General features: G+C 42.3%; 1 protein-coding gene across 1 annotated transcript; it reads right to left on the reverse strand.

Annotated features, from left to right (window-relative positions):
* Nucleotides 1-10,353: 10,353 nt before the first annotated feature.
* Nucleotides 10,354-54,287, reverse strand: BCAM (basal cell adhesion molecule (Lutheran blood group)). The gene is made up of 16 exons (XM_075191191.1): nucleotides 54,020-54,287; nucleotides 35,602-35,726; nucleotides 34,889-35,105; nucleotides 33,993-34,063; nucleotides 33,301-33,397; nucleotides 32,526-32,708; nucleotides 31,762-31,886; nucleotides 31,191-31,347; nucleotides 30,934-31,049; nucleotides 30,666-30,807; nucleotides 29,409-29,536; nucleotides 28,829-28,964; nucleotides 27,549-27,584; nucleotides 26,809-26,944; nucleotides 11,103-11,211; nucleotides 10,354-10,999 (listed from the first exon to the last, which is right to left on the reverse strand). The coding sequence occupies exons 1-16, from the start codon at nucleotides 54,051-54,053 to the stop codon at nucleotides 10,994-10,996; spliced, it is 1,818 nt and encodes a 605-aa protein (XP_075047292.1). The 5' UTR covers nucleotides 54,054-54,287; the 3' UTR covers nucleotides 10,354-10,993.
* Between the last annotated feature and the right edge of the window lie 17,802 nt (nucleotides 54,288-72,089).

The raw sequence follows: 72,089 nt of genomic DNA on the forward strand, positions 1-72,089 counted from the left end.
GCTGGGGCTGGGAGGGAGGGTGTTCAGCCACTTGTGCCAGGATAGAGCGTGCATACAAAGACCGCCAGTTTTACACGGATGTATGAAAATCAATGGGGGAAACACAAGGCTTAGTACAAACATTTTCTTAGCGCAAAATTACAAAGTAAAACATCATACACGCTCATCTTCCAAAAACTTTTTACGGACAAGAATAAAATAATAATTTAATATTATATAGCACAAAAAAATCTTAATATATTATTATTACGCTAAAAATGCTTTTTTTATGTACATAGTTACATGGATATATGTGCAATTTGTCATGATTTGTGTAATATATTTATTTTTTAGATACTGTTTTCAGACTTTGGGGGTAGTTTGCTAAAGTGCAAGCATGCACCCCATAATGCATTTCTTAGCATATTTGTCCACCTGGCCCTTATATAAGGACAATCCCGTGTTCTGATAACTAAAATAATTTTTGCAGCATTCACGTTATTGAATTTTCAATGATGCTCCTATAATACTGCTTGTCCCAGCCCAATTCATGTCTTAAATTAGTCAAGATCTTTTGGGGATTTTAAGGGGTAGATCTGTCAAATCTTCACCAAACAAAAAGTGGAGGTGTTGCCCATAGCAACCAATCAGATTCTAGTTATCATTTTCTAGAATGTACTAAATGATAGCTAGAGTCTGATTGGTTGGGCAACACCTCCACTTTTCCGTTTTAAGTTTGATAATTCTACTCCTAGGACTGTCTCTTGTACATGTATCACTTTTATGCATAGTTGCCTACTTCTCCCGGAGATTGCCAAATTTCTGGGAGTCCTCCCAGACTCCCGGGAAAAGCAAAGCAACCTCCTGGTTCCCAGGGAAGGGCTGGCAAATTTTAGCCCGGGGGGCAAGACTTGTCTTTGAAAGGAAATAAGTTAAGCGGCGATGGCGAGGCTTATGACGCGATTCGCACGTCAAAGTGGTCCCGCCTCCTGCTATAATAGGCCAGAACATGGTATGTCAACTTAAGGGCAGGGCCAAATGATGCGGTTCAACGAACCCCGCTCCCCACTCCTGATCTCCCGAAGGCAATCTTGCTAAAGGTGGCAAGTATATTTTTATGTGTCTTTAATTTTGTGTTTGAATTAACTGAGTATGTTTATAAATGTGCTTTCCCCTATGTAATTCGGATCTGGTTGGTAAAAAAAGAGGTGTCCCATTTAAAATATCCCAGCATTTACTGAGCACTCATAAAACCAAGCTCTGTAATAGGGTATAGGATGCTCTGCGGTCACTATAAGCCAGGAGCTCACCTATTAAAGCCCACTCTGAACACCTTCAATCTCACTTAAATATCTCTTCCTGCAAAACAAAATATAATATTTCCCTTGGGCACAATGCACGGTGCATTCATGGCGAACAGCCGACATTTAGGAGCCCACCGGCGTTGCCATCTTGATACGCAGATCCGTTCACTTTCCATAAAAGCGGGTGCATTTGTGCACAGATAGGGACATGATTTCACAGAATGAGACGTGCACTGCAGTGATGCATTTGTTCACGTTTGTAAATCACCCTTTATTTGCCAATAAAAGGCGGTGGGAGTTGGAATGTTAAAAAAGGGCCCATTTCTGTGTTTATAGGGCATTAAAAGTCCTCCCAGGTGTTCCCACAGTGAGCTGCCTTTTCCTCTCAGCGTTAGAGATATCAGTTACAGCTTCACAGCTGCCAACTGTGAGTCTTCCAGGAAGCCCTATTTCCATAACCATTGTAGAAACCTCATCTGTCCTTTAACCATGTGTTTAGCTAGACAGTTATTGTGAATTCCTGTGAGCCCCAATTGCCGTTAAGTTACTCTAGTATAGGCGTCCCTGTTAGCGGAGGTTGCAGTCAATTAACTTGTGGATCCCTTTGTTTTCTAGAAAGGTGCAGAGTCAAATACAGAAGGGGCCCTGAGAATAGAGAGATTTGCAGAGTTTAGGGCCAAAATTCACCCACTTCTGTAAGGCAGTTGTGCTTAGTTGTACAATGTCCGGTTGACCATCTTTTCAGAAGGACCACATCAGAAACAAGGATCTGAAGTACGGACTATATACAACACACGACAATGTCACCGAACAGCAACCACGTAACAAAAGTTCTGTAGGGGGCAAACAAATATACCAGAGAAGCCTTATAAACATTGCAGTATGACTTACTTGGTTTCATTTTGCTTTGGCTTCATATTTGTCCTAGGAGGTTCCAGCTTATCTCACTTATAGAGCCTGTATTTAGTATTTATCATCATCACCATTTATTTATATAGCGCCACTGATTCCGCAGCGCTGTACAGAGAACTCATTCACAACAGTCCCTGCTCCATTGGAGCTTACAGTCTAAATTCCCTAACACACACACTGAGAGAGACTAGGGTCAATTTTGTTAGCAGCCAATTTACCTACTAGTATGTTTTTGGAGTGTGGAAGGAAACCGGAGCACCCGGAGGAAACCCACGCAAACACGGGGAGAACATACAAACTCCACACAGATAAGGCCATGGTCGGGAATTGAACTCATGACACCAGTGCTGTGAGGCAGAAGTGCTAACCACTGAGCCACCGTGCTGACTCTTCACTTTTCTTCACTGTAACCACAATTCATATATTAGATCCTCAAGTTACCAATTGTCATCAAGCTCTATTTGTAAAGCTTGAAGCTCCCCATATCATTCACAATCTGCCAGTGTCTCTCTTGTTTTCCTGTTAACTTGGTTGTGACTTTACTTTGCATACGTGAAATTGACTTTGTCTTCTGTTTACCTTGTCATTGACATATCCAAAGTGCCATTTTGTCAGAGTCCACGCAACGTGCTCTGGGATCTACTCTACAATCTGCGGACCTGGGCCATGGATAGTGACCCCGGAACTAGAGGATATTCCAGGCCCAGGCCCCATATTCATCTGTCACTTCTATAATACAGGGAACTTATACACCACAGGGTACAGGGCTGTAGATTATTTTTGACTGCAATGGGGGCCCCCACAATCACGTGATTTCAGATTGCGGCTGAGCGTATTAGCTTATTCCTGTGCTTTTGTTTTCCTAATTTAATTGGAAATGAGTTTATTACTTTCCCATACCCATAATTAAAACAATTCTTAACATGTATTTCAAAAATTCAAATATATGAATAATAAATAAATAACATTTTTTATTATATAACTATCTTGAGCCCTCCCTGACCCCCAGGCCAGAGTCTTCAGCCCCCCCATTTCGTAGGACCTGTTACAGACATCTCAGATCTGTTACAGCCTGATGAGTACAATAGCATTAACCTTGATATTTTCATCACATAGAACTCTATTAGCTGAGATACACAACATAAATCGTCCAGACGGAACTGATATGTATGTACATTATATCATTACAACGTGCCAAGTAATACGCAGGTTGCTGTACATTAATACACATATAAGGATGGATGAGCGAGGTTAGGCAGATGTGTGCGTTAGTTTGGCATGGTCAGTCATGTCATACCTTACTGTTGTTTGGCTCTACCGCCCTCCCTCCTTCTATATTCTATCCCTCATTCTCCTTTCTCCTTCGGAATTCCAGGAATGTGATAAGGGATGCAAAAATCTGAAGCAACCTAATCCTCCAGACCAGGAGGGGGGGGGAGGAGTTTGAGATTAAATGAACTATCAACAAGGACTCTGCACCTGACCTGATGTTCTTTAATGGTACTGGGGGAGGAATTCATAACCTGCATTCAGTACAGTCACTGCCTACGCTGGAATTCTTTGTTTAAGTGATTTTTATCATATCCTGACATCTTATAAACACACAGGTTTCTTTTCCCATGGCTGCTACTTCAGGACAGTTTTCAGCCTGTAGGGATTAGATCTACTTAACATTTCTTTGTTTCAAGTCCTGTTTTCAAACAACATTATACTTATTTAAAACACAAATTAGGCAATTGGTGCTTGGTACTCATCCTTATCAACAGACTAAAGAACCTTTAGATATTTCAGACTCTTAAATGCCTATAGGTAGTGTAGCTGCAAAGAAATCATAATGGGTAGCTTAAGCTGGGTACACACTACACAGTTTTCATCCAATAGTCGGCTAAATCAGCCGACATACGACCGCTCGTTTAAAAAGTCGGGTCAGTGTGTGCAGTGACACGATGGTGGAAAGTCTGCCCAAATGGACGATTGTCGCCTCATTTGGTTGGTCGTACAGTTTAATATTTTCATTCCAATCTCGTTTCCGCTGTGTAGTGTGTATAAACTTCCCACCGATCCACGACAGTGAGTACGAAATTACAGTCATTGTTCACGACAACATGGATGTAAAAAGTCGCTAAAGGGACGTCCGCTCTTCCCTTTATCGTCCTAAACAAGGCTAGTGTGTATGCAGTCCATGGACCGAGCGATCAGACCCTCGATCGCATGTAAAATCGCTCGGCATAAAAAGTTGGTTGAAATTTCGGTAGTGTGTACCCAGCTTTACAAGTGATATGCATACTTGCCAACTCTCCCTGAATGTCCAGGAGACTCCCGCATTTCGCGCGAGTCTCACAGACTCCCGGGAGAGTGTGGCAATCTCCCGGATCTGCCTACTTCATAGTAAATGCAGCGATTCACCGGAATCACAACATTTGGCCCCGCCCCCGTTGTAAAATGACGCGTCGTTTGCGTCATTACGTCATGGGAGCGGTTTCAAAATTATGCAAATTTTGGAGCCCCGCCTCCCATCACACCACCTCCACCGGCAGGCTCCCGGAAGCCAACTGAAGAAAGTTGGTAAGTATGGTGTAGCTGCAAAGAAGTCATAATGGCTAGCTGAGTGGTATGGTGTCCAATCACATGGTCACATGTTATGAAATGCCCAATAGCAGACCTGGCCAGCCTGCGGCTCTCTAGGTGTTGTGAAACTACAAGCCCCAGCATGCTTTGCCAGTAGAGAGCCAGCCGATAACTGTCAGGGTATAGCTGGGACTTGTAGTTTCATAACACCTGGAGAGCCAAAAGGGTGGCCAGTGCTGGCTAGAGCAGTGTTGGCCTACCTGTGACACTCCAGGTGTTGTGAAACTACAAGTCCCAGCATGCTTTGCCAATGTATAGCAGCTTATTGCTGAAAGGGTATGCTGGGACTTGTAGTTTCACAAACACCTGGAGTGTCACAGGTTAGCCAACACTGTGCTAGGGTGTCCTAAGACTGCCCCATACATCCTCTGCCAGAACAAATCACACTGCTGCAATTAGTGCTTTGCATGTAGGTAGCTGATTAATGAACAGGAATAGGATCCAGCATATTCATGGTTGGAGATAAGGGCCGTGACCAGCAGTTGGTTGAAGGACAGCTGCCTCAGGCACGACAAGGCTTGGAGACACAAGTTCAGCACTGACTACAATCAGTTTTCTTACAGCTTTGAAGAAACAACAACAGACCTTTGTCTTCATATGCAGCCTGCATCTGACCATCCTCAGTTAGGACGATCTGCTTTTACACTTATTTACGGCCATAAGAAAGATCAATAGAATCAAATGTAAGAACTATGTCATTGCTGTATGTGGGGGACTTGTGGGATGGGCACAGTTTAGTGTATTTTGCCCCCTGGATACTAAAACATCTTGTCCAAAGGCCAAGAGCCCATGAAAAGCCGAGTGGCTTGCAATATTTTTTCTCTAAGGTTGGGTACACACTACAGGTCAATCACACGATAAACTACCGTTCGGCCCCATATTGCATTGGTGTGTACGCTCCAATGATGACCGATCATCGCTCCAAAGTGCATTGTATCGTTTCATTTGATTTCTAAAATTAATCAAAAATCTCGAACAAAGATGGAACAACGTTGTTCCGATCCTGCAGTGTGTACGCACTCAGGACCGGCAGTGTCCATAGATCTCTGTGGAGTGTGCAGAGTCACCATCTTTTCAGCCGCTGGTTATGAAAGATGAAGAGCACAGACCTGAAGGTAAATCTTGTAAAATTGCTAACTATATGGCATCGGGAGAAATTTTCTGTAGTGTGTACCCAGCCTAAATCCTAAAATCCAGCACAGCTACTTCCCATAGGTTTGTGGGAATCGGAAAACTGCAGCTTCTTGAAGATATAACAGGTAGCAGTTTCCCTGTCATAAGGGAGTTTTGCAGATCTGCAAACCCTGCGTGCAGCCTTTAATAATAATGATAATAATTAGCACATTTTTACTAATAAGACTTCAAAGCACTTTACATTGTTGCAGAGGGTGAGGTGACCATCTTGAGTGTACTCAGCTGCTATTCTATGGAATCATTAACACCAGTCCCATAGGCAAATGAAGGGGGGTTTCCTAGTGCCTGGAATCCCCCCTCCAAGCCTGGGTCACTATATAATTGAGGGGGCTGGACCCTGTCCCCGCTTCACACGGCTCTGCTCAAAAAGGGAGAGCTGCATGCACCTAACAGTAGTGCACACAGCATTGCCCATGTACATTATGGGGATAGAAAGAGCTGGAGAGCAGCCAAGCACTGTCTACAATTATAGCCACACCCCCATGCATGCTGGTCACGCCCACTGGCGGCGTGGTGTGGAAACCCCCCTCTACAAATCCTGCGTTTGCCCCTGGGCGGATTTGGGAGCAGATGCGTTTTGCTCATCGCTGTGGTATAACTGGATCTGTGAGCAATTTAGCCACATCAAGGTTATAGGGGTCAAAGGGCAACTTGATTTCTCCCATGAAACCTGACTGGAGTTTGTTCATGGTCTGTACAATTTCCTGCTTATTCTCTTATATATGTTGGCATATTTTAAAATTAATTATTTGCTACTTTCAATCGTAAATAACAAGGAAGATATCTTTGCTGTACGATAGAGCATGTTATTTAATTTAGCACAAACCTAATCCTTGTTCGCTATCAGATCAAATATTACAATAAAACTTTTCTTGTGCTAATGACCTGGTAGGGTGTAATTGTATCTGATGTACTACTAGACATATATATGGCGTATATACTACAGGTGCATAGCTGGATTCATCAGACGCAGCCTCTGGGCGCCACTTTTAAGTCTGTTTGATTTGAGAATTTTTTAAAACGCATCTGCTCCCAAATCCGCCCAGGGGCAAACGCAGGATTTGTAGAGGGGGGTTTCCACACCACGCCGCCAGTGGGCGTGACCAGCATGCATGGGAGCATGGCTATAATTTTAGACAGTGCTTGGCTGCTCTCCAACTCTCTCTATCCCCATAATATACATGGGCAATGCTGCGTGCACTACTGTTAGGTGCATGCAGATCTCCCTTTTCAAGCAGAGCCGTGTGAAGCAGGGGCAGGATCCAGCCACCTCAATTATACAGTGCCCCAGGCTTGGAGGGGAGTTTCCAGGCACTAGGAAACCCCCACTCGGTTTGCCTACGCAACCCCATAGTGTTACTGAGATATTATGGAATGAACTATAGATAATGAAAATCAGGAGCAGTTAAAATAGGTTCTTGATTTAATAAACTTAGTCAGAATATCTGTTAAAGGTGCTACCAGTATGTATAGAACATATTTTGATTTGGGGTTTTCTGAGGTCTCCTTTTGATTCCTGTAAGAGGTGCAAAGACATACTTCCTAACAGGGGTATATGTTTGTGTCTGCAGCTCCGCTTACATTTGCACGCCCTTTCCCTCCCCCATCCAACCTCTCTAGTTGCAAGGAGGTCCCAGATGTATAGTTTTCATTGACACCATTTTTCTTTGTGGGCATGCACAGTGCCAGGGCCTGATAAAGGGTTCAGGCCGCCCTAGGGTCATTTGCTTGTAGCACCCTTTCTCTCACCTGCCATGCCAGGCTAAGGCTAGGTACACACTGGCCCGATGATTGCACTGGAAACCTCCAATCAGCCGACATCCGACCATTTGGTCAGATATCGTCTGAGTGTGTATAGTGACACGATGATCTAAAGTCGTCCCAAAGTGCCGATCATCGTTTCATTGGGTTGGTCATACTGTTTAATATTTCCCGACCAATCACGGACCGATCATGCAGTGTGTATGCACTCATGCTCACGATCTCCATAGAGGTTACAGAGTCGGGCTCTTTTCGGCCGATGTTAGCGATGAATGTCCCGGTGAGTAAATGTAGAAAGCGCTGTAGATGAAATAATTCATTTGTTCGTTCTGAGACAGAATGTTTAGCTTCAGAGTTACAGAAGCGAACAAAATTAGTTAGGACATGTGGATAGCTATAACAAGACAAACGCGTCTTTAATTTAAAATCCAGATTCCCTCATCTTCATGTTTTCAAAACTCAGCTCCACTTGGCTTATTAATAAGGTCACGGCAGTCTTAGTCACTCATTTCGTTATTATTAAAATCAGAACTGTGTGAAAGTCAAAACCTCACAATTGAAAATTTTCCTGCATGATGATAACATGCACTGTTCTGTGTTACCCCCTGTTTCCAGTACAGCTTTAATAAGTAGAGTGTAATGTGGTTCCCCTCCCTTATCACAAACAGCAAAAGCTACGGCCTGCAGCTCACAGGCTAGACCCTTCTTCTGATGTGCAGTAGTACCAAAACTAGTTATAATAGCAGTTCCACTGTTTAGGAATCCACCAATCTGTAAAAGATGTGTTACCTAGGAGACTGCAAGCAAATCCATATGCCCCAAACTTGCCGTCCTCCTAAGCAATGTCTTACATATGGCACACAAAAGCAGAGATATGTGACAGTTGGCTGGACAGATTTATTTAACTTGAAATAGTTTAGTACTTGTAGATAATTTGAATGAGCATTGCACAGACATTGATATACATTAATAGTTCAATAGTGGGTTTACTTTAAAAGAATTTCCTTTCTCTGCATCGAGTACTAAATCTTACTTTCAGTTTGGAGACCACAAGATCAGTCTTTCTACCTGCACATGATACTCCGTGTACGTTCCTCTCACTTAAGAACCAACATGCTCCATCAATGGTCCCATTGTCTTAATCAATGTCTGCGACTTCTTCCCAATGAGTTTAGTTGTCTTTATTTCGCTGTATGATGGGACAATCATTATAAGCACTTGCGATATCCAGGGAGTGCACTTATTTCATAAGCATTGTCTTGTGACATATCGTGTTTAATGAACACAAGAGCTGAATTTCAGTTATACTGTGTTGGTTCTCTATTATTCATATACTGTATTCTGTTATGTGCACCAAAAACCTGTGAAAACAATGTGCATCAGATTTTTTTCCGCTTCCTACAAGTACAATCACATAAATACAGAACAATTCCAGGAGACAGATGTCTCCTTAGCTTCCACATACGGATAGAGACCGCCAGAGACCTAATCTGAATGTCTGTACCACACTAGAAATGCAAAAAGAAACAGTACGGCATCTGATTCCTGTGGTCAACACCACCTCGCCCTACCCACGGTCTCTTAACAGGGTGTTGGGCTAGCACGGACCACTGGAATATCTTCATTGCTTGTGGCATAGATTCGACAAGTGTCTGACCTACTGAAGAGATCGTACATGAGAGATTAGAGTGGCTCATGAGATTTTGGTTTCCACCATCACCACCAACAAAGCTTTATCCGGTGGGATTTACAATATCATGGGATATTGGTGGAATATACTGTATCATGGAACATTGGTAACACCAACATTCCATGATACAGTAAATTCCACCGGATGATGCTTTGTTGTTGGTCATGGTGGAAACCAAAATCTCAGGAGCCACTCTATAATCTCTTATGTATGATCTGTTGACTGGGACGGTTATGGCATATGGTTTACATCATTTCAATGTCCATTAATTCTTTCAGTGGATACTTGTACACTGTGGATGGGGGGGTGGTCATCCAGGAATATTACACACCCACTTTTATAGATCTGCTTCACCACAGGATGAAGGAAATCTCTTAGAATGGTTGTCTACTTATTGGCATTTTCTTAGCCAGCCGGTACGTATGAATGTTTGAGCCCAGGGAGAGACGAACTTTCATTAATCTGGTGTCAAACCGGTCATACTCAGGTTGTTGGGCCGGAGTAACGAACAACCAGATTTGTGCCAATTTTGGTTGGTCGAATAGAACAAATCCTGACCTCTGGCGATCAGGTCGACAGAACGAATATAGTGGAACCCAAGCACATCAGCCAGCTACTGACCACAGATATATACAGATTGCAGTCATTGGCTGTTCACATTTCCAGTCCATAATCTCAGGCCAATAGCTTTGAGCCCACACACCAGACTGGCCAATTAGATTAGTCCATCTTGAGCACCATATTGTCAACTCCCTGTTACTCATGTTTTACAGGCCAAGCTCAATGTCGTATTATAGAGCATTGGTGTTAAACCCACAGTATATGAAGCATTACCGTTCCTGCACATTGGACAAGGTAGAAAGCATTGAGAACAGACAGCCACAGTAGGGGTCTGACCAGTGTAATGACCATAGAGAAATACATTATATACATACAGGCCGGACAGAAGCAGGCCAACACCAGTGTAACAGTTTAAAGCCCACCGAGAGCCGCTAACCCAAGGCATGCTGGGAGAGCTGCTTCAAAAACAGCGGGAGCATGGAAATCATTTACACACAATTGGAGAAATAAAAAAAAGTCAGGTAAAAAATAAAACATATAAAAGCATGAAAAAACAAAAACAAAACACAAAAACTGCCACAAATAAGGATTACTGAGGGAGGTCTGAGGTTGGCAATGCAGCGATGAAAAAACGCCACTTAAGGCAACGCTAGGTGGTGGGTATATCCAACAACAGACCTTAGTAAGTGAACCTTGACGTGTCAAAATAAAATTAAAAAAAAAAGGGGATGAGATCCCGAAGTAGAATATTGGATCTCCGAGCATCTTATTGGGCTTTCACAGGATCTCTAGGATTAATCTCTTATATATTGAGTCCTTGCATTAATGTCTTCTTTTGCAACTCTGATTCAAGTGCAAGAAGTCACGAAAACATTCATCCACATGTTGGGAGAAGCCAGCTGACTTCCGGTTCAAGCGAAGATGGCTCCATCCATAAAACAGAAGTGCCCAGCGTCTCTACTCGTTAACACTGTGGAAACAGAGAGAGATGAAGTGTGATTAAAGGACGGCTGGCCTTGTGAACAGTAATGGGGAAGGGGGGAGGAGAGAGGTGACAATGGATGAACTCTGACCTCTGCAGCTGGGCCGCCACCACCGTGAGATCCCAAGAGGCCGCGCTGGTCGTTTCGTTTGTCTGCTGTTAACTGAACTGCAAGTTCAGCTGAAGCCGGATCCTGGGATCTGTCGTAGAAGAGATACAAATAAAAACAGTTAGAGAGGGTCGTTAAAAACCAAGCATGTCGTAGGTCACAGTGATTGTAATAAGGACAGGACAATGGTGGAATGGAGAGATTAAAGGTCAAAGGCTGATCACATAAAACTAGAGAGCGCCAGGCTTTACTCTGTAACAAAGCCTATTTATTGTTTGTCTATGCTTGAAAGCTGAAATAAATCAAAATTAGCCAGTTGCCAACAGGATACAGTAGGCTTGATTATATTACCCAACATCAATTTAGAGTATAGTGATCTCCTGTTGAAATATTAAATAATAAATAAATAATTCACATACACAATATTATCACAATACAGAATGTAGTTCCATTAAACCAGGAAATTTGAATCCTTATTTAACATAATATAAACAGCGGTAGTAAGCAATATCCAGTCTTGAAAGATACATTTTTGTTTCTTCTGTTGTCAGGTATTTCGGGGGTACTGTTTATGTACAAGTGCCTCCCGTAATGAAATTCCCTAGTTATTCAACATTTAATTTATTTTGCTGTGAGGTAGCATGTCCGGTGCACACATTACAGATGTACAGGACCAGGCTGTGTGCAGCAGGGGGAAGGGTACAGGGGTAAATGGAGCAAGCTAAACATTAGATTTAGCAAACCTTATCAAAAGTAAAAGTGGAGGTGTTGTCCCAAGCAACCAATCAGATTCTAGCTATCATTCTGTACAATATCCTAGATGATAGGTAGAATCTGATTGGTTGCTATGGACAACACCTCCACTTTTCCTTTGAAGAAGGTTTGATTAATCTATTTTCTCAGTGAAGGTAGGTGTAGGTATTATGTCAGAACAAGCCTGTGTTATTTTCTAACACTCCCCCAAGTAAAAGCATTGACCCAAATGAATGTCAATGTAAATGACATTACCCAGAAGTCTGTTCTACTTGTGGAGTGACTTATTTGCATATCGTCCTTAGGAAACCTAGCAAAAAAAACCAAACAAATATAGTTTGCCGATCGTTCTCCTTTAACAGAAACGTGCCTCTTGTAATGGAAAAATCCAGGATGACATCTAGAAAGTCGTTTTTACTAAACTTGCCTGTGCGTTTCCTTTACACATAATTTAATGCTAAAATGCTATTAAAGATCAGCTTGAAGGATAACCAAAATCGTAATTTAAATTTTCATATATGATCCATGGAGTTAAATGCACAAAATAATATTTTTGATGTATTCCCCACTTCCCTACAGGCAGCTAACAATCCTCTACATCTTTAGGACGGCGTCTTCATGGGACCTTACATAGGTCAAAAAGCAGAGACTGAGGGGTAAATGTATCAAGCTGCGGGTTTGAAAGAGTGGAGATGCTGCCCATAGCAACCAATCAGATTCTAGCTGTCATTTTGTAGAATGTACTAAATAAATGTTAACTAGAATCTGATTGGTTGCTATAGGCAACGTCTCCACTCTTTCAAACCAGCAGCTTGATAAATTTACCACTGAGTGGCTGTGGCACCACTGACCCCGCCCCTGTGTATAAACTAACCAATCCACACTGTTCGTTTCTGCAAAGCAAGTCCGCCCAGCTGTCAGTCACTCTGTGTTAGTTTAGTTAGAGAATCTCCTCAATCCTAACATGGCAGCCTTCTGCAGTGGAGCGAGAGAACGTGTGAATATATTAAGCTAATTGTAAACACTTGTTTTCACTATATTATTTAGCTCAGTAATACACAGCCTTTAATTTATTCATTTCAAATAGTGGCTTTACTTCCCCTTTAATGGCTGCATGCTGGACCACAGCTCAAGATTCTGAGTTTCCTGAAAGGATGTTTAAAAAAAAAAGACAAACAAACACTATTTGACACTACTGAACTCTTTGAGGAAGCAGAGAGCCGACGCGTTTGGGGAATCTCTTTTCAAACACTGGAACAAAAAGAAAATTAGTCATCTCCTGGAATCTTTTACGGAGTGGAGAATGAAGTAAACGTGCTCTTAAAATAATAGATTTGGCAAATATAAGGGGCCCGTTGACTTCAGTCATTTTTTATCTTCCATGTTTATGTCCGTTGTCCTCAACTACCACAGCAGATAAGAATTAGGTACAATTAAATCTATACAACAGATCTAATGGAAACAAATCTGCCTGAAAGACAATGGGTCCGAGGGAGGAGTTCCTCTCTAAAGGTTTTTTTCACCTTAAATGACATTAATGTCATGATTTAAATCACATCACTTCCTCCAACTTTTACTGAACATTTTACTGTCTGTCACGATTCCATTATTAAAGTCTTGCATGAAAAACACAGAGGAACGTTATAAAGCAATGATTGCAGTATAATGTGCAGGGGGCCATGTACAAAACAATAAAATAAATTCCATTATAGTGGAAAACACCTTTAAGTAATCTTAACATTTTAAGAAAAAGGAAAACAGTTCCCTTCTTAAAGCAGAGATCCCCTGATAGGAAAAATCAGGTGTTTTTTTAAAACATAAATCCCTGTGCAGGCTGTAAGAAGAATGTTGGTATTTACCATTTTCCCTTAATGTATTTCTTCAGGCTGCTATTAATTATTTATGATCCTAGACTACCATGGCAACCACAGTCACATAGCACATGATGTAGTGAGGAAAGAAACACCCCTCTGTCAACACTGACATCCTCCCTCTCCCCCTCTGCCACCACATGACTGACTGTCTGGCAGCCATTTTTTTGCTTGCCAACCAGAGAGCTTTTGAAAAGGAAACAATGATATGTAGGAGCATAGTTAAGAAATAAATGACTAATAGATTAAAGAAAACCAAATAAATCTTCTATGTGGGTATGTTGCTTTAATTAGTTACCTTGGCAAATAATTGCCTAAATGTGGAATTATGTCAACCATTGTAATTACAGGAATGTTTTTTTGTATTCATCAGGGTTACTAAATTTCATACGATTTTAATAAATTTCCTAAATTAAGCGGTCTTATTTTTATTTTGGGGGGCTACGGCTGTAACAGCCTAGAGCGGCCGGGACCCTTCATCAGGCCCTGCATATAGAAGGACTTAGGTGGATCAGGGCATTCCTAACTACATGTGGCTCAGGGATACTTACACACCTCACTTTAAGGGCACAGGCAAAAGACAGTCCCAACATCCCCTCTCTCAGGATCCATATACGCCATAAATCAGGCTTAAACAAGCAGTATTTCAGGGAGGTCCTAAAAGCGTTAGTAGACTGCACTTTGAAATACTATTACACTTTCCATCATACACCTCTCTAACTCATAGGCAAACCGAGGGGGGGGGGGGGTTCCTAGTGCCTGGAAACCCCCCATCCACGCCTGGGGCACTGTATAATTGAGGTGGCTGGACTCTGCTCCCGCTTCACACAGCTCTGCTTGAAAAGGGAGAGCTGTGTACACCTAACAGTAGTGCATGCAGCATTGTCCAAGTATATTATGGGGATAGGAAGAGTTGGAGAGCAGCCAAGAACTGTCTAAAATTATAGCTACGCCCCCATGCACGCTGGTCATGCCCACTGGCGGCATGGTGTGGAAATCCCCCTCTGCAAATCCTGCGTTTGCCCCTGTAAAGTAGGCAGAGGGTACTCCCAAAGAGCAGAATGTGATTGTCCACCTATATGTGCGCCACATGGATAAACAGGCCCAGAAATAAATGGCTCATAAACCATCTACCATATCATTATTCAAATAGTCTACTAGATAAACGAGAGATAAACAACCAGATAAACCCTTACCGTCTACCAAATCCATATTCGTTAACGGATAAGAAGATTTCCAAATGATCACTCATTTTTCTGCTCCCGCCTCTTGGAAAAATAAGCATCTATCTAAGCTATCTTCCTGGTTAAAAACTTCATCTGTCCTGTCTCAAGACATTTGAAATGGTTAATATACACAGCTGTCATCCTCCTCCCTTTGTCAGGTAGTCTAACTTCTGATAGTTTTGTTTTACTTTGTTGCAACAATGTTGCTGCACTCAGTTAACTGTTGCACCAGGGGCGGACCCAGACATTTGCCCTACCCGGGGCGATTTTAGGGGGGGGGGGGGGGGGGGGGGGGGGATTTAGGCCCCGCCCCCTTTCTGTGTTCTAAGGCTGCCGGCGGCTGCACAGTATGTGCAGGTCCGTTCAGTGTGCTGTCCCGCTGCTCTGATTGTGTTTAAAACACAATCAGAGCAGCCGGGCAGCATATTGTCACTGCTGAACGGACCTGCACAGTGTGCAGCTGCCGGCAGCAATCGCCCCCCCCCCTGGATCCGCCACTGTGTTGCACACTATGGTATTATCAGTTGAGGGGTACAAATTAAGACAAGGGGACGCCATACCTAAAACCTAACATTGCCCTATATAAAATAGCTACTAGTAATTCTTACACAATGTGCAAGCTATTTATTACGCAGGCAATCAACCTTTCTCAAAGGCCTATTTATAAATCTGTGGCGATCGAAATCACTTGTGGCTGCAATTTATCATTATAATATCGCCAGGGCAGCTAAGCTACACAGGCCCAGATTTAAATGATAAAAAAATTAAAAATAGTTTTAACACATTCCCAGTTGAATGAAATGCTTTCTTTAAATAATAAAAGTATTTCTTTAGTGATTATCTTCTATACCGAGATGGGTAGAACAGAAGAGGGTTGTGGCCGATCTCATACCACACATTTTATTTTTACGATGGTGGTGTCTAACTCCAGTGCGGAAATGTCAAACTAGCGGCCCAAACGCATATTTTTCGCAGCCCGGCATTACTACGGGATGCTCCACGCGGTTTACTTATACGGTTAAAGGACTTAAAAAATTCACTGAATAGGACAGAACAGTTTGCGGGTGAGCTCAGTCATTTATTTAGTACATTCTACAAAAGGACTGCTGGGGGGGTATTCATTTGTCAGCGAGTTTTTTTTAAGTCATTTTAACGCTGTTTTTTTTTAATCATTTTTGAGCAGGTTAACTTTACCCGCGATTCAATTCCATTTTTAACGCTACGTTTTTTTTTCATGAAACGGTCCTCTCGCGCTCCAGTAGAAGGTCTATTGAAAGTATAGGGTGTGCGAGAGGCAGCCGCGTTAAAAGCTATTCAATTGTTTTTTAACGCGGCGCGTTAAACAGTCCAATATGCTGTTTTTATCTCGCACCTCTTTGGGGTGTGATAAAAATAAAAAACCTAAGAAAACGTTTTGAAATCATGTAATAATGTGGAAAAAAAAGTTAAACTTATGTTTATCACTAATGCCTAACATGTAAAAGTTGATTTTCTTGTGAAAAAATTATGAAATAAAAAAATAAATAAAATAAAATCACTAATTAATTATATTTATGTATGTTTTTGGTACAAATATGAATGTAGTGAAGTGTTTTGACATGTATAAGATTGTATGGTAAAAATAATTCAATAAAAAAATATGCTAAAGAAAGAACTGTAATGTAGATATTAACAATGTGTAATGCAATCTAATGTATAGAAATATAGGCAATTCCTCTTTTTTGTGTTATACATGACCACATTAAAACTCCCCTTCACTCCCCTAAAATCTCACAAACACAATTTTTAAACGCACGGGGGCAACGTTCCTTCTTTTTCAATTGAATTGCACAAGAATTGCGCTAACTCAAAACGGACGCTATTGCCGTCAAAAACCTGCGGGAGATTTTTGTTTTTGTTACGCAGCAGGGGAAAAAAACAACTCGCTAACAACTGAATACCCCCCTAGAATCTGATTGGTTGTTATAGACATCTTCACTTTTTCAAACCAGCAGTTTAGTGAATATACCCCTTAGACTTTGATTATTTGGTCCAATTGCAGTTTTCAGTACCTGATGCAGTATTTGCAGTACTATGGCCAGCGATAACCCCTTGATAGATAGGGCTAAGATTTTTCGCCCTAAATAGAGCCCTCATTCTCAAACGACTGATAAAGAAAGGAAGACAGCATGCAATAAATAAACGCCAACTTGTTCTGTAAAGATCCAAGTTCTGTTTCCCCAGGCAGAAAGTATTCTCTAAAGGATTGTGATTTTTTTTTCCCGAGGATTCTAAAATAGTGTAGACAGATTAAATTTGAACTTGACCAAAGCTATTTAAAGTTTGGAGGAATTAGTTCCCCATCAGAGAGGGATTTAATGTAATTTCCCTCAGGCATTCTAAAATTAAAATCAGCATAGGGGGAAACTTCTGAACCAGAGGTTTTGGCATGGAAGTAATTAACAGCACCCAGTATGGGGGGAAGTTAATGTTACAGGTACTGAATTATTTAAATCCACGATAATCCCAGTCCCCAGACCAGGACCTGTTAACGGCTTTGAAGTTAATTCCTTCATCACTCAGGTAGGTATAATACAGTGCAAAATTCTCCAGGTCAGAATTTTCCATCTATGATAATTATGTCTTGCTGCAGAAATCAGCCAGAGGCCTCTGGTGACTGTGGCAATTTAAGGGTGTTTTTAGGTGAGTGGACGGGGGGGTCAGGGCCGGTCTATCCTTTCAAAAGTGCTAGACTCACTCCCGCCAACTCTGACGTGACACAGGCCTGATTATCCAATAGGCCGACTAGTCTGCAGCCTAGAGCGCAATGCTTTGGGGGGGCGCACACTTTTTAGGGGTGCCAAATTATGACAGGGAGAGGTATAAACTGAAATACATTTTAGCATAAGAGAATAGTTGTAAAAAGAAACCATGAAACAAAATATACTAAAGTTTCAATCTTGATGTATTCCCATGGTAAAGGCTGAAGACAATGAGTTTCGAAAACTCGGGAACTTAATCAACGGTATGGGGAGGGTGAAGGAAGCCGAATTTACAATTAAAGTCGAGCTTTTATCTACCATGTATTAGCCTGGCGTGAAAAACGAGGGGACGACACAAGCGTATTAGCATAGGGTGGCCTGAACCCTTAAATCGGTCTCTGGATGTGACGACACCCAAATATGACTTGGCCACGCCCCCTTCAAAAGGCATTGGGGCTAAAGTTGGAAACAGGTATATGGAGGATGAGCGAGGTAGGTCGCTGTTGGAGGATAGAAGATGCGGACATCGATTTAGGATGTACGAAGTAGCAGAGGGATTGCGGGAGAATGAGTATAGCAGCCCTGAGGACAGACTAAAGAGGGGGAATTATATATATATATATATACACATACACACATATATGTATTTTTCCGTCACACAGCCGCCAATCTGTTATCTCCTGAAGGACAATGCAACCAGACAGACTGAATAGAACAGCCAATGAAAATACAATATAAAATATCTAAACAAAGGTGGTGTCATTAGTCTGCCTTTTATATAAGGCACCATTTATACTGTTAGGCTAGTTACACACTGGAGCGTTTTCGTCCAATAATCGGGCAAATCAGCCGACATACGACCTTTCGGTCGGAAGTCGGGTTAGTGTGTATAGTGGCACAATGGTCGAAAGTCGTTCCAAAGTGTCGATCATCATTTCATTTGGTTGGTCGTACTGGTTAATATTTTCGACCAATCACCGATCATGTAGTGTGTATGCACTCTTGCTAACGATCTCCATAGAGTTTACAGAGTCGGGCTCTTTTCAGCCGATGCCAGCGATGAATGTCCCGGTGAATAAATGTAGAGAGTGCTGTAGAAGGAATACTTCATTTGTTCGTTCGGAGACAGAATGTTTTGTTTCAGAGTCACAGAAGCTAACGGAATTCATTAGGACATGTGGATAGCTATAACAAATCGGATGTAACAATAATGAATGAATATTGTGCTGTTATTCTCTGAAGGCTTTAGGACCAGATGAAGAGCACAGATCTGAAGGTAAATCGTGTCAGTGTGTATGGATGAATCATCTGACTGATCGGACTTTCAGTCGTAGGTACAATCGTTTGAGATAACAAGTCGGTCTGAAAATTCTTCAGTGTGTACTTAGCCTTAGCTAGGTTTAGCAGTCTTTTAAGGTTGAATTTGGTACCTAATGTTGGTGACTCCCCACTAACACAACTCTTCTAAGAGTTGGAAATCCTTGCCTTCACGTATCACAAAAACATGGATTCTCCCCACTCTTGGAACAGAACCACAGGACGGCCATTATGGAAGTAGCCGGGATAAAAGAGATCTGTTCTGTAATAGTTTGGAGCCCGGCCAAGCTGCAGAGCTCTGCTCACCAAGGAAAATGTATTCCTGTTGAATTATAACAATTAAATTGCTACATCTGTGTGTATCAGATTTCTTCCCTGAACCACTTACCAGATGTGTGTGTAAGCAGCACGTCGAATTATTATTATTTTCACATTTTCTATAGACTATGGATTGGATATCAGGGCCAGGGTATAATGACATCAATATTCTATGCATAGCTCCTGGCCTCCGAGCTTATCAGGAGTTGTCACATTCCTTTCTGTAGGGAGATCTTCAAGCTTGCAAGAGCTGCAAATGAAACTACATCCCCTTACGCTTTGAAGTTGGAGACGCATGCCATTTTTATTAAGTAATCACACTTGATACGTTCGGGCCAAAAGTTATTTTAAAACTTCCTTTATGTACGGCGTCGTTTCCTCCGTTTGTGGCAGCCAGGGAACAAGACAAGCATTACCAACATAATCTTACAGAATACAAGGTCATTATTTCCAGAATTCATTGTAAAGTGCCGCATTAAATCAGAAAGGGCTGATGCCGCAATTAGTTCTGTGATAATAATTACCGCAGCGATTTTGATTTAAAGGGTATGTATACCTTGGGTTTAGTATTTATGGAACCTGTTTTTCCTTTTCAGACCATTCTCAGATCCCCGATTATGAGGATAAGGCTGTTCCTAAAAATGACCCTGTGCCTCAGCACCTAATGTGAAAGTCTTGGCAGAAATGGCTTACCGCACCGGTTGTGTTCACACAATGATGGGTGGGTGGGAGTGTTTACCGGATCGATGATGCCGACAGAATGAAGGGCTGGGTGACAGTGTTGAGATGCTGTAGGACAGTTACGGCCTGGACGTCCCAGGTTCTTCCAGCTGAATAAAGGCTCAAAATCTAGGGCCCGATTCATTAAGGATCTTAACTTAAGGAACTTCTTATTTAAGTCTCCTGGACAAAACCATGTCACAATGCAAGGGGTGAAAATTAGTATTCTGTTTTGCACATAAGTTAAATACTGACTGTTTTTTCATGTAGCACACAAATACTTGATAGCTTATTTGTACACTGAAATTTAAAGTTGATATCTGTGTGCTACATGAAAAAACAATCAGTATTTAACTTATGTGCAAAACAGAAAACTAATTTTCACCCCTTACATTGTAACATGGTTTTGTCCAGGAGACTGAAATAAGAAACTTCTTAATTTAAATTCCATAATGAATCAGGCCCCTAGTGTTTAAAGTGCTTTGAAAAGGGAAAAAGATGGGGTCAGCCCTACCCAAAAAGCTATACTATTTTTTTCTAAACTGTACTATTTTTTTTTACACTTCCAAGGATGCAAATCTAATTTATTCAAAATCAACTAATACACCAGTCCATACGCCAATTTAGAAGTAAAGATTGTCTGGATGGAGGACTACAGTTATAGACAGCTGCTCCCTGTAAGCAAATCAACTACATTTTGTGCACACCGGGGGAAAAAGTTAAGCTACACGATACAATTACATATTGTTGATAAGGGAATGGGTCTATATTTTTACATTTTTTTTGTTCCACTGTTCATGTAGCAGTAAAATAGGCAACAATCAACTTGTTAACAGTAAGCAATTATATACCGTATATACTCGAGTATAAGCCGAGTTTTTCAGCACATTTTTTGTGCTGAAAAAGCCCCCCCTCGGCTTATACTCGAGTGATGCTTCAAGACCCCAATGCACGGCTGTAAGGAGGGTGGTGCCTGCCTTCATAGCTTCAGCCCGCTTAAGGGCTGAAGAGAAAGAGAAGGAAAATATTAACTGAGAAGAGTTTGGTGGAAAAAAAAATCAACTCACAAGAGTTTGGTGCTTGCTGTTAGTTCCGCAGTGGAACGCATGTGCGTTCCACAGACAGGAAGCTCGGCACTTGCAATGCAAGTGCCGAGCTTCCTGTCTGTGGAACGCACATGCGTTCCACTGCGGAACTACACAGACAGCCTTACAGACATTCAGGGAGAGAGGGGGGCAGCCTGGCTCCAGTCAATACCACACCCCCTGAAAAATACATCATTGCACACAATTATTTTCATCTTGAGACCGGGACTGAGGATTCTAACGAGTGCAGACGTGACAGGCTGTGGTGAGGAGGAGATTGGTTGTCCACGCTTACCTTGCTTTACTTACGCTGATATCTGGTATGAATCCCATGTTTGCCGGCTCTTGTATATTTTATTAAAAAGATAATGCGCTAGATCTCTTTTTATCTTTTCTTCTTGAGTGGGAAATGTCCATATGATGGCGGGAGTTGAATCTACATCTACCATTCCTGCTAAGGGCGTTTTGTCATGTACGTTTTAGTAAGCATATACCCTATGGGGTTTCTACACAGAGTGAAGACACGGGTGTTCAGTAGATTATTCACGCACGGGAGTTATTTGGAAGCTTGATTGACAATCATCTTTGTTGGACATACTACACTATTATTTCCTCCTATGTTTGATGATTGTATATTCTAGAAACTTGTCCGGAGGGATCTATTGCATATGTCCACATACAACTCTACACCCTCGTTACAAAATACAATGAAATTTACCAGTAGCTGCTGCATTTTACACCCTAGGCTTATACTCGAGTCAATAAGTTTTCCCAGTTTTTTGTGGTAAAATTAGGTGCCTCGGCTTATATTCGGGTCGACTTATACTCGAGTATATACGGTAAGTCATTATTACAGTATTAGAGAACGATTACCCCAATATCTCTGAAGATTACTTTTACAAGCCGTCTACATTAGTCGCTGACTAATTTTATTTTCTGGTTACATTAACATAAATTATACACTGATGTGATGTTTCCGGTCAAGGAGCGTCTACACACACTACACACACATAAGCTTGTGAGCAGGGGCGTCTTACCTCTTTGTCTGTTTGTTAATACCTAGGCATAGATAGAAGGAAGAAGGAAGAAGGAAGAAGGTGTTGCCCCTAGCAACCAGATTCTAGCCATCATGTTCTACAATGTACTAGATAAATCAGTGATAGGCAATCTAATACACTTCAAGGACCTCATGGTGAGGCCCTCTAACCTTCAAAAGACGCAAATTACCCTTAGTCTTCGTAAATAAAATAAAACATTTAATCAAAGAAAGACAACTATCTGTAATCACATATCAGAGGGCATTTTAAACAAGTGTTACAAGCTATAATACACACATCTGATAACAAGGCAGGAAAGAGCTGGGAGCTGCAGGTGAAGGCCAGGGCCGGATTAAGGGAATGGAGGCCCCTGGGCTAAGGGGCCCTCCATTCCCCGCGAGGCCCCCAATGTGAGCCGTCCGCCGCCCCCCCGCGAGGACCCCCCCAAGCACTTACCTGTCAGTGCAGTCCTCCATCCCGGCGCGCTGTAAGCTCCTTACTGAGGAGATCTCGCGAGAGTTCATGAACTCTCGCGAGATATCCTCAGTAAGCAGACTACAGCGCGCCGGGACGGAGGACTGCACTGACAGTACTCAGCTGCATTGATCGGGCCGGGGGCGCTCCCGCCCCTGACCGATCAATAATGCTGCTGAGGAGTTTGAAGGGCCCCCTGGATGCCCGAGGCCCCTGGGCTATAGCCCAGTTAGACCTCGGGTTAATCCGGCCCCGGTAAAGGCTCGGAGGTCAGGGTGAGGCCCTAGGGCTGTCTGTTGTCCATTACTGAGATAAACAATAGCTAGAATCTGATTGGTTGCTATGGGGAACACCTCCACTTTTCCTTTTTAAAAGCTTTAGTAAATCTATTTCCCTGGTGTTGAATGCTTGCACTATATACATAAATGTTATTATTATTATTATTATTATTATTAATAATTATAATAATAAAAATAATTTGGCATGATAAGAGGACTCTGTAAAGCACAGTAGCAGGATTCGCAGTGTTAATGTTACCACATCTTCATTATTCTGGATGTTATTAAAGGCGATGAATCCAGAAAGTGGAACACACCAACTTGCCATGTTCTGGATTGTAATATAATATGTATGATATGTGCACACCCAATAATTAATTATGCTTCTTTTATCATCTCTAAACCAAAAAAAGCCCTCTGGAATTGTGGCTGTTTTTAATAGATGTGCCAGGGAATGTCACATAAAGGCGAGGATACGCCACATCTTAACTGTCCTGTGATTCATCAGAATGAATTAACTAAACTTCATTTAGAACAGGAAGCTTTTTCTATGGGAAAATACATCCTTTATATGATTCACTTCTTCCTTTGTTTATTGTGCAAAATCAACAATCGTTGGGTGGCTCAGAGTGGCTCGTTCTACTACAGGGATGAAACCTATTGGGAGTACAAGCGCGGAACAAAGGCGGAAGGTCGAGTAACCCATTACAACCAATCAGATTTGTTTTTATCAGTCTATTGGTCAGATTAAATAGAGCAATACTCTAAATGGTTGGTATGGGTTACAATGCTATGTACCTTTAAATAATATTTACATTACTAAATTTGAAATGTAGCAAGTAAGATACTGCTGAAAGCAAGCAAAAACAGCCAGACTCAGGAGACCAAGCTAGACAGGGAAAGATACAATTATTACAATAACTCAATATTTAAATCACCTCACATTTTATCCTGCTAGGCAGCTGCTTTGCTAAGGAGCAATTTCCTCTCTGACCAGTAACTGCTCCGGCAACTACTAGCAGAGAGCAGATTATGCGGGTTTTAAGGTTTGGTGTTGCTGCTGTATCACCATTCTTTTCTGTACATCGCCATTTCCCAATTTACTCAGCCCTCTCCTCCTCCCCCCCGTCTCAGGCAATGGTACATTTCTCCCCTCCCCTCCCTACAGCATGGGACTAACCACAAGCAGCTGCAGAGGTATGCGGAGCTGAGAGATGTGGTCCCTGCTCTGCAGAATGCCTCAGTGAGTCAGCCTATGACCTAACCTGAGGCTGAGTACTGCCACAGGGGGGCCAGCAAAAAAAAAAAACCTGCTAGATACTGCCTTTGAGTTTATACTTAAAGTATGAGTGAATCTCTACTTTATACACACACAAGAATCCACACTTGCCCAATTTTTGCAGGACATTTATGATATCTGGCAGCAGAGATAAAAGGGTCACGCCTGAAATGGCATTTGGTTTGCGTGGATCGAGGGAACGACTGGGTGAGATATATGCCCATAATTTGCGGAATGTTGTCACATATGGGAACCAAGCCCTCTAAGCGGCACCCTACCAAGCCCCTGACTCATGGCTGGCAATTGGACAAGTGCAAGAGTGATGACAAATCTGATGTGCATTCTAAAATTCATTTGGTGGTGTGGCCAAGTACTACACTAACAATATATCCTTACATATCGTGCTGCACAACTAATCTACCAGCAATGTGCCAAATTATACCCTCCCAGCCCTGTTTATCCACATATTACATATTAGCCTGTGTCCCCATACAATATACTAGTCTGATATGTCCGTGTAGGAGAACGTCTTTGATGCTTTGATAACACCGTTATAGATTTTCTACATGGTTTCCAGCTGGTGTATCGGAGATTGGAGAGCATAAGAGTGGATATACTCCACAGGTAGAGTTGTCAGTCACCATGGCAACCAGAATTTCCTCAGTTCTACAATAATACTACTAAACACCACACCTGCATACAATGTGTCCTGCTGTGGTCTGCAAAAATAAGCCCACACAGTTTACAAAGCCCCACATATTACACAGAGACCCCCACCCTATACATTATAGGTTCTGTACACTAGGTGAGAAATTTTAGCCCGGGGAGGGGGGGGGGGGGAACGGAGACTCGGCTCAGTGGCCTATTACCACTGCCAAACATTTCTACCACCGGCAATGACCTGGTGCCTTTTGCTTGAGTACTTAGAAATGTATAAAAAAATAAAAAAAAACAAAGTGGAATTAGGCACGAACAAGGACAGTATTTTCTAAACTGTATCTCACAATTTTTTTTGCCGTTTGTACCATAAAATATGCAAGTAAGCCGAGGGACCTGTGTAAAATATTGGCATGGCTAATTGGCACTCACATGCACAGCTTGTACAAGTAACATGTGCTGGAAACGGAGCAATGTACGCCTCAAATGTCACGTATGGACAGGAAAAAGATGTCACACAGATGAGGATTATTACAACATTTACATGATGATGATATAAACAGCTGATGATAAAAACGAGCCCTTGGCGGTTCCCCTGGCCAGAAGACGCCGCGCACAGCTGCCGAGTGGCAGACGGACAGAATCCCATGGTCAGCTGCCAATTATGAACACTGGCATTTATGGAATGCAAGGCTTTCCAAGTAATCCGGTTCCACTATAACAAGGCCTTTCAATGCCAGTCCTAAAGTACTCCAGCCAGGCCAGGCCTTCATCACACACAGTTGAAGTAATCTATTTACACCGGAGTCAGTAATCATTCTACATTCTCCCCTGAAATAAATCTCACAAGCGGGACCTTTAGAAAGTAGACTACCTAGAACCTTAATATACTCTGTTCCAAGGTAGTCACCTCATTTACCAGCCCCTGAAGCTTTTCCTTAGCTCTCCTGAGAGCAATATTAAACTGTTTTATTATGCATTTGTAACGCATCCTGGCCCATCAGTATGTCTTTATACGCTCGCCCTTTGCTATCGACAGCACGGCTCAAGTCTGTCCAGCCAGTTCTATTATTATATTGTGGCTCTACGAGATCTTAATCAGAGGGAGAGGCTTCTCATCTGAGCGAACAGGATACTGAACGGATGAATACTGAAGATTAGTCTGGCAGTTAGCCATTTATAATGAAAGTACAATGAGATTATGGGGAGATATGGGGAAAATGTGCTGTGTGATCAGAGATAGCAGTGGAGAAAATAGTTGAGAGGCTGGGATGGAAATCATAAAAGAATAGACATCTTCTTGTCTTACCACCATATTTACTTCTGACCTCCGCTCTTCTGTTATGCTCAATTTTATATCTCGTAGATCACAGGTCAGCCTGCACAATTTTGTTATGATCGGAGATCAATGATCCTCTATATAAGTGCAACCTCTCCCATCTCATTCATCCCCCTCAATTTGACTTTATCCCAGCTTCCAGTCCCTCCACTTTCATCCCATCAACCCTCTTTGAGGGCTCATTCTCCCGGGAGGCTGTAGAGGCACCAAAAGAAATTTCCTTGCCCTCCATTCACCGGGAGACAAACCACATCACTGCTTCAAAAATAGTCTGCTACAGATCATCAAGGTGACCACAATGCCTCTATTGGTCAGTCTGTCTTCAAATATTGGACAGACCGGAAATGCAGCCTGTTGCGACCAAACTCTAGTCAACATTTTAAGTCAATTAGCGAAATAGTGATTCTCTTAGTGATCAACAGAGAAGGACAGGTAACATAATCGAGTAGCCTTGTGTCCCCATATCATAAGCAGCCCAGCAAGACAACATATCACAGATGGATAAAACGCGTGAGCACGTACAATGCTCTCTTCACGTTTCCATTCCATCCCACATTCTTATTTACACAGTACGACCCGAACAATTGACTTACAAAGGCTGTTTCTCGGATCGTCCACATGCCAACTTTCCTTTCTTCTGCAGGAAATAGAAAAGAGCGACCACCAGAAGTAGGAGTAGGACACACACGACGACGGCAATAACGGCTGTGCTGCTTCCACCACTTTGCTCTACGAGAGACAATATGATCACATCAGACACATGGGTAACAGAATAGGAGCAGAACGAGTTGAAATGAGGACGGAGGAGTGATGTCAAGCAGGAAATAAACTGATAGGAACAGAGTGTGTTGTGAGGTCTTCAGTGGAGAAACAGAGAGCTTCCAGTAAAGGGATTTAGTGGAAAAAATGGGCTGTGACTTGTTTCTTGAACCAGTTCATCAAGTCGTATAAAAACTCGTCATTTGTATATGTCCATAGCAGTTTGAACATGCTTAAATTGATACATAATGTGTTTAAATTGTGAAGAGCAATCCTTGAAATTCGAACTTCAAAATCAGTTTCAATAAAACAGATTACCATACTTTTTTTATATAATATAAAATATTGTTTAAATGGAATTTAAAAATACTAATTGTAAGGCCAATGGAGAACATCAAAACACAAATTTCAAAATTGAATCGGGGGTCTATTTAGATAACACTGCAAACATAATTTGATCAAACTTTGAACCAGGTCGAAGTGACTCTAGTGAGAGTTAAAACCCTTACACATCCTCTGAATGGTTATAATGTGTACACAGACCCTCACTCTCCTATAGGAGAATTGTAGTTACCTTGGGCAGGTGCAGTACTTGGGGCCACCATACTCGCTGTACAAAAAGAAGAAATAAAATATGAATATTTGAAGGAACAGTGAAAAAAAACACAACAATTTAATGAAAAAATAAAATCTAGTGATATGAACATAAATATTTACAATTTTTAGAATACACTTATACTAAAAATTTTGATTCAACTGGAATAAACTGAATTATTCAACAGTAAACGTGTCTCTATAACCTACAGGAAATAAAAACAGTTGTTTTGTGAGCTGAATTACAATAGTCTAGCTACAGCCCAGAAACATGGAGGCATGATTTCCTAGTGACTCGATTGGTTGAATATTGTTTCAGCTCACAAATTGACCGACTCCTTTCAGTGGTTGCAACAGCTATATAATCATCATCTATATAGCGCCACTAATTCTGCAGCGCTGTACAGATAACTCATTCACATCAGTCCCTGCCCCATTGGCGCTTACAATCTAAATCCCCTAACATACACACACAGACCAAGAGAGTCTAAGGGCAATTTAATAGCAGCCAATTAAACTACCAGTCTGTTTTTGGAGTGTGGGAGGACACCGAAGCACCCGGAGAAAACCCACGCAAACACGGGGAGAACATACAAACTCCACACAGATAAGGCCATGGTCAGGAATTAAACTCATGACCCCAGTGGTGTGAGGCAGAAGTGCTAACCACTGAGCCACCGTGCTGCCCACAAATGTATGTACCTATATAATAGAGAGCACTGCTCACAAAGAAATCAAATTTTCTAAACATTTCCCTTCTTAGCAATTAAGGAGGCGGCAGACATTTGCAGCCATTCTAATTAAAATCATTTGGCAAATATTAGGAATTTAAGGACACTTAAGAAATTTTAGGAGGGCGACATGTAAATCTCTCTTAATATGTCCCTTGGGATAACTGTGCATCTGGAACCACTGGTTTACTAGTGTTAATACAGCCAAATATATCAGACTTTTCCATTACTGGGACGGAATTCATTTAGGAAATCTGGAAATTATGCAAGAAAAAATTCTATCAACTATTAGGAAGTTAATCTGCAGGTTAAACCACAATGACCAAGAAAACACTGAAGGGCAAATACATCTCATCAGAACAAGGAAACGGTTAACAATATTTGTATTTCCATTTAGCAGTTGTACATGTTCCTTAACATTCACATGACCTAACCCCGGTTGAAAGGTCAGTAAAACGCGCCGGTGTCAGCTTTTTAATTCCACATCCACCCACTCAACATGTTACGCCCTTCCCTAAATCTGACTTACAGATGCTTAGTGTGAATTTTTTCTCTCTGGATCCAAGTTGATTTTGTGCAGTGCAAGAAACCTCATTAATTAGCTTGGAAGTGACCTTCAAAGAGACCTTGCTGACGACGTTCAGGCCAGAGACGGACGGGGAACCCTGGGGGGGGAGAAACACAGCGATCACTGTATGGAAGCCAGAAAACAACTGAGGGACTCTCGAAAGAGAACAATGACTATTGTTTAGGGTGGAATTAGTCAAGAGAAAGGGATGGAAGACACTAGCCACAATCAAAAGAACATTAGACCCAGAAGGCTTAAATCTTGTAGAGAGTCCTGGTCAGAAGTGATTACACATTTGGTGGTTGATACAGAGCCCCAAAAAAAACCGATACAACCCATTAAGACATAAGGTGACGATTGTCGGCTGAAATGACGAAGGAGATGCAAGACGATGAGTTTTCACCGACCACAAGGGCGGAGAAGACTGGCGAGCTTGTCCTGATCTACAGGGTGCAGTGTGACGAAGGCCCGCACATGACACTTAAAGGGATTTGGTCAGAACTAGGACATACAACGGTGATTAGACAGTTCAGCTATTTACCGTCAGTTCTGGCGGATTCCAGCTTATCACAGGCTCTGGGTATCCCTTCGCTGCACAGAGTAAGGTCACGGTGTGTCCTTCAGCGGGTACTTCAACCAATTCATCCCCAAGTTCAAGCATCGGGGGTCCTATTAAAATAAACATAATTAGCTTACAGGCAAAAAAAAATTGAATAAACTCACCCCTAGCATCATTTATTAAGTAAAAGAAGAACAACCAAACAGAAGAACGGTCTTCGTATAATCGTTTCAAAGAGTTTCAAGTGTTTAAAGTCAAAGTAACCCTATTTGTAATTTTCCTGTGCGTTTGCATTTTTTTATGTTTCTAATGTAAATATTTAGAGATGAATACATAATTATGTTAATATTATGTTCGCCTATCCCTTTGCAAGCTAAAGTTTGCAAGCAGAGAGCCATTGCTTTTGCCTCTGTCTTATAATCCCCACTCATCGTCATTATCATTTATTTATATAGCGCCACTAGTTCCGCAGCGCTGTACAGAGAACTCATTCACATCAGTCCCTGCCCCATTGGACCTTACAGTCTAAAATTTCCTAACATACACACAGACAGACAGACTAGGGTCAATTTAATAGCAGCCAATTAACCTACCAGTATGTTTTTGGAGTGTGGGAGGAAACCGGAGCACCTGGAGGAAACCCACTCAAACACAGGGAGAACATACAAACATCCACACAGATAAGCCATGGTCGGGAACTGAACTCATGTCCCCAGTGCTGTGAGGCAGAAGTGCTAACCACTGAGCCACCGTGCTGCCCCACCTCCTCTCCTTCAACAATCCTCTTATCAGTCTTATTCCTGTGGTATCGCCCTATCACAAAACAGCTTGGAGGCGTGGTCTAGAGGAAAGGGTATAGTATGATATCAGTGGGTCAGTGGCAAGGGGTGTAAAGGTCCAGAATTGCCAGTAAGCAGGGTAATGGGAGACAAACACAAATCCGTAATTTGGCAATTCCCAAAATTTGCTTATGCTTTCAACAAAGGGACAGCGCACCTTGCATACATCCCCACCGCATCCCTGTTCTAGGTACCATCATGCAAAAAAAAAAAAAAAGAAAACATATACAGAAAGGTAAGCTGGGCCTAACTGATGTGCCGAATGCTGCATAGACCTGGACTTCTTGCTTATTAAATGTTGACCGATGCTTTATAGATCGTTGTAGCCGGCAGATTTGGCCAACTAAACCAACACGGAGGACTTGTACACGATGACACAATTAAACACGTCTGCTCTCACCTTCCACAATGACACTGATACTCTGCTCCTTGCGCAGTCCTGGAACCGTCGCCACGGTAGCTTCACACGTATAAACCCCGGAATCGGAATACGTCAAATTACGCAGTCGGTACCTACTGCTTTCAGCCAGAACAACTTGATCCTGTAATAGCCCGAACAATAAAGATATCAGACGTTGTGGGAAGTAAACAAATGAGATGAGTAAACAAGTTGGCACAAATTGACAGATGGACATCCTTAGACGCAGAGGAGCAGAGATCTACTTCACCTTTTTCCAGACTAGTTGGGTTTTTTCTGAGCCGTCACAAGAGCAAAACAGTTGGATATCCCCCCCAACAGAATGTTTTTCCTGTTCCGATGGGAGAACGGTGACAGGGTTTAGGTCTGCGGGACAGAGGAGAGTAAGTGTTACTATGCAGAAGACAATAAGAAGAAGAATGGCTGGGATGAAGCAATATGTGCTCCAAAGAAAACTATGGATGGGGTTAGGGAGAGTTAAAGGACAGTTTTACTTTTTACACCTACAGTGCACGTTGATTTCTAACTCCTTTTTAAGCTGGACAGTATCGGGGCTGTCGAAATCCAGAGCTTCACAGCGGTACCTCCCGGCGTCGTGTCTAGAGATGTTCTGAAATATGTAAACTCCATCTGAATTGGACGGCAGCTCGTCATCACCGGAGTCCTGAAACAGGGAACCGATCGTATTTAGGCGCAAGAGAGCTGGAAGACTGAAACAATACAAATATATACAATGCCAGGGGCGCACGGAGGAAAAAATATAGAGAGCTGTTGCGCATGCGGCCGTGCATGCGCAGCAGCTCCATTTCAGCTAAACTGTATTGTACAGCAGCCACGGCGCTGTCAAAGAAGCGTTCGCGGTGGTGCTGTATTGTAGTACAATATAGCACTGCCGCAGACGCTTCTTTGACAGCACCGCGGCTGCTGTACAGTAAAGTGCAGCTATGTAGGGGCACTATTTAGCCCCCGTTTTTTGCGGAGGGTAGGGGTTTCTAGAGAACCAGAAACCCCCCCCTGCGTGCGCCACTGAATGCCTAGGACAACAGGGCAAAAACGGATACAGCTCTACTCCAAACACCTTCAACTTGTGGAACAGATACGTAGGGGCCGGATTCCCGTCTCCTTCACATCGCAGAGTCACCGTGTCTCCCTCCTTAATGTGCTGAGCAGGTAACATCGTAAACATCACATTTTCGGTGTAATCTGAATTGGAAAATGAAAACTTAAGTTATTCTGAACGAGCACAGTGTATCCACATAATCTATGCAACAGGTTGGTCATTGAGTCAACATACTGACTGGCTCGAATGAACAGCTGACTCTGATCAACTAATTTCCTAATGTGATCTGATGATATTCTACAAAGAGAAAGCGTGGCTCCCTTGTGGGACTAAGGGTCACGTCTCGGGACCTTGGAAAAATATTAATTTTACTTAACACTGAAGGGAGTCGGGTAAAAAAAAAAAAAGAAAACAGGAAAACTATTTGGCATTAAGAACTCAAGACAGAACTGAAAGATATGTTGGAATGGACATTAGTGGAGTGTGAGCGACTGATGGGGACAGAGCATTGTGGGAATTAATGAAAATGATGCAAACATTGAGTAGGAAAGCAATGTGGAATGGAAGCGAAGCCTGACAGAGAAATAATCATGAAGGAAGTCACATAAAGGGAACAAAGAGAATGAGGAGAAAAAAACCGAGAAGCAGATTTATGTGTAAAAACTAGACTACAAATAGTAAAATACTATACATAGTGAAAAAAACCAGATTGGGTAAAAATAATACTCACAAAGTGCATACAATGGGAGGAAACAGACTACTGGAAGTTCAGTTTTACTTACAGTGCAAAGTCAGTTTGAATTCCTTTGACTCCATGTGACTGGTGGTGTCTTTTGGTAGGGGAAAGACAACACTGCAGGAAAATACAGCATCAGTGTCTTCTTTTGTGGCCTTCAAGAAGAGAGTGCTGGAGACCGTGTACAGACCGGAGGCCTCGGTTGTTGTGCGGGATGAAGCATATAAATCTACGAATGGAGCAAATTCTCCAATTAGACATCTTCTCACCAGTCCTGATACACCTATTCATTATAAGTAAAACCGCACTCTACAAAGAATGCAAACAGCCATTTTGTGAGCTGAACCAATACCTCATTAACAATGCAGCCTATTAGTTGGCTAGAAATCGGTGACGTCACTGAGGTCTGAGGCACAACATCACTGATTCCTAGCGAAATGATTGGAGGATATTGATTCAGCCCACACAAAATGGCTGCTTCCATCCTGTGCAGAAGATGGATACTTTAAGTTTACAATTTCACTATCTATTCCAACATACAGGACATGTCCCAACTTTCCCAGTTGCAGCGGGGTAATCCCAATTTGCGGATCCCAAAAGTGTCAGGGTTTGAGGTAAAGCGCGTGGGTTTGAATTAGAAAGTGGGTGTGGCTTGGCGGATTAGGATATGCTTTGTGTGAAATAGGGGAGTGGCTTGTACGGATCAGGGGGCTGGGCTTATTACGTCCTGGTTTTGCTTGGGTTACTGCAGACAACTTTTGTTCTATTCCCTCGCCAACCCTTCTCTTGTTACCTTCTACATTACTCCACCTTAGCCGTACCTTTTCCTTTCTCGGTCCCAGCGTTCAGGGGAATTTGGTTTCTGTACCACTCTATGGTTGGAGCCGGATATGAATTTCGGCTAGTACAGGTTCCAACCTTATGAAAGAAAGATCATAAAAGTAGATAAGAGGAGTACTAAAGGTTTATTTCAGGGGTTACAACTGAAATTAATTAACAAAATACCTAAAATACCGTTTAAAGTTTTAGGTAATTATTGGTGAGGTAACCTGGTACAGATGGAGTAGATTTTAGTGCATATTTAGTCTACATAGATATCACACAATATCTGTTACAAGCTATTCAATTCAATGGAAGAGGTGTGAAAACGATCTCTCCAATTGGTACTAATTGATGAGACATACGAGTTAAAAGCTACAATAAAGCCTGAAGAAAACTCCATCTGTACCTCCCTTAAAAATTCCAAAATGATTATCAAGAAGAAAGATAATAAAAAAATAACTCATAGGGTTAAATTTACCAAGTTGCGGGTTTGAAAAAGAGGAGATGTTGCCTATAGCAACCAATCAGATTCTAGTTATCGTTTATTTAGTACATTCTACAAAATGACAGCTAGAATCTGATTGGTTGCTATAGGCAACATCCCCACTTTTTCAAACCCGTCGCTTGATAAATTTAGAGTCAATAAGAAACACAGGAAATGCCGATAGACAGACATAATTTATAATTTTACCTCTGACGCAACAGAATCTATGATGGATATCACTTGGGTGTTTACAGTAAGCTCTGGAGCCGCTGGGGACACTGGGAAATGAAAAAGGGATAAAAAAAGATCAGTCACACACACAAAAAACAAAATCAGTATAACACAAGTGGATGGGTTAGTGGGAACACATACTCTGCCTACATATGGCATGTCTGCAAACATTCAGTATTTGTCTTTTTAAAACATGTTGGTTCCTAGTGATGTTTAGATGTTCTGCTATTAATATTATGAAGTGGTGTTAGTTTGTGCATTCCTCTTTCTATAAAAAGATAATTTCATCCACAAAGTTACTTGTCTGTTACCAGCCTCCCCTTCCCCAACTAACAGAACATGCCAGATCAGATTTTTCACCCCTATCAGTTGTTCTCTGATTCTCTCCACACATCAGAGAGGGGGTGGGGTGGAGGGAATAGGTTCTGTCCAATCAGCTTCTGTTCTAGAAACGATCACAGCGCCACTTGCGTTGTCCACACAGGGAGCGGATTCAGTACTGACAACTGTGAGTACTCCCAACCACTGGGGGTCACTGGCATGGAGCCCCTGCAGTGTTGCTAGTTGAGGAGGAGGGGGGGGGGGGGCTGGTGAATTAAAAATATTCTAGATGTGATATTATCTTTGCAAATTTCTGCTATCGTAAAATAAGCAATTATTTTTATTAGTTGTGTATTTAGCGAAGTTTGTTCAGTTATGTCAGCTGCGTTGTGAATATTACAGTATAATTAGAGTGTGTGTTGGCCGCTGCCTGTGTCTGCGCTAATTAAGAATTCTTAAGTATGTGAGAGATGGCGAGCATTGCTTAAATTATTGAACAAACAACAATAAATATGTATTATTTACAAGTAGCAGCTGCTCCTCATACCCACCATACACCTTCAGCTGGGATTGCCCTTCGCCGCTCCCCTCGCTGCCTGCGATCACTCTGCAATGGAACGTGCCTTCGTCTTTGACGCGGACATTTCGGACCACCAGCACGTTATCACTCTTAACGTCCACTCTGCTGCTGAAGCTGGTGTCCGGCTCTACTGCAGGGCGCCCGTCGCTGTAGCTTGCAATTGGAAATTGTCTGCCATCCTGGTCTGTCTGCATGGGTCAAAACCAGCGACATGTCACCAAATGACTGTTCGTAAACGCCCCTTACAAGTGAATCCCATGGGGTAAATTTATCAAGCTGCGGGTTTGAAAAAGTGGAGATGTTGCCTATAGCAACCAATCAGATGCTAGCTGTCATTTTGTACAATGTACTAAATAAATGTTAACTAGAATCGGATTGGTTGCTGTAGGCAACATCTCCACTGGAATTCTGGAATGACTGTCCCTCATATTTCCATTTTAAAAATATACATAATAAAGAACTATCGTGGATGAATTAAATGCAGGGAATCAGGTTAAAAAGGACACCACACCCACCCTATAATAAATAAAGTTAGTTAAGGGGCCATTGAAAAGAACCACAACTTACAGAATGAGAATATTATTCCTCTGACACCCAACACTGATGCTCAGACTTTCACATTAAGTTTAATCTGAATGTTCATTTTTCCCAGAGCTGCTGGTGCTGCTTTTGAACCATACTCACCACACTCCACTCCACGCTGTATTTCGGTAAGCCGGTGAACTTGGGTGTGCACTTGAAGACTGCCTCATGGCCAGATTGAACCTCAACCTTCCGGGGGATGGAAACGGTGACTGCACAGAGACAGCCTGCAAGACAGAGACATGACCATCAACCAGAGACCCATAGCACAAGAGTAGATAGCAAAAACAGAGTCTGCAAGACAAACATGGGGGCCGAACCTACTGCGAGACAAACATGGGGGCCGAACCTACTGCGAGACAAACATGGGGGCTGAACCTACTGCGAGACAAACATGGGGGCCGAACCTACTGCGAGACAAACATGGGGGCCGAACCTACTGCGAGACAAACATGGGGGCCGAACCTACTGCGAGACAAACATGGGGGCCGAACCTACTGCGAGACAAACATGGGGGCCGAACCTACTGCGAGACAAACATGGGGGCCGAACCTACTGCGAGACAAACATGGGGGCCGAACCTACTGCGAGACAAACATGGGGGCCGAACCTACTGCGAGACAAACATGGGGGCCGAACCTACTGCGAGACAAACAAGGGGGCCGAACCTACTGCGAGAAAAACATGGGGGCCGAACCTACTGCGAGACAAACAAGGGGGCCGAACCTACTGCGAGAAAAACATGGGGGCCGAACCTACTGCGAGACAAACATGGGGGACGAACCTACTGCGAGACAAACAAGGGGCCGAACCTACTGCGAGACAAACATGGGGGCCCAACCTACTGCGAGACAAACATGGGGGTCCAACCTACTGCGAGACAAACAAAGGGGCCGAACCTACTGCGAGACACAAGGGAGCCGAACCTACTGCGAGACAAACATGGGGGCCGAACCTACTGCGAGACAAACATGGGGGCCCAACCTACTGCGAGACAAACATGGGAGCTGATAATAAACAAATTTTTATTCATATAATATCACCCATACCGAATATGGCTAATTTCATTTCATCATCATCGTCATCATTTATTTATATAGCGTCAACATATTCCGTAGCGCTTTACAATTGGGGACAAACACAGTAAACTAATAAACAAACTGGGTAAAACAGACAAAGAGGTGAGAACGAAGGCCCTGCTCGCAAGCTTACAATCTATGCCAAACAAAGAGTCAAGTGTTGCTAAACGTAACGCTGGTGTAACCCCTCTGCTACCCCCCCCGTAAACAGACCTTGTGGGAAAGGTGAACATCAGGTGAACGCAAGAATCATTGGGCTGTTTTTCCTGGAATAATCAGATGAGAGTTCCCTAATCAGCTATTTGCTTCACCATCAGGCGAGAAATCTGTCAGCCAACATCAGAAGGAGAGGCTGTATTTGAGCACTGACACATGTCCTCATATGTGTAGTAACACTTGACTATTTGTGTACAATTGAAATGAACCACATCAAAGGGAGACGTTGTACATCTGCAGCTTGATAACATGTTGATTCATGCGCAGTAACACTTGATTACATTTGTTCACTACTGAATCAATAAAGGGAGGATCGCTTGCCTTTCGTGCAGGTCTTGGGGAGTTAAGGTGAGCTGGCAACTAGCTTTTAACTCCTACAAATTTCAGCAGCATCTATTGATACTCACGGTCTACAATAAAGTCCCAAAGTCCATAAGATACACACACACACACACATATATATATATATATATATATATATATATATATATATATATATATATATATATATAGATATATACACAAGTTAACCCGTGCATGATACTCATGCATTCTAGTCAAATCCAGCTACTTAAGGTGTTAAAAAGGTTCTTGTCATGCATTTGGGGCTAGGCCAGGCCTCTTCAGGGGAAGAGCGTTACTTCCCGACGCAAGCGCCCTTTTTTAACGTGGTTTTGTCCACATGTCACCACCTCATCATTCTTCTCCATCACCTCATCCTTCATCTTCATCGCCACATCCTTAATCTCCATCGTCTTACTGTTCTAAAACCTCTCGATACACAACATTTCTGCTAAACACCTTATCGCTTCTATTTTGTGCATATATTTCTACTGATCCTAACAGGTCTTTAGGCATAAAGGATATTTTATTCATAGGTAGATTTTAAATGTCATATGTTATGTGTCTTTAATACAGTTCTGTGCAAATCAGGGGAACCTTATTCTGCCAAATTCAACATAGGCAAAATATATTTATTTTTATATATATATATTTATATTATGTTTTTGACTCCCCTAATTGTTTATCATAGTGTTGTGGTCTAAATAGGGGAAGTAACATATCCTGATTTGTTGAGCAGAGACTATTTTGTTCTGCATATATCATTAACACTATATGGACATGATTTTTCAAAATGAAAGGGTATTTTTAGTGCCTAGGAGTTTATTGTGCTTTAAAGTTGGGAGCTGAACCTACTGCGAGACAAACTTGGGAGCTGAACCTACTGCGAGACCAACTTGGGAGCTGAACCTAGTGCGGGGCCAACTTGGGAGCTGAACCTAGTGCGGGGCCAACTTGGGAGCTGAACCTAGTGCGGGGCCAACTTGGGAGCTGAACCTAGTGCGGGGCCAACTTGGGAGCTGAACCTAGTGCGGGGCCAACTTGGGAGCTGAACCTAGTGCGGGGCCAACTTGGGAGCTGAACCTAGTGCGGGGCCAACTTGGGAGCTGAACCTAGTGCGGGGCCAACTTGGGAGCTAAACCTAGTGCGGGGCCAACCAGGGAGCTGAACCTAGTGCGGGGCCAACTTGGGAGCTGAACCTAGCGCGGGGCCAACTTGGGAGCTTAACCTAGCGCGGGGCCAACTTGGGAGCTGAACCTAGTGCGAGACCAACCTGGGAGCTGAACCTACTGCGAGACCAACCTGGGAGCTGAACCTACTGCGAGACCAACCTGGGAGCTGAACCTACTGCGAGACCAACTTGGGAGCTGAACCTACTGCGAGACCAACTTGGGAGCTGAACCTACTGCGAGACCAACTTGGGAGCTGAACCTACTGCGAGACAAACTTGGGAGCTGAACCTACTGCGAGACAAACTTGGGAGCTGAACCTACTGCGAGACAAACTTGGGAGCTGAACCTACTGCGAGACCAACTTGGGAGCTGAACCTACTGCAGGGCCAACTTGGGAGCTGAACCTACTGCGGGGCCAACTTGGGAGCTGAACCTACTGCGGTGTCTTAGAGGAGGCCACGAGAGAGATAGGTGAAATAAGTCTACTAGTACAAAGAGTTATGGAGACATTTAAACCAGAAGAGAGATGTGCATATAACAACCATGATATTAACGTTAAAGAACCACGCAAAAAGGTTTGTTTCATAAGAAATACCTACTGGACACATTGGCTACAGTACATTTGACTACTGAATGGCAACTACCACGTATTAGTAGTTGGAGGTGTACTGTATATAAAGACAGCACAAAAAAGTTTTATGTTCCTATTCTATAAATGCTCTGATTCTCTAATTGTGTAATATACAGAATGCATTTTTCTCTCATGCAATATAACCGAGATACACTGAACACACATAGAGAAGCTATTTCTTTTCCCTGAAAGACCAAAGATTTATCCAGAGAATTTTGAAACACGGATATCCATAAACAATGGACTATTCTGTGTTATGAGAGCAGTGTGTAGACTAACTGTAATCTGTGTTAATTCAACAACAGTCTCACAAGGAGACTGACAGAGCCATGCAAAGTGGCCTTAGACATAGCTTCAGTAAATGACACAAAGAGCTCATCTACTGAGGAAGAGACTGTCTAAAGGAAAGAGATGGTATAAGGATCACTACATGAGAGAGACTCGCGAATCCAGCGGCAGTACAATGTGAAGGTGTCATAATGAGAAATGAGTTACAGTAACAAGTCCTATGGATTAGCTATAAAGAATTCTAAAAGTTATATACACAGGCATAGGCAAACCAAGGGGGGTTTCCTAGTGCCTGGAAACCCCCCTCCAAGCCTGTGGCACTGTATAATTGAGGTGGTTGGACCCTGCCCCTGCTTCACACCTCTCTGCTTGAAAAAGGAGAGCTGTGTGCACCTAACAGTAGTGCACGCAGCATTGTCCATGTATATTATGGGGATAGGAAGAGTTGGGGAGCAGCCAAGCACTGTCTTAAATTATAGCCACGCCCCCATGCATGCTGGTCACGCCCACTGGCGATGTGGTGTGAAAATTCCCCTCTACAAATCCTGCATTTGCCCCTGACAGGACCATTTTGTCCTGCCTGCAGCTGCCCTTTGCTAGCGCAAATCAGTGTTCCCACGTGTCTGTGACACTCAGCTCTCCATAAACTTTGCACTTCGGATTAGTCAGTTTGACGGAAGTGACTAACCAAGCGTGGATTCCGATATCACAGCTATAGACAATCATAATCCACTCCTACTGGTATGGCATAAATCCAGATTGATTAATTACCCCCATTACTATTTCTGTGAGGTCATCATCGCTCATGCAGGCAACAATGAAAATCATTGAGGCCTTGAGGTCTTCCGGCCACCAGAAGATTGGTCATTCACGTGTATGGTCACATTTTTAGGTCCGGCCTTCTAACAAAGGTGCCGTCAGTCCACATCACAATTGGGTACATTCATAAAAAAGGGATGCAAAGGAAAAAATAGTTGTGTTGTCCGTGACAACCTATGAGTTATCTCCTTTCATTTTATAAACAAAACTAGAAAAGTAACAAAATCTAGATTGGTTACTATTAGCAAAATATCCCTCTTTACTTTTTGTCTAGTATTCCTAAATGTCTCTCAATGTGCAGTGCACAATTAGTCTTTGTATAGCACCTTGTGCGCTGACATTTGCCTGACGATAAATCTACAGACTCTAAACTTACATACACCAACATTTGTGACTGCATGTGGGAGAAATACCTGCTCTCTCGACTCTGGGGGTTCTCCCCCCTAATTCAAGAGTCTCCCAGACTTTCCGGGAAACAATTATGACCATTTATTAGGTCCACTTAGTGTCTGATCTGCTTAGATGTACCAGCTCACCAACAAAGCATACCTGGATATTACTGAAGAATATTGAATATTGTCATTTATATACCTGGTTAATATTAACAATCTGTTCCACTGTTGTTTAATTATCAGGTCTGGACATAATACAGGTCACAACTGCCCAATGTCGTAAGTGCCATGTAGTTACTGGTTATGTTGCAGGATGAGAATGAAATGGAAAGGCCATGTTATGAAATTGGAAGTCTACGTTGGATTGAGCAATACGAGGACTTGCGAGAATATAATGCACGTGGCTTTAGGGTGTTAATAAGGAAATAAACCATAAATAGTGAAGATATACGATAAAGGGTAGGAGGTCAAGAGATTGCTGTCGATAACCACCCAACAGTGTAATATATACAGTGTCATTATAAACATTGCAACAAGAGAAACAGAAATGACAGGTAACAAAATGGATTTAAAATTAAATAGAACCTTCTAACATTCACAAATATAACCAAGTAACCATTCCATTCCACAACTGGTTATACAACATCTAAACATGCATGCGGTCTTATTAGCGGGCTGACTGCTGACAATTAATAGTGACCCTCACACCAGAGCAGGATATAGGATATATGCGCTATGTCAAACCTCTTCATCTATGACAAGTTCCAGCCACATTCACACATACACATGTAGAATAAAGTTGCTAGCAGCATTTTCCATTTTCCATGTAAATTAATCTTAAAACCAGGACGTGAACAATGTAAACATTTATTCGTTAACTTCCGTTTTCCGTCGATTTTGATTCCCACAGCTATTTCTACATTTACCCTAAAGATCCAGCACTTGTGGTACTAGAAGACCCAGCATGCCTTGACAAGCCCAAAAAATCTGGGAGCGTCACATGACGTCTACCTGTTCTGTAACTATTTCTGTTATAGCAACCCAAAAATTGTTATTATACTGACAGTACACAACTGAAACAACTGTGATGGTTCTTTTTCCTGTATTAGTAGAAACAGTGATTGATGTAATGACTGAATGAAAGAGTGTTTCACATAACCGCCAAATATATAAAAAATATATGTATGTATTTGTGAAAGTATGAATTGTTGTAGCGTACGACAATATGCTGCTGCTCTGGAAATATACAAGTTCATGGATTTCACACCATCAGCATTGTAGGTAAATGTATTAAACGGCGGATTTTGCAAGTCGCAGATATTCGACAACTTTGCAGGGGAAATCTAAATTGGCAATGTCTTTAAAGTCTGAACTTATATTAGCCAATAGTTTGGAGGCCCTGCCATATACTAGCTACCAGACTGAAGGTCTGCTTTGTGTACAAGGTTTCTGTAGATGAACCTGCAAAGACAGCATCATAATCACAGACAGTGGCCCTGCTTAGCGGATAGTAAGTCCACCCCAAAATGGCAGCCCAGGCTACAGACATATTCATTCACAATAATGCATACCTAACAACTGTCCCATATTTCCTAGGACTTTCCAGAGATTTCTATTTTAGTGTTGGGTCCTTTAAGTCCTGTGAAATGTCCCAAGCTTTGATTGGCTGTGATGTGCAAGGGCAGTGCCATGTCAGCTAACAAGGGGCTCCGAAACCGCTGGAGGAGGAGACAGTGGCCAGGGGTGACCAATGCAGCTCTTTGTCCACTGCCCACACTGGATGTTACTAGTAGTGAGAATTATGTTTACTCAGACATCCTGCTGGGCATTGCTGCCACTAATACCCCAATCATACTGCATGACAAACCCAGGCTTTTGCCGGGGCAAGCCCAGACGACCTGGGATTAGGCGCAGTATGAATGGTGTTCGTGAAAAATCGCGGGTCTGAAAATCCGGGTTTTAGAACTAGGACTTTTGGTGGGGTAATTCCCAGGTCTGACCCAGGTCACCTGCACTATGAATGGTGCAACTTGGGTTTTTCAACCTGGGTCTCACCAAACATAATTATACATTTGAAAAACCCCAAAAAAGAGGAGCCAATCAGAGCTCCTGTGATGTTGCCATGGAGACCTAGGCAGACCCAGTTCTGTATGAACCGGGTCTGCCCGGGAATCTCTCTCCGTGGGAGCCTCTATCCCCCGGCAATATCCCGAGTTTATATACCAGGATATTACCGGGGCGGCAGTATGAAAACTGTTTAATAGGCATCTTACTAAGCCTTACTTTCGCTTATGGCATCCTACTGGGCCAAAATAAATTTCTACGATGTTGGAACCCCTTTTATAGGTTTAGTAAAATATTTAATAACTTTGGTTTTCATTTTATTGCACCAAAGGAGAACAAATCCAACTATTGTTATGTACTTAATTATCTAAAACAGTAATGTAAAAATGTTATTGTTTGATTATGTTAGAAGAAAACACACTCTTGTAGCCACACCTACTCATTTGCATAACCAAACGCCTATCACTTCCCTTGGGCGCTCCATGTGGTTTAGCACTGCAGGGACTTCTCATCACAGAGGTGTGCCTGAATATTTCCTCCAATGTTGGCATCTACGACAGAGCGGACTTTAGGTTTTGAACGATAGGTTAAACAGAGTAAGAAAACAATCTCACGGTCCTGCCCGACACAGTTATTTTCTATCCCCAAATATTTGACTATTTCTGATGCTGTGGGAAACAGAAAGGAGAGACGGAGACACGAGCTATTACTATATAAGTATACAGACTTTCTGGTACATAAGTTTTATCTATTTTCAGTGACACTTTGGGCTGATCTGTTAAAGGGAAACCATTCAAGTAAAGTTTGTTTTTCCCTTCCTGGATTCCGTTAATGTCAGAGCTGCCGACGTTACAAACCTTCCCCCGAGGAGGTGCGGATGTTAGAACTGTGAAGTGAACGATGCGCACTTTACGGCACGACTTACGCCGTAACACCTCGCCCACCGCAGTGCGAGGACGCAAAACGCGTTGTGACGCAACAATGAGTGGAGCGCGATGACAAGAAATGCGTCACAACTCTGAGTTCCCCCACCGCTCCTCTGTCCGGCCCAACTTTAGGGAAATCACCCACTATTTCGGGGGGGACAATCCGCAAGAGTCGGCCAGTGTGATTAGAAGGTGGTGGCTTGTACATAGAGGATGAAGTCATTTAACTAGTTGAACCAATATCGATTATAAAACTTTTCCACCGCTTCCTAGTGAATTGATAGGCCGCAGAGTGCTCCATGTCTCGTGGTATCATTGGTTCCCAGTGGCTTGACAGATATAGTTTCACTCGTGGCCAAATTATATACAATATTGTGAAACTAGAAACATGAGCCTATTATGTTTTAAATGTTTAATGCAATTATATAAACTTAAGTGCCAAGGTCAGTACAGAAGTGAGGACTATAGGGCCCAGCACAGACACTGGGATTATAATATATATATATATATATATATATATATATATATATATATATATATATATATATATATATATATATAATGTTATGTATTTATTTTTTTCTTTTCTTAAACCGATCTTGTAAATATTGTTTAAACATAAATAGTGTTATTATAATAAATTACCATTAAAATAATAACTTGGGACATTCACAGAGACAATATCAATATTATGTTTTTGTTGCCATCAACATAATAAAAATTAACATTTCAAGTAAATATTTTTTCCCCTGATCTATTGATCCCTGTGTGAAACATAACGGCAGCATCCAATAGACAGCATAGGCTCCCGATTAGGGACCAGTGGGCAACGAGGGGCCCCTATTACCTAACCCTTTCTTATGTGTTTTTTTTGGAGAAACTGGAGCTGGGAAGGTGGATCAAACCAATATGTTGTCTAGGGCTACATGGGGTTTCAACTCCGCTCTGCTGTGCACGTTTACGGTCTCCTGCTCTGTTCACTAATCTAATCAGTAAAGATGGGGACACACTACAGATTTGTCACCCAAGTATCGGGCCAATTACATGATACATGACCGTTAGGCCCGATATCGCATTAGTGCGACTACTCCCACGATCACGTTTTATCGTACCAAAAAAAGAATCGTATCGTTTGATCATCAGCGTAAAAATTGACGATCAACGGTGTCGAGCAAATGTGGAAGTGTGTGCGGACTCACGACCAGCAGTGTAGGCAAATCTCTATGGAGTGTACAGAGTCACCATCTTATCAGCAGATGGTTATGACAGATGAAGCACAGATCTGACGGTAAATTGTGTAAGTGTGTACACATGAATCATGACATTCAATCCTTGGTTAAATCATTACAGATATCTCATGGGGAGAAATGTGTGCCCAGCTGTACAGAACTGAATATCAATAATAGTTTGTAGCATAGTACAAGTTGATGGACAAAAGAGAGACAACAGCAGAAAACTGCAGCACCAAAAATACAACTGGTAACAGAGTGACTTTTTCCGCATTTTTATTCACACAAAACATCATCATTTATTTATATAGCGCCACTAATTCCGCTACGCTGTACATAGAACTCACTCACATCAGTCCCTGCCCCATTGGAGCTTACAGTCTAAATTCCCTAACACACACACACAGATAGAGAGACTAGGGTCAATTTTATAGCAGCCAATTAACCTACCAGTATGTTTTTGGAGTGTGGGAGGAAACCGGAGCACCCGGAGGAAACCCACGCAAACACGGGGAGAACATACAAACTCCTCACAGATAAGGCCATGGTCGGGAATCGAACTCATGACCCAGTGCTGTGAGGCAGAAGTGCTAACCACTGAGCCAACCGTGCTGCCTACATTGCTCACGAATACTTGAAAACATCTATGTAAATGTTGCAACGCGCTAGTGTGTGCTTTAAATTAACCCAAACATACGAGATCGGTTTTTAAATCATTTCTGGTCACTAATCGGCAAAAACCACATAAAACTGAAGCCTCCTTTGAACATAATTCAATTGTATCTTCGCACCCGAGCAAGCATGCCAAGCACTCGCTGGCTCCAGTCTGTGTTTACCGATCCATGCTCCTTTAGTACAAACTGTATCCATTGTTGCTGCCACTGGTTAAAGAATTAAACATCAGGTAATTACACAGTTTGTGACTCGGCTGCCCTTTAATACAGGATGCTCCGAGACAATGCAAGAAGAAACTCCGGGCTAGATCGCAACCAGCAGCGGCCAGGGGTAAGCGGAGTTGCTAACATTTTAAAATAGTATCCAGGGATGTTTAGTTGCTGGGCAGCTATAGCCAAGCACGGCACCTGCGATACTGTCTCGACAGTCCTTGAAGAACTACAAATCCCATCATGTCATGTACGTGAAATTAGATGTAATGTTCTGTTGTGCATATTAAATATTTATCTTCAACAAATATTGGCGTATAAAGCACAGAACATAAGGATGAAGGGTAAGACTTGGATTTTGTTGTACAGCTGGCCGATATTAAAACAATAAGGACATTTTTATGACTGTCCCTGGGAATTAGGGACTGTTGCCAATTATGAGTATGAAAGGAAAACATGTATATTCTCTTACAAGTGTCCACTGCAGAGTTGAAAACAATAAATTGTCTGTGAAACATACATCTTATACTAAAAAGGATACCACAGTCTACATTATGTTTTTTATTTGGTTAATAATTGTGGGAAGGCAATAAACTCACTTATTTATGTTTTTTTCCCATATATCAATCATGCTACTGGGGCTGAGAGGAGACTATGACAGCTTCATAGGGGCTGGTGACCTTTGGAAAATCCCTCCTTGTTAAGGACACCCTCTCCCATCTACCGCTTTGGAGGTAAATCAAACAGACAGGCAGATCTGCTCCAAAAATGATGGGGCATATTCATACTTGCCAACTCTCCCAGAAAGTCCGGGAGACTCCCGAAATTCGAGTCAGTCTCCCGAGCTCCCGGGGGAGATGGCATTTCTCCCGCATCCCGGATTTCACAGAGAATCGCGTCTTTTGACGCGATTCTCTGTGAATCACGCCATTTTGGAGGGCTGGAGGGTGCGGGACGAGGCCAATCGCGTCATTTTGGTCCCGCCCCCCGCGACGCAAATTACATTTTCGCGGAGGGGGGCAAAATGACGCGATTGGCCTCGTCTCGCCCCCTCCCGCCCTCCAGTCTCGCCCCCTCTCCCAGAAATGTCTTCGGGAGTTGGCAACTATGGGCATATTACACAATCATTTTATTATATATTTTATTGCAACGCTAATGAACGAAAGATCGCGCCTATTTATCAAAGTTGTTGATTCGGATGAGCAGTCACGATAAACGACTGTCGCTGCGAACACACAAATGTACCTGATCTCCTCTATGGCACAGTGGTCACCTTTGCAGGAGGGGAGAACAGGTAAGATCCAGTGAGGGATCAGAAGAACACTCTACTACAATGCTCTCCCCATAGGCTAACTCCATCTTCACATCAGCGAATCACATCATTAGGCCCCACCTCTATCTAATTCACAAGAGAAGTGGGCGGATGTGGGATGTTGCGTCTGCATTCCGGGAGAACTCCTACAGATTCCAGAGTATCCCGAACATTCCATGAGAGTTGGCTGCGGTGATTACACCTCTAAAAAAAGGATAAATAGCAAGATAGATAGAACATCCCAATAAGGATTGATAGATGGAAATTAAGGACAGTTGGCAGCTATGTCATCCGCTTTGTATGCAAAAATTATCTATATACTGCTGCAAAACCATTCCCTACCGCTCATCTGGCCCTTATATGGGAGATATAATATTGGCATCTGTAGAGTCATCCCAGTCTATGGATATAATTTAATATAAAATACTCTATGTTGCCTTTTTAACGCAAGTGGTCCAGAATTTGCTGACACAATATTTCATTGTAACTTCATATATGAAAATGTTACACTTTTTCATTACAATATAATGACCATGCTCTGCACTATTATAGGAGCTCAGGACTGCTCACCAGTTTTCAGCTGCTTATTAGCAGAGATATTGGATTTTTTTTTTTCATTCCGTGCCCAACGGTGTGATAACCAACTAATATTGCAAACTGGAAAATGACATTCTGCTTCATATACGTCTCCAAACAGCCCCTAATTTTAATTTTGCCTATAGATCATGTGTGATCTATGGGCAGCTTCCATTGTACTTTGTCACTGTGATGGATTCATCAGGACTGGTCCCCTGCTGTCTACGGAAAGCTGCGTGTCAGCCAGGATTTGTGGATTTCAGTGGAGAGGTTGTATATGGAACATCGACGGGTGAACTAAGAGCAACAAAGGACATTTCAGAGCAGGAAGGAGATTGGCTGCACAGGTCCGAGATTCACACACACCAGAGCTTGCCCCGGAATGTAGCATACATGTATATTATTTCAATGCTGTTACATACTTGTCTTATTGTATATTATAACCATTGGCCTGCTTGTACTGGCTTATTTATTTTATTTCTCTAATACCATCCCTGGGGAACACATTGGTCAGCTCAATATATATGTACAGGGTCTCCCTGGGACAGGGGAATTAGCTGCTTAACTTGATAAAGAAGCAGGAATTTAGGATTAATTCTAAGTATGGGGATATTAAATTCTTGCAAGTCTGCATATTTCATGAACCGCTTTGTGATCGTGAGTCTCCGTCGGGAGGGGGGTGAGAGTAGACTGCTGTAAGTGCAATCGGAGGCAGGGAGAAACTTGGGTACAAGGACGTGGGCAGCACGGTGGCTTAGTAGTTAGCACTTCTGCCTCACAGCGCTGGGGTCATGAGTTTGATTCCTGACCATGGCCTTATCTGTGTGGAGTTTGTATGTTCTCTCCGTATTTGCATGGGTTTCTTACGGGTGCTCCGATTTCCTCCAACACTCCAAAAACATACTGGTAGGTTAATTGGCTGCTATTAAACTGCCCTTAGTCTCTCAGTCTGTGTGTATGTTAGGGGCTTTAGACTGTAAGCTCCAATGGAGCAGGGACTGATGTGAGTGAGTTCTCTGTACAGTGCTGCGAAATTAGTGGCGCTATATAAATAGATGATGATGATGACACTAGCAAGTCCCTAAAATATTACAGGATGTATTTCAGCAGCGTACAGCTCTTTAGTAAGTATGTAATTCCTACTATCCAAAGATAATTGCACCGGAGTCAAAATATAGCTTAACAATGGGGCCCAAATTGGCATCTTTACACTGGTTGCCAAAACCCCCCCAACAAAGCAGTCATACCCTGCTACAGTACAAGAATGATAGAAGGCAGAGCACACTGTCAGTGAAAGAAGGTGTGAAAGATTCTCTCTCTGAATAGAGTGGTTCCTTCCAACTAGGACCGTCAATCCTGCCTCTTTGTTATTGTCAAAAGGACTGTGGGAATCTCTGAAGACCGGCGGGGGGAGGGGGGAAATGTATGAGGGATTTCTGCCAGAAGGAACAATCCGGGGAACGGTGGAGAAAAAAAAAAAAAAAAAAAAAAAGAGGGGGTGAATGAAAGAAGAGAAGAGAAGAGAGAAACTCTTGGAAGAGTGGTTCATGGAAGTGTGTACAGCCTCTCCCTATATGGAGGAAGGGAAGAGAAATGATGAGGATTAAAGATTAACAGGTGCAGAGAGATCAGGCTGCAAAAACCAACAGAGGGGTGGAAGAGGGAGGGGCTGTCAATCTAATGGGGGCACAGTGAGAGACAGAAAAATTTACAGGAAAGTGCAATGGAGCGGAGGGAGGGAAAATAATGAGGTTGGTGCTAGAGAAGGCAAGCATACGGAGAGCAGGGCAATGAAAGGGGATGGGGGGGCTAGCTGAGGCCAGTGGTAGAAATGTCAAAATCGTGACTGTAAGGGACAGCACAGAGATGGTATCACTGGGTCTACTGTTTGCAGAAAGAAATCACGTTTAGCCAAAAAGCCCTAAGGGCACCCATGGGTGAATAAATCAAGGAGTGGCGGCGATATTGGGTAAAGAAGAGAGAAGAGTGTAGGAGGAGGGGGCAGAGAAGAGGGCATGCAGAGGGTTACAACAGGGAGGGCACAGAATTGGAAAGAGAAATTGCACAAAGGGGGGGGGGGCAGGATCCTCTGAGTCTTTTCACAATAAGAGTGTCTCATAGGCGGTCACATGGTCTATTGTTGAATTCTAAACACTTCACCAAAGCTTGAGAGGGGGGTGAGGGGAAAAGGAGAGAGAAAGAGAACATAGATTGCTTGCAAAAGTGGTGAGATAGGGAGGAAAAGAGACCACTAACAATTTGCAAAGCAGAACATAATAACAGGGCTGGAACCCACAGACAAAAACTAATTGTCATAGGCAGGATTTCATGTAGGGTTTCTTACCAGTGTAATAAAACATGTATTTAGCAAAGCAAACCAGAGCTTTAACTTAAATTATGTTTCCTGCTATGAAATCATAGAATGTTTTTTAGTGCTGGGTTTTGCATTTATTAATAAAACAATGAGAAATATAATTTGTCTGGGTGAAAAGGGGACTTTGTTTGGTGGTTCAGTCCCAGAAGAAAAATGCAACCGCCATATTTTCTAGAGTGAAATGAAGGAAATATAGTTTTAAAATATAAAATGTAGCATCCCTATCGAATCCTTATAGCTATGACTCCGTTTTTGGACAATAGAATATAATATTATCATTTCTGATGTCAAATTCAAAATATTTAATTGCGTTGCGTACATAACTATTTTGCATTTTATAACACACCCAACTTACTTTATAGATCCAAATGCAGGAAACCTGTGTTAACATCTATCAAATGAGTTAAGTAGATTGATTAGCACTTTAAACAATAGAATATAATGTACAAAATTCTTTCCATAACTGTGTTGTGTCCGATGCAGCAGTAAATATGAAGTTGTATGTGTAGATTATTACACAATGGAGAAGAAACAAAACGAAACAGTATTTAATTGGTAGCCTCAAGCTCAAAAATTCATATATGTCAGTATATTACTTTATGCGGGGGCTGCCTATATATTGCAAGCCATGGACAATAGCCAGGGGAGTTGCTGTTTCTTCTTTAATTCATGATGCCGGTAGACCTAAATTTCTGTAGAAGCTGCCAATCATACCCGAGCTCGTTAGCGACTGCTGATAGTGCAAAGGACCAGTGCACCAGGATTTACACATGCAATACCCCACACTACAATCAGACTTGTCAGTGACAGCTTCTGGTCCCACTGCATCAATTGGGAACAGTTTAAATCAATCAAGCACATCATAAACCGGACACCCAGAAGCCTAATCTCATGGTGTAAGAGGAAACAGATAGGCTCTCCAAAATTGACAGCTATAAATATAAGAATGAACAAAAATCTGACTCCTAATGTAAAAATAAATATAAGCGAGACGTCATTTCAGTAGAGTTTACTTATGTCAGCCAGAATACATTACTCATATATGGTTTCCTTATTAACGTTAGAAGTAGCAAGGTACATACAGGAGAACATTTCTGGGGATTGCATTAAATGTATGAAAATAAAAAAGGTAGCATTGCAGTAATGTACAAATTAGTGTCTTCAAAATGCATTCAGGCATGAAGGGGTTAATGGGAGTATATACACAGCAGTGAGAAACATATGTCCAAATTTTATCTGCACAGAATGTTATTGCTGCATTGATTTGAGTGGACTATACAGTGAAAAAGAATGGCGCCACCTAGTGGCCAACTTGTCATGGAAAAATAAAAACAGCATTACATACAATATGCATTCAATTAAATATCCGTCACACATGGGCATGTCCCTGTTTTATAAAGTAAGAGGTGATCTTATTCTGAAATGTAGAATATTAAGTAAAATGAATTCAGGATCCATATTATGTCTCTGACATGCTACAATACCCCCCCCCCCACCTACTTCTCAGATAAAAAGCACAAACAATCAGACTGATTCTGTGACAGGCAAATACAATATCTGATGTCTGCAAGGCCACTAAGCCTTTGGTTACACAGACCTTAAAACCAAAAGTCCTCTTAGAGAAAAGGTCAATATGGACGAGAGAGAGGCAGAATCAGTGCTGGGATACTGGGCTGGGCATCCATGGATCTGAAGGGGGGGGGGGGGGTTGAGATTCTAAATAGAATACAGAATAAAGACCCATAAGAAAGGTGTCTACGAATTACTGGTGTTTGTTTTAAATGTTTTTAATAGAGATATGCGTTTTGAACTTTCTTTAGACTATGCTGTGATGTCAGACAGAGAAACTGATTTTGGTACTCTATCATTGGACTATAACTCCCAAAATATTGAGACAACCCCTGGAAGGTCATAAGTGTCTGATTTCAACAAGTGATCAAATTAAATGTTCAATTGCATAATAATAATATTATTATTATTATTATTATTATTATTATTAACATGCAGCAAGTTGAACAGCTCAGAAAATGGCTACACATACAATTTACAGTGCCACAAGCCACCAGTTAAAATTTGTTTAAAAAAAAAGACCGATATTGTAACCCTCTCAAACAGCACCTATACATTATAACCTCTTATGCAGCAACGAATTAACAGTCTTGGTTGAGCGGCACAAGGCTGAACGGTAACAATCTCTGTGTTAGGACCATGCTTCGCTCAGAGAAAGCCGCTTAGATCGCAGACTTCGGTTCCAGAGTGGTTCACACCTGGCGGGGTGTGTGTGCTTCTGGGCGGGTCCATGACTTTTGTTGTTGGAGGGGGCTCTGTGTGCTTTTTGTGGTGGGGAAAGGGTAGTGTTTTTCCATGTCTGGAATGTGGGAATTTGCTGTGAAATTACCAGAGTACATAAAGCCTGTCCCAACCTGTTTAATGTGCACCCACCAGCCAACCACTCCACCATAATCATGAACAACTCCTGCTTTGTCTTGAAAAGTGTAAATAAATGGGATACAACAATCTACAATTAAAAAAAAACAAAACACTGAACAATTGCACATGATTTGCCATTGAGTAAAGGGAGTACTGCCCTTACTCGGGTGGAAAACAATGGAAGGTAGTGTATCAGACTAAAAACCAATGGAACTATTGATCAAAGCAGATAAAATGAAATTGAAAGGCAGGATAAATTCCAAATAAGGAAAGAAAAACATTTCACAGAAATCAGTGGAATGTTTTGTTGATAAATAAAGAATGACTTTGTTTAATAAACACCATAGACTTTGCTCTAAGACACAGCCCTCTGATGAATACAACTTACTGCTGTGAATATATTATATGGGTTTAATAAGTCTCTCTGTGCATCGGAAGGATACCGAGTCCACCTTACTAGTCCGCAGGTACAAAGTAAATATTGGGCAAGCCATTAGGGGAGTGAGCTGTCCTTGAAGCCAATGCTTATAAAACGACATACTTTATTTTACCTTGACTTATGAGTCTTCATGTATGTGTAGTGAAGGCAAAGGGCGCCACTTGACTAAGCAGTACTCAGTTCTCAAGAGTTTTGCTAAAATTGCAGTAACCATTGGTAAATGACTACTTCAAAATACATTAACCTTATGCAACATTACAGATTAAAGGATCTCAAGATTGACTGCTTGGATGAAAGAGCAAAGACAGATCAAAAACTTTAAAATACATTTACAGTGTTGCTCAATGATCAGGAGGTAAGCATATTTCAGATCATGCCCTGAAGCATATCTTGATATGGATGGAGTAGTGTATCACAGCACTCACAGAGGTGTAGGGTTAGTAAAACAGACACCCAGCAGAGCTGGTAAAGGTTAACGTAGCAGAGGAAGTCAGAAGACCACTGCAAAGGACAAAATAATCAATAATGAATGGGAAAAGAATGTGATCATCAAACAAGGTCTCATGGGGCTGGAATATTAAGGCTGGATCTACTAAAAGATACAATATTGGAATATTTTTTTTTTACCAACCCTGAATACAGCTGCCAGAGTCTATGCACCATGACAATGCATCATTATACAGTAAAGATATTTGCATGCTACACAGCATCCCCAAAAACACATTTACACCCAAATATTCAATACAAAATATAGGGTGTCCTCTATGGATAAATATAGTGCCATCTCTCCAAACACCACATTCCATGCCATCATCATCATCATCTATTTATATAGCGCCACTAATTCCGCAGCACTGTACAGTGAATCTATTATTTATTTATCATTTCAAGGGTATGCATTGTAACTCTCAACAATCCATCTCATTCACTACCAATTTTTTTTTTATTCCAATCCCCGTCTATATCTTATGCAGCAAGTACTGCAATTCAATACTATGCATGTCAATAGCTCAGACTGGCTGTATTGACAAGGCGATATGTCACACAAGGTACAACTGCTGTATAAATGACCTGACCAGCAAATCCAAAGCCCTTGTACAAACCTGGGGTTCTATACATTGCAAGCCTTGCAATGCAAGGTCTCCCATGCACCAATCATCATTGCATTGTGCCTCTTATAGAGTATATAGAGGCTTTATCCCATCTCACTAAGATTTGCGATCCCCAGTGCGATAGGATCCACTATATATAAGACACTGTGCCAGGGCAGATGCCCCTGTGACAGACTGGCATGGGCACATGGCACAGATGGCAGGGGTGCCCTATGTGGCACATACAGCCTCTTACCTGGCAGCAGGGCTAGAAGCACCAGCACCTCCATGTGGGCAGCAGGGACTGATCGCTGAGGCTGAGCTGCGGGATGTCTCGGGTGGGAGTGTCTGCTGGAGGGTGTCTCGGGTGGGTGGACGTCCTCTCTGTGCACTCTCTCTCAGCAGGTGTCCCGGGAAAGTGGCCGTCTCTGTAATATCCTCTCCCGGTCTCTCCAGCCCCCTTGTCTCGGCTGTCTCTGGTGCAGGGATGTCTCTACAGCGCTGCACCGGACCCTTGGCAGAAAGAATAAAAGGGGCAGTGGGGGGAGAGATAACACCCACTCTGCATAATCCACACCCCCTTTCTACTGCGAGACCCCGCCCTACTGAATACTAGACCACGCCCCCAGTCCCTGCAACTAATGCACTGCTAATAATGTCTTCTATAATAAAGAGACAGCCTGGGGAAGGCACGCATCTCTAATGCCACAGTGTGCCCCCCCTGAGTGGGATAGTTACTGAGAGAGACAGACTTGTGACTCACACTGAGAGAGAGAGACTGCATCAGATAACTGGAGATGTCCTCCCTGGGTGCAGCTTATTAATGCCACTATAAATATGTAGTGATGGATTAGGCATGATAAGCACAATTACTGCACTCACTGATGGAGTCATCTCTTCTTTAATTTGGATGGTCCTGGAAATGTCACGCAGGGAAATTTTGGGTGTGACTTGATCAGGATTGGCTTTATTCAGTGACTGCATTCTGTCATATAGCAATGCATAACTCCTTACATGTAAGCAAATATAGACCTTAATTGTTAGTTGTATGTCTTTTAGTATATGTTCCCAACTTGTATTTGTGTTAGGCATGTTAATGCTTTTTGCCTGGTATCTAGCGCTTGGAGTTAGAGGAAGGTGGCATTATGGCCAGTGCAAGCCCTGGAGGCACTCTAGGGGGTTCCCCCCCTTTCCCATTGGAAGCACCCACTCCAGCTGTTTCGCAATGCGCTCTTAGCCCCCCTGCTGGCAGGTGGGACGCGGTGGGTGGTATCCCCACCTACTGGGACCGAGAGAATGGGCAGGGTCTGATTATCCAATAGGCTGACTAGGGCGCAGGGCTTTTGGGGGGCGCAAAATTGTGACTGTAAATTGTACACTGAAGTTAATTTTAAAATATAAGAAAAAATAAAATGAGTGACAAAGGCTGCCGTGTCCCTGTTAAAAAGTGAAACCGAGTTTCGAAAACACGGGAACATAAACCTAGGTAGGAGGGGGGTGAAGGGAGCAGGGGCGGATCTAGAATTGTGTTTTACAGGGTGCAATTTAGTCCCCGCCCCCTTTTTGATTGTTAAAGCTGCCTGCGGCTGCACACTGTGTGCAGGTTCGTTCGGCAATGACAGGCAGGGAGAGTGAGCTGCCCGGCCACTCTGATTGTGAAGCCTGTCACTGCCGAATGGACCTGCACATAGTGTGCAGCCGCCGGAAGCAAGCCCCATTGGAGCTTACAGTCTAAATTCCCTAACATACACACAGACACACAGACAGACAGGGCCAGACTGGGACTAAAAATCAGGCCTGACATTTAAAGCACACAGGCCCAACTGCTGTGGACTCCATGCAATATATTGTTGCACTGTGATGTGGCATTGCTAGTACAGTGCAACATCAGCACAGACGTATATATCATGCTTAGTCTGCTGCCCACCCTGATCATTTCCCTTTAGCAATATCTAAAGGATATAACATTGTACTGAATTATATAGCGGTACATAGGCAAACCGAGGGGGGTTTCATAGTGCCTTGTTCTTGTTCTACTCTCTTGCCCGTTCTTGTTCTACTCTCTAGCCCGTTCTTGTTCTACTCTCTTGCCCGTTCTTGTTCTACTCGCTTGCCCGTTCTTGTTCTACTCTCTAGCCCGTTCTTGTTCTACTCTCTAGCCCGTTCTTGTTCTACTCTCTTGCCCGTTCTTGTTCTACTCTCTAGCCCGTTCTTGTTCTACTCTCTTGCCCGTTCTTGTTCTACTCTCTAGCCCGTTCTTGTTCTACTCTCTTGCCCGTTCTTGTTCTACTCTCTTGCCCGTTCCTGTTCTACTCTCTTGCCCCTTCTTGTTCTACACTCTTGCCCCTTCTTGTTCTACTCTCTTGCCCATTCCTGTTCTACTCTCTTGCCCCTACACAAACTATTATTTTCCATAATACAAATTGCCTATATCATCCCATCTCTCATTTTTTTTATTTCATTCAGTACTGTAATACATCCAAAAATCCATTGTTTTTGGAATTGTCAATACCCATATATGGGTTAGAATAACCAGGTAATACATAGATCTTCTCTCGTCGCTCCACATCTGCCATGCCCCTTTGAAAGTGCAGTTGAAATGCTCCATACCACTCTTATGGTATGGAGCAAAAAGCCAGAGTAACGGGGGGGGGGGGGATCCACAGGCTTGGAGGCGCCAGGGGGCATTGAGGGCTCCCTCTTACTGGTTGTGGTAATTACGGTTACTGCAGCATCTTTTTTTTTTACATTTTTTTTAACTATTGATTATGTGTCAGGAGCTGCCACTTCCCCATCTCCACGCTGTCGTTCCCTCTTCCCCTCCCCTGCTCCATGCAGAAGAGGAGGCAGTGTTGTGATGCAGAGGGGTGGGGGGGCAGAGTTGTGAGGCAGGTGGGGCACCCCTATCTGTCCTCATCTTTTATACTGTCTCTTCAAAGCTGAATTACTCTGAATTGGTTTACCCGGTTCCTGACGAAGGTCCAAGGGGTCTTGGTGTTGCTTCCTTCGGAATCTGTCCACCTGTTTACGTTTTCTTTACTACCATATAGTAGAATGGTAACCAGCTTCTTGAACAAAATTTGAATTTGGCACCTTCCGTGTGTCAGCAGGTAATGCACAGTGCCAAAGGTTCCTAACGTCATCTCACAGGTCAGGTGCTGAAGGAAGATGATCTGCGAAGAGAAGATCTCCCTCCTAGCTTGCTCTCCAACTCTGCTACATGGTCCTACGGTGTGGAGCTTATGGCTGCCCGTAAACAGTCGAAGGACGCCTGGTAAATCCTAGTAAGGGGTGTATTTTATTTTTAGTTTAGTTAGTTTAGGAACTTTTCCGATTCCTTCTCAGTAGTCTTTCAGAGCCTCTGCAGGGAAAGGAAACTTGGGAATTGCAGAGCAGAATATGTGGAGCATGTGATAGACAACTAGCAAATGATTACATGGAAACATTATATGTGGAATGTATCCGTAAAGAAGATAATTCAATGCAAACCCCAGAGCAGTTTATTTAGGAATTAGCAGACCGGATGAAAAAGAACTTTGTATCAATCAATGTAAATCAGACAACTCAAGAGGTTAAGCGAACAAGATCCCATACAGGATTAGATTGGGAGAACACACAGGAATTATCTACAGAGGAGTCAATAAAATCATATGACATTACCTCATCTACTGCGGAGGTAGATAATGAGGAAGAATATGAAATGTATAATCCTGAATTGATAGATGCTTTAATTAAAAATATTACTAAAAAACTGTGTGTGTACAAGAAACATTGTCCTCAGCCACTGCGCATGAGGATGTTTTGGAGAAAGATAGCTGAAAATCAGTGGTTTTAGTAATTATGGAATTATTGGACAAAGAATGGGAACACCTTGAAAAGCAACAAATTAATAACAACATATTTGATATGATTTATGAGACTATTAAATGGAATTTTGTACCTAAAGTTAATTCTTCAGTAGCTTAATTGTCTTCAAAGATTGCTATATCATTAGAGGATGGAGGATCATTTAGAGACCCAATGGAACGAAAAAATGCAAAAGATTGCATATTTCCGCAGGCATTACTGTGTACAGAGTCGCCATTGATAGTTTCTATGCTAATTCTCAAAAAAACATAAGAAGAAAATACTTGCTTAAAATGTGGAGACTAAAAGGAAAGGTATTGACTATTCCAAGCATCGTTAGATACTTTTACATGCTCAGCTACAAGTGTGGCTTCTACTATAATAGCTAGAAGCAGGGCCGGATTAAGGGAATGGAGGCCCCTGGGCTAAGGGCGCCTCCATTCCCCCGTGAGGCCCCCAATGTGAGCCACCCGCCGCCCCCCGTCCCCCGTGAGGCCCCCAATGTGAGCCACCCACCGCCCCCCGTCCCCCGTGAGGCCCCCCAAGCACTTACCTGTCAGTGCAGTTCTCCGTCCCGGCGCGCTGTAAGTAGATTACTGAGGGGCGCCGGGACGGAGGACTGCACTGACAGTGCTCAGCAGCATTGATCAGGCTGGGGGCGCCCTCGCCCCCGGACCAATCAATAATGCTGCTGAGGACTTTGAAGGGCCCCCTGGATGCCCGAGGCCCCTGGGCTATAGCCCAGTTAGACCTCAGGTTAATCCGGCCCTGGCTAGAAGGGTCCTCTGTCTGTGTTCATGGCGAGCAGATCTAAGTCTAAACACCTCTTACCTGCAATTCCCGTTGAGTTGGATTTTTTGGGGAAAATTTGGATATGATGATTCAAAAATGTACAGAGGGTAAATTGCAGCAGTTACCTGTGACTAGTAAAATATTTGTCTCTAGCTTCCTTAAGGCAGCAGTTTAAAGAAGTCAGAACATATCATCCAGGCAAACAGTACACCAGGCAGTGGTCAGCCGAGCTAAAAGCCCTTTTTCGTTCCTTTCGAGAGAAAGAAGGAAGGAAACAAAGAATTCCACAATGACTGTCGGCTAAACCAGTCTCTAGGAATCCTGATAGACAGAAAGATTTCAAGGTATGTGGTGGCCTGGGCACTCAGTATACATGAGCTTTGAGTTCAGGCAGAGGCGGAACTAGCGAGGTATTGTCCCCAGCAGAGCCGTAACTTAGAATTCTAGCGCCCTGGGCGAGAAAGACAAATGCCGCCCCCCTAGCCATCAATTTTAACCAAATTAACTTAAAATATTCCTAAATTGCGCCCCCCTTCAGCGTTGCGCCCTGGGCGGTCGCCCCTGTCGCACAGCCCTAGTTACGGCCCTGGTCCCCAGTGTAAAGAGTAGGGAATCGGGGCCTCCCACCAGGGGAGGGCTGGCAAATTTTAGCCCGGGGGGCAAAACTCTACTCAGCAGCCTATTAGGAACATTTTAAAGGGAAAAAAATGCAGGTGACCCAGCTCAAGCTAGCCCTCTATGGGACCGGCCCGGGGGACAGATGACCCCCTGCCCCCTAGCCCAGCCTGCCCCCGACCCTCTGAACTTGCCCATTATCTCCATGGGCCCTGGTGCACAGCACCTGACACACCAATAGTAGTTCCGCCACTGGGTCCAGGGCACTGTAAACAATGGGTACAAGATAGCGTTCCATAGAATTCCCAGGGGAACTTTATTCATAAGGTCAAGAGATCCACAAACTCTAGTGCAAAGGGAAGCTCAACAAAACAGTTTTCAAATACTGTTAGTAAACAAGAAATTTGTCCAGTACCTACGGATCAGGGTATTTTTCCAGGTTCTGTTAGCAGCACGGTGGCTCAGTGGTTAGCACTTCTGCCTGACAGCACTGGGGTCAAGAGTTCAATTCCCGACCATGGCCTTATCTGTGTGGAGTTTGTATGTTCGCCCCATGTTTGCGTGGGTTTCCAGCAGGTGCTCCGGTTTCCTCCCACACTCCAAAAACATACTGGTAGGTTAATTGGCTGCTATTAAATTACCCTTAGTTTCTCTCAGTCTTTGTATGTTAGGGGATTTAGATTGTAAGTTCCAATGGGACATGTCCGGGAACTGATGTAAATATACAGTGCTGCAGAATTAGTGGCGTTATATAAACAAATAGATGATGATGTAAGAAAACGTCAGGAGAATTCCAGACTTAAGAAAACTCAAGTAGGTATATTTAGTATGTTTACTAAACTGCGGGTTTGAAAAAGTGGAGATGTTGCCTATAGCAACCAATCAGATTCTAACTGTCATTTTGTAGAATGTACTAAATAAATGATAACTACAATCTGATTGGTTGCTATAGGCAACATCTCAATTTTTTCAAACCCGCAGTTTATTAAATGTACCCCTTGAAGTCAAAAGGAAAAGAGGTGCCCTGCAAATATCCTGGAAACAACAAGAGTGTGACATACAATACAGAAGTGCATGCCCCAATGACACAAACACCTGGGAGATCTTATCAGACAACAGGACATAGTATCATACATAAACAGACAAGGAGGCAAACTATCTCAGCCGATATCAGATCCATCCAGGATGGACATTGAACAAAGACGTGTTTCAACAAATACAGTAACATTTGTGGATTCCACCCAAAGATCTGATGGCAACAAACCAGAGTGGAAAGATTCTGCTCTCGTCCCAGGGATGCACAAGAGGAAGGGAGAGATGACCTATCAAGACATTGGAAGTTCAAACTAGAGATGCTTTCTCCTCTGTTCCTCTAATTGCACGTGCATTGGAGAAAATAAAGACTGAAGCGGTGGAAGTAATAGCAATTCTTCCATTTTGGCTTCGCCGGTCATGGTTCGGAGTTGCATGGGAGATGCTCTCCAGAACATCCATGGCCTCTAGCAAGTCGTTCAGACCTTCTACATCAGGTGACCAGTTTGTCACCCAAATCCACAGTCTCATTTAATGGTGTGGTGAGCGAGAGGTCACTATTGAAGGTATTTTCTGACAAAATGATTGAGGTGTTGCTGCAAGCAAGTAAGAATAATTATTCCATAGCATATTGCAGAGAATGGAAAGCATTTGTTGGATGGTGAAAATCTAAAGAAGTTTGGGACCGATTCATTAAGAAGCGCACAACAAACGCATTGTACGTTTTTTAAAAAAGCGCATAAAACGGGCATACGTACGTCCGTATTCAACAAGCAGTGGATGTAAATATGTGTCTGTTGATGAATCCGGGTCTAGGGGCCTGATTCACTAAGGAACTTAGGCAAGAAATTGAGTAAGTTTTCTGACTTAAGTTTTCTGGACAAAACCATGTTACAATGCAAGGGGTGCAAATTAGTTTATTATTTTGTACATAACCTAAATACTGTCTGTTTTTTCATGTAGCACACAAATACTTGATAGCTTATTTGTATACTGACATTTAAAGTTGATATTTTTGTGCTACATGAAAAAACAGACAGTATTTAACTTATGTGCAAAATAATGAACTAATTTGCACCCCTTGCATTGTAACATGTTTTTGTCCAGAAAAAAATTGAGTAAGAAAACTTACTCAATTTCTTGCCTAAGTTTCTTAATGAATCAGGCGCATAGTCATTAATGACAAAATTTTAAAATACATTTATTAGGATGTTATGAATATCTACTGTACATAAAATGCATTTTTACAGTTGCTCCTGATTGCAAACACATCTTCTAGCTGCATACACATCCGTCATCACTAGTAATCAGCACTTACGCCTAACCTGCAGTTAGTGAAAGTGATACGACAGAAGAACTTTTATCTTTCAGATGCCCAAAGCTTGAATCAGACACTGCTGTGTGCACTCGATCCTTGCACGCCCTTACTGTGCATTGCTTATGTGAATACGCCCAGGCCTTGCCCCGTTACGCCCCTGAAATCATAGGCTGTAGTAAAAGTCCTTTGAGCTCGAAGATGAATTGGACGTTGCTGCGTTCTCTGGTTAGTTTCTGGGCATACGCAGTGGGATTTTGCACAAAATACTGCACTTATCGGCATTTAAGTGCCAGGGGCAAAGGCAGGATTTGTAGAGGGGGGTTTCTACACCACGCCGCCAGTGGGCGTGACCAGCATGCATAGGGGCGTGGTTATAATTTGCTTGACTGCTCTCCAACTCTTCCTAACCCCATAATATACATGGGCAATGCTGCGTACACTACTGTTAGGTTCAAGCAAAGCCGTGTGAAGCGGGAGCAGGGTCCAGCTTCCTCAATTATACAGTGCCCCAGGCTTGGAGGGGGTTTCCAGGCACTAGGTACCCCCCCCCCCCTCGGTTTGGCTATGAGTGCCTTAATAAATCGGGCCCTTAATGCCTAGACCAGGCCTGTCCAACCTGCGGCCTTCCAGGCGTTGTGAAACTTCAAGCCCCAGCATGCTTTGCTAGTAGACAACCTGTTGATCGCTGGAAGGGCATGCTGGGACTTGTAGTTTCACAACATCTGGAGGGCCGCAGGTTGGACAGGCCTGGCCTAGACGTTAACAGACATCGAATACTGGACTCTCTTCAGGAAGGTTTACAGAAAATATTTGCAGTTAGTACAGTGAAGTTACAGACGTCTGCATTAAGTGTGTTTCGGGACACAAGATTAATTTCAGATGATTTAATCAAAAGATTCTTTCAAGCCGCAAAGAGAATTCGACCCTGTATAAAATCAATTGTGGCACCTAGGGACCTCAATGTTGTTTTACAATATCTAACAGTAGAACCCTTTTAACCATTACAGAAAGTTTCGCATCCACCAGAAGGGTAGGAGAGCTTCAAGCATTGTGGTACAACGAGCCAATCTTAAATATACATTCAGGGTGGTTTTATGAACATATCCTGATTTTTTTTTTATCAAAAGGTAGTTTCCAATTTTTATGTGAACAAGGAAATTTTACTTTCTGCTTTATGTTCAGGGCCAACTAATGAGAGAGTCAGAGGTGCAGACGTCTTGTGTGCACAACTTGATCAGTGTTGATTGTCTTCTTTAATTGGCTCTAGTGAAATAGCTTGGCACTGCATGCTGTCTCCAGCGGTCGGGTCCCGGATCCGCGGTGTCGTCCAGCTTATCCTGCCAAGACGTCTACTGCGCACGCGCAGTGCCCGTTCTTCACTGCGTATGATTGCTGCACCGACGCAAGCTTGTTTACTCAGTGGTAATCGTTTTACTGATTGCGAGAACTCCGGCAAGGTTGACACCTACAAAAAAAATCTGATTGGCTCAAAGAAAGAATGGAATAAAAACAGACTTACCTGAAAACCGAAGCTTCAGATGTCCGATGGCAGCGACATGCTGACAGCCAGTGATTCCGAAGACCCAACTGTCAGGCACTTCAGTGTGACGTCAGCGCGACTTAGATGTAGGTTAATTTAAAGCGGCAATGTGTGGACCCCGCTGTTTAAGTGTTTAAACACTTAACCTGCGGGGTCCTGACATTGCCGCTTTAAATTAACATTGATTTAAGTTGCGGTGATGTCATATAATTGCTTGTGTACCTCCCATATGACTATAGGACTAAACCCATATGTAAGGGCTGCTATGAAGTGCTTCAGGGAAAAGATATGATCATATCATAACATTATGCATCAAATCAGGTGTCAACGTGGGCATACAAGCCATTTTATACTAATTTGAATAAGGATTTTTCTTAAAGGACAGGCCAGTTTTAGTCAGTCATTTGCACGTGCAAATCCACAGAGGGATTTCCTTACATAGAACCCACTGGAATTTAGCTTGGACCACAAAGTCTTATTCAAAATGGTTTTACTCCTAAAAACCACAGCTACTTATTCAAGTTGCTAAAATTATTTGTGTGTCCAATGTGTCATTTGATTTGATGACCAAAATCTTATCAGGCCAGGCTCGATGCAAGTAGATTTCAAATAAGTGACCCATCTAAAGTGTTGAGCTCACGCTATCAGTACAATTTTGCAATATTAAACATCATTTCCTGAATGCTTCATCATCCTGTCAGACTCCTACAAGACCTGATACATCTACTACCAATATGAGACATCACTAAGCAGAAAGTACAGGACCAAATGGCACATTTCTGCTGAACAGACCATAGTATGCCGCAGGGACAGCCAACCAACCAAATAGCTGTTTTGTGTCATGAAAAAATAATATCTCCTATGATGTAATAGTTTCTAGCACTGCATTTAAATGAGGATTCCTCTATCATAATATAAATTTTGCATGTTTAGCACCCCTTAGACTGAACAATGCTTAGTGGGCTGTGGCCCATGATTGACATGAATGGTGGGAAGAGTGCGAGAGAGTGAGTATTAGAGATTGTAAAAGGTTGGCATTCTTACCCTACCCACATGCATGATACGTTGCAAGGGTTAACGGTGAGTGCGTTATGGTTGTGGCCATTTGCTTGGTTGCATCGCCGGCCCGCACCTGCATTTCGGTGCCCCCACATGCATGCAATGATTGAAGCAGCTATAATCAAAAAGTAACATTGAAACGCTAAACAATATATAGAAATCTATGTGCAGTTTTAAGACAGGGTATTAAAGCGCGCCGTCACTTCTGCTTTGACTGTATACATGCTGAAGGTATGGAAGCAGTATTGCTTCCACTACTTAGATGAGAGTATACCATTGTACTTAGCTATTGTGTGTGTGTGGGGGGGAGGGTGATGTATGTGCGCGGCGGACAGGGGTTCCATGGTCTTGTACCAGGGTTGTGGTCCATAGGGGATATGTGTGGTGGTGGGGTAAGGTCTGTGGAGGTGGTTAGTTCCATGTTTCCAGAGCTACAGGTTAGAGAGGTAAAATCGGGAAAAACTAGTAGGTAGGTAGATAGATGGATAGAAGTGAAACGCGTTTGGTTCCTATCTACACTCAAAAAAACAGTTTGATACTTACTGATTTAATTATTTGTTTATTTACAAAAAAAATTATTGTGTGATTATTTCTCTTGTATTATTGTTGTTTCTTGTATTTCTTTCCACGATTTTACCCCTAGCTCTGAAAACAAGGAACTAACCAACTCCACGAACCAAACTCCCACCCCCACACCTACCCTCTAAGGATCACAGCCCTGGTACAACACCAAGGCACCTTACTACAAGCGGCGCTCAACGGCTACGGATAGATAAGTATTGTTTCCACTACTATCTCACATTAACATCCTCACCTATTTTCCCAAACTATCCTCGTGGAAGAAAGGGAGTATTTATTTTAAATACGGTTTTCTCGATAAGGCAAGATTCTTCGCTTCTCATTTCTGCTGGGAAAGTATTCCTTATACCAAATTGACTATTACCTTTATCTACAGCTGAGGTCCAGAGATGACCTTATTTTAGAATACAGAGTCGGACTGTCCCGACTGGTTCCCAGGGTTGAACATGACCCCCTCTAATGATTAGATACGTGCTCTTTGGTGGCTGGTCGCGCCAAATCTGGCAGCCGGCCATGCCTCTACATTATTCCATAGGCCCCTGCCATTGACTCTCCCGGCCGGGGGACCTCCATGACCCCGTCAGACAGTGTACAGATTCTTAGAGAAATAGTGTACAAATATTACCTCCATTATGGGGTTAATCTCCACTTTATGTTTAAAATGTAATATTTTTGACCCTCAACTTAAAATGATCCGAGAAGCTCCATTGGGAGAAATATTTGGGGAGGAATTTTTCAATGTCTGAATGGGGCAGAATTTGGAAAATTACAGCCTCTAACCCCTTTGTGTGTCAATTAAGGAAAATGCTAACGAACTATGGTACAGCTGATATCAAGCACTGACCCACCACCGAAATAATAAACACATTCACTACCTACCTCTATGTTTTAAGGGTTACTCCCAAAGAGGTTCATATTTTAATTCTTGGTGGTCCATCGGCTATACTATATTGGTCTAGGGTTCAGTCAGTCATAAAAGATATTATAATAGGGGTCCAGGTTGGCCCTGACTTGACTGTTTCCCTCTTGGGAAGCTCAATCCTGAAGTCACTTGCAAGTTTATAGTTTTGGTATTAGCTGGATGCCTTTGGGACCAATATTGGAAGAGTGCAGATGAATACAAGACCATCCTTAAGCTTTTAAATAAATTAATGTTCCTATATGTAGTGGAGAAAAGTAAATGATATGTTATCTGAGAGACCTACAAAGTTTCATGAGATCTGAGACGCCTTGGTGGTTCATATCGGTATTAGCCTGCAACGAGTCTGCTGTAGCTTTCTTCATTATAGTTCCCAATCCATCGCTATAGCACTGGTGTAAGATATATATACTATACTATATACTCTTTTGTTTTTATTTAATTTACTGTCAGTTCAGGATATTCTAAAATACTTCCCAGTTACTTAGTATTACTTTAGCTTTTAAAAGAGTTTAAAAACAGTATAAGTCACACATCAGTCAGTCTTGCAGCAATCCGAGATCAAAGTAATAATTCTGCTATTCACTTTAACTTTAATTCACCGCTGTCAAACATTCATTACGGGTCACTGGCCGCTTCCCCGGCACTATTACTCGCTCCATAGACAATATATCACTGACTCGGAATCACTAGATCTGTAAATGGCTGCTCTCGGTCAGGTCTCTTGTTTTCAAGACAGGGAGATAATGGGAGAATGGAGCGTTGGTCTTAAATTTCAGTCAGATGTACAAGGCTTAGACGTTACTCCCTCTTTCAGTGTCTCTTAGCTCTGCCAATTCCTCTGGCTATTTCCTATTGCCTGAGAGGCCTAGATTGTGCTCTCAAGGGTACAAGATTTGATTTATAAAGTCTTCTCTCTCTCTCTCAATGGAACAGGATTTAATTTTAGTCTCTTTTCCTGGACTCTAGTAGCATTTTTATTGTTACAATTCCTAATTCTGCCTTTTGTTTTCTATTTTATCTCTTTTGTACTTTTACAAATAGATTGGTTCAAGTATTCAGCTTCTTTTCCTTAATGCCCGCCAATTCTTCGTCATCATCATCATCATCACCATTTATTTATATAGCGCCACTGATTCCGCAGCAATGTACAGAGAACTCACTCACATCAAACCCTGCCCCATTGGAGCTTACAGTCTAAATTCCCTAACACACACACACACACACACACACACACACAGAGACTAGGGTCAATTTAGATAGCAGCCAATTAACCTACTAGAACGTTTTTGGAGTGTGGGAGGAAACCGGAGCACCCGGAGGAAACCCACACAAACACAGGGAGAACATACAAACTCCACACAGATAAGGCCATGGTCGGGAATTGAACTCATGACCCCAGTGCTGTAAGGCAGAAGTGCTAACCACTTAGCCACCGTGCTGCCCCTAATTCTTCTTGTATTGCTCCATCACAGTGACCATAAACCCATAGCCTTCACTCATGTAGAGGCTTATCAGGATACCTAAAGCCCAGTGAGAACTGAGGGACCTGGGTTACCTTAACCTGTTTTTGTGCAAAGCTTCACCACAGCCCCACCAACAGCTCCATGAACCCACAAATAAGTACCATTAGTGATTCTCAGCATAACCGTATGTCATAAACAGTTTCAAAGAACGTCATTAATATTATATGTTTTAAACTTAACAGGGGTCAAGTTGACCTTAGTACACCTAAATGTATTGCCCAGTATCCAACAAGATGTACGCCTACTCTCTGCTGTATGGACGAGCCTTCGCAACCTAGAGAGACCTTACCACTCTACAAGAAAGTGAGCGATGATAAGGACATCACACCATATAAGCAGAGTCACCAGTCTCACAGGTCATGCTGCCATAGTAAAGGCAGAGCTTCTGCACTAACTGATAAAGCTATATGTTTGGTGAAGAAGGCTGCCAAGCTGTCAGGCAAGGCTGCAAGACTATTAGAGCGAGCTGCAAGTGGGGAGTGCCATAGGGAAGCATGCCGTAGCCATGAATAACCTGCCATGGATCCTGTACAAGCTGCAAGAGAGTCAGAGGGAAGAAAGAGAGAGAGAGAGAGAGAGAGATATCAGCACAAATGAAAAGAGAAAGCTGGATTCCAGCATGAAGGGAAGAAGTTTCAGACAAACCCTTTAGTTCCCGGGAAAGTCCTGATATTACTGTTGCTTCCTTCAGGTTGAATGATGAGGAGAGGCCCTGGAGGACATAACAGATTATTTATTTGTGTTCAGAGCATCTTACAACTTTGCAGAGATGGTCAGTGCCCGCTACATGTGTGCATAATCTGCCTAGCTGCACTGCACCAACGCCAGAGCTATTTGCCCATTGACAGAGGTACTGTCTTGCATGTAGGGACTATCACTCTTATTACCTTTGTTTTCTCTATTTTCTTAAGTATCCCCCAAGCAGAGTCATTCACATAGACTGTCTTAAGCTGGGTACACACTACAGGGTTTTCGTCCAATAATCGGCTCAACCAGCCGACATACGACCACTCGTTCAAAATTCAGGTCAGTGTGTGTAGTGACACGATGGTGGAAAGTCTGCCCAAATGGACCATTGTCACCTCATTTGGTTGGTCGTACCATTTAATATTTTCGTTCCAATCTCGTTTCCGTTGTGTAGTGTGTATAAACTTCCGACCGATCCACAACAGTGAGTACGAAATTACAGTCATTGCTCACGACAACATGGCTGTAAAAAGTCGCTAAAGGGACGTCCGCTCTTCCCTTTATCGTCCTAAACAAGGCTAGTGTGTATGCAGTCCATGGATCGATCACATGTAAAATCGATCGGTATAAAAAGTTGGTGGAAAATTCTGTAGTGTGTACCCAGCTTAAGCCTGAGAAAGATTGTGAGTCACTATTATTACACTGCACTCATACTATGACTACATTATTGCCTGTACATCTTGCAATTGTATTATTTTTCTATGCTATGCTATCTCCCAGGTTTTCCACCTTCAATCCATCCAGGAAGCTGCAGCTAGGCTCATCTTCCTCACTCGTTGCTGTTCTTCTTTGCAAATCCCTTCACTAGCTCCCTATCTGGTTCAGAATTCAGTTCAAGCTCTTTACCCTCATTTACCTTTAAAAAAACATCTCCCCCATATCTCTGAACTTGTCTGGAGGTACACCCCCACCTGGCCACTCTGCTCTGCCTCTCTGACCTATGTCTATCTTCACCTGTCATTACTTTCTCCAATTCCCACCTCCATGACCCGCTGTCTGTATAATCTAGGATTAAGGTTAGGGTTAGGGTTAGGATTTGGGTTGGAATTAGGGTTAGGGTTAGGATTAGGGTTAGAATTAGGGTTAGGATTAGGATTAGGGTTAGGATTAGGGTTAGGATTAGGGTTAGGATTTGGGTTAGAATTAGGGTTAGGATTAGGATTAGGATTAGGGTTAGAATTAGGGTTAGGATTAGGGTTAGGATTAGGGTTAGAATTAGGGTTAGAATTAGGGTTAGGGTTAGAATTAGGGTTAGGATTAGGGTTAGGATTAGTAAATATACTCCTAGGTCTGTTCTTCAGGTAAAACCTCCAACTAACTATAGAGGCCAAGAGACAGCTTGTCCAGTTTTAGGGTTAGGATTAAGGTTAGGATTAGGATTTGGGTTAGAATTAGGGTTAGGATTAGGGTTAGGATTAGGGTTAGGATTAGGATTAGGGTTAGGATTAGGATCAGGGTTAGAATTAGGGTCAGGATTAGGGTTAGGATTAGGGTTAGGGTTAGAATTAGGATTAGGGTTAGGATTAGTAAATATACTCCTAGGTCTGTTCTTCAGGTAAAACCACCAACTAACTATAGAGGCCAAGAGACAGCTTGTCCAGTCTATGTTATTTTCCTTAAATTACTATATACAAATTTCAGCATCGCAGCTCAGACACGTGAGGCCTGATTGAAGTCTGAATGCAATTTGCCCATAATTTACATGTTTAAATTTTGTGCATAGTTCTGTCAAATCAAAACGTATCTTAAGATATATTACGATTTTAATAGGGTTGGAGATACGCTCTGTATAAAAAGTACTTGGCGCACGTAGACACACATAACAGAATGAAGTATAAGCACACACATATGTACAATAATTTCATATTCAAAACACACAAAGCTTTTATCATAAAAACATAAAACACACTGCTAACAATATAATAAATAAAAATCAAATATAATCATTATTTTATTTATTATTTTATTTTCATAAGAGGTGGTATGGTAAAATATGTCTTTATATCATCTCTGCCAGTCTCAGAAAAAAAACAAATCCAGGAACCAAAGTGGAGGATCGAGGAAGGGGAGAGAATGTGGGATCAAGGTCACGTCTGGTTGAATAATAGCAGAGCAAGTGATTTATCTGAATTACAAGGTGTAGGGCCTCCAGATTACACAGAGTATTTAAGGGGAGTACTTATCAGTGACATTCCAGAGAATAGTTCAGTCTGGCATTCAGACTAGTTGGCCAAGGATAATACACAGATGTTTTCAGAAGAGAGTTAAACATAGTATATAGGGTGGGAGCTGATTATCTAGGTGACCTGGGGTTGTTTGACTATTAATAAAATGGAAACAAACGGTTTATATTCTGTCTTGTCATAATTAGGGCTTCAATCTGTATTTAAGACATTTGTTAAGTTGGTTTAATAAAAGTTTGAAAATGATGGTAACGTACCTGCTGTACACCCTGGTACTCAGATACTACTCAAATGGTACTCAAAGTGGTCTATGTATTACTGAACTTAATTCCCTGAAAACAAAAGCTTGATCCCATCTGGATATTATAATATAAAAATGGAAAACACCCTGTAGATGGCGCTCCGAGCGTCAGGCGCAAAGAAAACAGCTATTGCAACGCAGAAGGGTAGACAATAAAAATTGTTGTAGTGCTATAATGCTCAAATTAATGTCATATAATAAATAGCCCATGATGGGAACAATGTTAAAACCATAAACAAAAATAATACCATTTGGGCCAGGTGCTTAGACTCCCGGATTAGGGGGAGATCTGCGGGACTCCTGAGTGAGCAGGCAGTTCTCTGACATTGGTGCTTACCTGTCTGCAAGATGGTCAGAGACGTCCTGTGATGGCACAAACCCCACAACTCCTATGTCAGTGAAAACTGAGGGCCAGATTTCGAGCTGCTGCTGTGGTGCTACATGCCATTCATTTACTGAATATTTACCAAAAATCATGAGAACAGAGGAAACAAAATTGAGAGGATCAAATTTTGCAGGGGAACAGGTGAATTCCCAGAGATACAATCTGCTTTTACTCTGCAGTTCCACAGAATGGCATTTCACAGTGTATTTGTAAATTCCACATTCCATGGAGTTTATAGCCTATAAATATGGCTGGGATAATGCTGGTGCCTGTTCATTCCGCTGCGTTGTGTGGTTGGTTTATAATAAGGGACGGAACCAAAAAAGTTTGGCGGAAATTGTATGTGAAACACTTAATATGTATAACATACGGCAATACATAGAACATGCAGCAATATATAGAATGTGCAGCAATATATAGAACATACAGCAATATATAGAGCACACAGCAATATATAGAATGTGCAGCAATATATAGAACACACAGCAATATATAGAACATACAGCAGCAATATATAGAATGTGCAGCAATATATAGAACACACAGCAATATATAGAAGATGCAGCAATATATAGAACGTGCAGTAATATATAGAACGAGCAGCAATATATAGAACATGCAGCAATATATAGAACACGCAGCAATATATAGAACACGCAGTAATATGTAGAACACACTGCAATATATAGAACGTACAGCAATATATAGAACACACAGCAATATATAGAACACACAGCAATATATAGAACGTGCAGCAATATATAGAACGTGCAGCAATATCTAGAATGTGCAGCAATATATAGAACGTGCAGCAATATATAGAACGAGCAGCAATATATAGAACATGCAGCAATATATAGAATGTGCAGCAATATATAGAACATGCAGCAATATATAGAATGTGCAGCAATATATAGAACGTGCAGCAATATATAGAACGAGCAGCAATATATAGAACATGCAGCAATATATAGAATGTGCAGCAATATATAGAACATGCAGCAATATATATAACATGCAGCAATATATAGAATGTGCAGCAATATATAAAACATGCAGCAATATATAGAATGTGCAGCAATATATAGAACATGCAGCAATATATAGAATGTGCAGCAATATATAGAACATGCAGCAATATATAGAACACGCAGCAATATATAGAATGTGCAGCAATATATAGAATGTGCAGCAATATATACAACATGCAGCAATATATACAACATGCAGCAATATATAGAACACGCAGCAATATATAGAACGTGCAGCAATATATAGAACATGCAGCAATATATAAAATGTGCAGCAATATATAGAACGAGCAGCAATATATAGAACGTGCAGCAATATATAGAACGTGCAGCAATATATAGAAGTGCAGCAATATATAGAACACGTAGCAATATATAGAACACGCAGCAATATATAGAACGTGCAGCAATATATAGAACACGCAGCAATATATAGAACATACAGCAATATAT

Source organism: Mixophyes fleayi, chromosome 11 (assembly GCF_038048845.1).
Source record: "Mixophyes fleayi isolate aMixFle1 chromosome 11, aMixFle1.hap1, whole genome shotgun sequence".
Lineage (NCBI taxonomy): Eukaryota > Metazoa > Chordata > Amphibia > Anura > Limnodynastidae > Mixophyes > Mixophyes fleayi.

Coding starts and splice junctions, on each gene's coding strand:
- BCAM (XM_075191191.1), bottom strand. CDS start 54,053: ATGGAGGTGCTGGTGCTTCTAGCCCTGCTGCCAG. Junction 34,064..34,888: donor ATCCCAGCTGAAGGTGTATG/GTGGGTATGAGG, acceptor TTCATTTCCCAG/TGTCCCCAGCGGCTCCAGAG. Junction 29,537..30,665: donor TATCAGTGTCATTGTGGAAG/GTGAGAGCAGAC, acceptor TTATTTTAATAG/GACCCCCGATGCTTGAACTT.